General features: G+C 35.7%; 2 protein-coding genes across 2 annotated transcripts; one reads left to right on the plus strand and one right to left on the minus strand.

Annotated features, from left to right (window-relative positions):
- Positions 1 to 9,187: 9,187 nt before the first annotated feature.
- Positions 9,188 to 10,851, minus strand: LOC125863075 (uncharacterized). The gene is made up of 2 exons (XM_049543228.1): positions 10,104 to 10,851; positions 9,188 to 9,783 (listed from the first exon to the last, which is right to left on the minus strand). The coding sequence occupies exons 1-2, from the start codon at positions 10,798 to 10,800 to the stop codon at positions 9,743 to 9,745; spliced, it is 738 nt and encodes a 245-aa protein (XP_049399185.1). The 5' UTR covers positions 10,801 to 10,851; the 3' UTR covers positions 9,188 to 9,742.
- A 28,103-nt stretch (positions 10,852 to 38,954) lies between these two features.
- LOC125863073 (probable xyloglucan 6-xylosyltransferase 5) lies at positions 38,955 to 42,473 on the plus strand. The gene is made up of 2 exons (XM_049543226.1): positions 38,955 to 40,388; positions 42,427 to 42,473. The coding sequence occupies exon 1, from the start codon at positions 38,984 to 38,986 to the stop codon at positions 40,346 to 40,348; it is 1,365 nt and encodes a 454-aa protein (XP_049399183.1). The 5' UTR covers positions 38,955 to 38,983; the 3' UTR covers positions 40,349 to 40,388; positions 42,427 to 42,473.
- The last annotated feature ends 29,616 nt before the right edge of the window (positions 42,474 to 72,089 follow it).

Genomic DNA, 72,089 nt, shown 5'->3' on the forward strand with positions numbered 1-72,089 from the left:
ATTGTTGATTATGATTCAGTAGCTATCACATGATGTCGGGGACTCCTATTCGACTGTGCTTCGAGTTAAAGTTTTACGCGGGGAAAATGTGAAACTTCTATGGATCTTCGTTGAAATTGAGTTATTTAAGCCTAAATTGCATTATCTGGGTTGCAGGGTGAAATTTAAGAATAAATGGGTTGAAAATAAACACGTTTAGTTGTTCGGTGAGATGAACAAAACTCACCGATTTACTTGGCAGTTCGCCTAATGTCCTCATTTTGCCTTTGACTGGATGCTATAAGTATCAATTGATCTATGGCTTTAGGTGGTCAGCCTAAATCGCAAGCCGCACTCGGTGACTCACCGAAAGACCCTTTGTTCGCCTTTTCTATGCACCTTTATATCATTCGTACATCACTTTCAGCATATAGCCTGGCTAGATAAGCAATTTCGCACTTGGAACCCTCTCTTCTCCTGTTTAAATTATTGTCTAACTTTTATTCGAAGTCTTTGCAGAAATGGCTAGACCAAAAGTCGCAGGGAGAAATGAACCACCCTGGAATGTAAGAGCACGTGAGTTTAAAGAAGATGGAAAGAAAGCAAAGCTAGCCAGACAAAGGAAATATACCAAGAAAGATAGAGCCAGAAGTAGGATTCTTATTGATCCCACAATTTCTCCGTGGAGACGAGGATTCTATACAGCCATAGATTCCTTTTTGGCGGCTCATGATGTGGATAGAATGGATGAAGCTAACATCACTGTAGAAGCTAAGGCAAATAAAAACAATGCAAACCAGAATGGAAACACTTCGGAAGTTATTGTTTTATATCAAGCTGATGCATCAAACAACAATGCACATGCAGATGAAGCGGATGCATAAACAGGACCTCCCTCTTTACCTTCCGCTCTGAGTTTCTTTATTCTTGTTGCTGAATATTTTGTTATTTGCATTTGAGGACAAATTATTTTTATTTGTGGTGGGTGAGGCCCACCTTTTGTGTGCTTGCCACAAAATCATAAGAAAAGAGCCTCAAATGAGTGTAAATGCACCACTCATCAACACCCCCAACTTAAAACTTGTGCTTAAGCAAAACCAAATTCAAAACATAAGAGACACTCAATTTAAGCACAACACTCTTCCACTTTAACAAAGGATCAAGGTCATGACTATGGTTGATACTAATAATTAACAAGCAAACAAGTGATTCCCATTCCAAGCACTCCCTTAAGTTCAAGCACAATTCCAAAACTCAATGATTTTCAAGAATGATCAAGTGACAACAAGAATTCTCAAGAAGTGACTCACAATTACTAGTTAACTAAAAATGTCCCTTGACTCAATTTTGGAATCTATCAACTTCACAAATATATTCTAGCATTCACGCCCTCAAAAGAAAAGAAATGTCCCACAAAACACACAAGTATTCACAATACAAGGGACAATAATGCAAGCACTCACACTCATAACGGATCATCTCATGTACATAAATGTGGCACCGTAGGCTTACCCATATTTTCAAATGATATTGATTCAACTTCATTCGGTTGGAGATCTCAAAGGACTTTATTAAGCTTGTAATGTATGCTTAGGGAAGCTTAGGATAACATTTAGGTACAAGTGGCTACACCCTCTTTGACAACTACACAACAACTTTTTAATCAACAACTTTTCCACTTTTTCATCATTTTTCAACTCAATGCACATTTCACATTATTTTCTTATTTTTCCTCTCTTTCATTGTAGATTCCCCACATTCAACCATTTTCAACTTTTGGAGGATTTAAGTCTCATTTATTCAAATTCCTTCTTTCTTTTTTCATACCTTTTCTTTCTTTTGAAATTTTCCTCCTCCATGCTCAAACTGTTTTTTTTTTATCAAACCCTTATGTGATAAGCATCCATTTATTAGTTTTCCATAACACCCCAACTTAGGCTTTTAGCCTTAACTTTCACAATTCTCAAGTTCAAAGAGAGAAGGGTTCCAAAGAAGGTTACTTTTCAAAAAGGATCAAGGCTTATAATATGGATGCCAATAAAAAAAGGATAAGGCTCAAAATGGGACAACTAAGGATATATTTAGTGCAAAAGTGGGATCTTTAGGCTAAATGGACTTCAAGGACAATCAAAAAAATTTGAAGATCATTGCACCAACCAAACTCAATCAAGACCAATATTTTAAGACTAACCGGGCAAGTTCTAGTTAACACAAGTGAATACAAGACATTATTCAACAAAACCTCACCATAAATGACATGAAACTATTCAAGATGGCACAATTCAACTTCCTAAATCATAGTTATTTTACACTACCACCTAGTAAATTGGAGTCACAAAAAGAGTCAAAACATTGTCACACAATCATTCATTTTCACAAAAATATTGGAGGGGTGCTCATTTCATGATTCACAAGGCTTGACTAAATCTATTCGTACCAAACAAGTCACACCCTCACATCAAGGCACCACCAAGCCAACAACACTCAACAAAACAATGATTTGCCTTTAAGAATGACGTCACCTGGTCTATCATTGGAAAAATTCAAGCATTTTTATCGAGCCTTTGCCATGGCTTCCAAACTCACAAGGTACGGGTACTAAGACTTCTCTTGCTTCAAGGCATACAAGAATGAAACAGAACCATCACAAATTATTACTACAACAAGAAACTAATAAAAAGATACTACTATAATAAAACTAAAACATAAATAAAAATGACCAATCCACACAATAATAAAAAACAATAAAACATCTAAACAACAATCCAACATGTCAATCAAAATAAGATAAAATAACCCAAATGGGAGCACCTCCAACTAAAAATTATGTAGTGTCCTCACAACACAACTATGAAACTCAAAAAGAGAATACGAAGGGCTCCCTAGGCTACCTCAATCCTCTCCATCGATATCGGTGGCTTCACTATCCTCATCTTCACCATCATTGCTCCATGTAGCGGGCTCATCTCCATTTTCCTCATGCTTAGAAGTCGGGAGTGGCTCATTTGCCTTCAAAACTTTCCAAAGGACTTTTACCCCTTTCCACATATGAGTGAAGACCTTGTCTCTACTCTTCTCGCGCTTTTTTATCTTACTATGTGAGATGCTTAAATCACCATGTGACTTAGCCAAACTAGTATAGGCTTTCTCCAGATTTGTAAGTTGAGATTTTTGCTTCCTTTGATCTTTCAAGTAGGCATCAAACTCACTTTGAGGCACATAGGATATTGGCCTCGAAGACGACTCACCTGGCCCTTGCATCAGCTTCGCCACTAACTTTTTCATGACCTGCAACTCAGTTGGCTATGATTCAAAAGGGCCCACCGTTGAAGGTATAGGAAAATTATCCTCCACATGCACATGCACAGACTTACCAGAGTCAACCTTCCTCTTCTTGTTTTTTATCATTGTTCCCTCACCATGCATCTTATGTGCAAAGATCGAATTTTTAGGCTCAATCCAAGTGTCACTAGGAAGCACATCCACCTCAGCTCGCTTACAAAGCTCCGTGCTCAGAGAGGGAACAACGAGCTATAGGTTGTCATGCATTTTGAATTCTCAGAACTCATTCATAATCAAGTGACCTATATATTCAGTAGGACATCATCAAGTACGCAAGCCACTATTTGTGCTTGCAATACCAGAATGTTTCTAATGTTCCCACTTAGGGAAATACAGCTGCACACGATTGACATCCATGTACTTTCCTCTGCGGTCAAGTTTAAGCATAAGATCGAGGCCTTTGTACGGCCCATAAAACATTTCATCCTGGACATAGCTTTGAAGTCTACCAAGCACCTGACTCACAATCTTAATTCGTAAAGGCCTTGATATCATGGTTGAGTAACCCATATATTGCATTGATTGCCTCTTGCCTATAGTTGACAACCTTGCCCTAAATAATGATTAACATTGATGTCATGTCAGTCTCCATGAGGTTGGCATAAAACTCTCTCACCCATTTCTCATTTTCCTTGCAAGGTTTTGCTGCAAAGCATATCCATCCGGATGTTATCAACCTTTGGTAGAAATTCGAAAGCATTTCCTCAATTTTGTAAAGTGATATGCCTCTTTCCCAAAAGTAACTTCTTCTTCATCAAATCAACATAATAAATCTCTAGTGCTTGGGGAGATACAAACCGATGTTGGTCATATTCGACCACCACTTCCTTCTCAAACCCAAGATTTGGGACTCAATTCCTGCCATGCTTAGCTCATTTTCTCCTTTTTTTTGCATCATTGTTCCTCCCAGGAACAAACACCAAAAATTAGCACAATTCAAAGGGTAATTATCCTCTTTCTTTACTTGAGTGCCACATAATAGTAAGAAAAGGGCCTCAAATGAGTGCAAATCCACCACTCATCACACGATCTAAACTATAGAACCCCAAAAGACACTACACAAGCCACTTAACATACATTATACAAGATAATAGAAATGAAAGATTTCAAAAGAAGCATATTCATATTATAAAAGAGTTTGACAAAGCGGAAGTCTAACATAGTCTCAACAAACCATCTACTACATCAAACGAAGTGCTTGGGACATAATAAATACACCACATACAATGTTTGAAAACCTAAATAAAAAAAACTATAAAAGTATCTTGGTCCTCAGTACATGAGGATTCACCAATCTTCAAATGCAAAGAGAGAGATCAGCTAGCCACAAGTATGTGAGATATGAGTGTCGGACCCTACATTAGAGAAACAATGTAGGCGTAAGTATTACCAAGCTAAATATAAAGCATTATAATAAAGTGAAAATAGAAGCACAAAACAAAAACAATAAAGGAAAAAAGTTTGTGGCAATTTGATGGTTATGCTTCCTCTAAAGATCATAAAAAAGATGTTTTTTCCATTTTAAGTATGTGTATACCTGCAGAAAATTTATATAGTAACTGAAAATATTTAGGCCCTCATAATGGAAGTACCATTGCTTCCTGTAAAACACTATTTTCTTCATTTAGTCTTGCAACATCATCCCATGTCTCACCCCTGGATTAGTATCCTACATTTCCTTTTCAAGAGGAGCAATTATTTTTTAAAATGTAGTTTCCTTCTTTCTTTATGAAATGTTGTGTGGTAATTAATTTAATCGATTACCACTAAAACTACGTACACCACATTAATATTAGCTATAATATATGTGCATAAAGTTTAAAATAGGGTGGAATTATAGATCTTCAACCAAAGCTTTAGCGGTGAGAAATTTCGAGAAACCATCTGAATCCTCCTTGAGGAGCTTCCTTAGAGTCCATGGCATCATTTGTGCAGGCACGCATGAAAACTTTTTTTTACTAATGGTGAAATGTAAAAGCGGTTCCTACATAAACTGATCTAGTACAAAGTATGAGTTGGACCAACCATCCTTGAACACTAACACAAATTTAAAGTAAGTGGATAATAATTTGGGATGGAAGTAGTAAAGCCGTTGAAAGGATAACGCCTAGATCCAAATTAAAAGATATATATATATATATATATATATACTAATTGAAGAACTACTATACATGTTTATTGCATATTTGCTTGTTTGTCTTGCTGGACGGAGTGTGTAGAATGAATAATCAAGGTATCGACATCTAGAATCCCTCGAAGTGAGATTGATAGTCATAATCCATTCTAGTGCGTCCATCGGGCAGAGGTAGCCATCAACATAAGTGTGAACTTGTTGAAGTTTTTCATCATTTTTCTCCTTTCTGTTGTAATTTGGAGCCAAAACAACATTAGAAACAATGAATTATTTTACTCTAAATTCCTTCTGTGTTTTCGGTGCATTGGAAAGTTGGGATCGAAGGCCTTAAGATTTTGGCATGAAATTGTTTTTGAAGAGGAAAGGTGTTGACTTATTATGATTTTGAAGAGGTTAAGAGGCCAAGATGTTAATTCTAACAGTTTTGCAGGGAATTTGCAATCTCTGTTTATTTCTGAAATGTTACTCCCTCTATTTCAAATAGAATGGACCTAGTTTCCTTTTTAATCTGTTTAAAAAAGAATGAACTATTTCCTTTTTTTGGCAATAATTTAACTTCAACTTTTCACGTGGCATGTTTAATGCCACAAAATTAAAGGGTATTTTGGTACATTTGACATAACTTTAATTTAGAACCACAAGATCAATAGTCTTTTTTCTTTTCTTAAACTTCGTTTCAAATCAAATTAGGTCATTCTTTTTTAAACGGAGAGAGCATGTTATAAAATTGGACCAAACTTTCAAAAACAGAAGAAAAATAAAATGGGAGTTGTCAAAGGCAGCAGTCTTCCGGTGTTTAAAGAAGGGGAAAAAGGGCAGTTTATTAAAGGGAAAATTAAAGGGACTTTAAAGCAAACACCAAAAATACTCAAGATGTAAAGGGTAATTGGAGAAGCATTGTAGATGTTTTTGTGTGAAGATAAAAAAATTTTTGTGACGTAATTTAAGGCCAAATAAATGCAATTCTGGCATGTTGTTCACGGCACAAGGAGGAACACCAAAAAGGATTGTTAAGGTGATGTGCTACATGGATTATAAACATAGAGGAGGAACAAATGATATATATATATATATATATATATTGATAAGATGCAGAGTATTCAACAATGGAGGAAGAATTATAGAGGAGATGTGTGAAGATACATGGGAGAAAAGAAACTGAGAAACCTTCTCATTATCAATCAACACAACTAACTTGAGGAAAGCTCATACATCTATATTTTAAGCTAAAATGCTACAGCTTAACTAACTCTGACAGAATTGTAACTAACTTGTTTAACAAACTAACTAATCAACTAATTAATTACAAACAACTTTAATTAAACTTAATTAGGCAGCTGGCATATACGTATAACTCCACACCCCTCCTCAAGCTAATGGTTGGAAGCGGTTCTTCAAACCAAGCTTGGACATTAAGTAGTCATGGGATAGTCTGCCCAGACTCTTAGTAAGTAAGTCAGCCAACTGCTCCTTTGTATATACATGTTGTGTTTGAACCAAATTTTGTACTATCTTCTCCCTTACAAAATGACAATCGATGTCTATATGTTTAGTTCTCTTATGAAAAATCGGATTAGCTGCAATTTGAATAGCAGCTTTACTATCACAAAACAGCTGCACTGGTCGACTGATGCTAACACCCAACTCTTTATACAAGCCTTCTAGCCAAGTTATTTCAGCCACAGTAGAAGCCATGGATCTGAACTCAGCTTCTGCTGAGCTTCTGGATACTGTGTCTTGTTTCTTCGACTTCCAAGACACTAAAGCATTACCAAACATTACAATGTAGCCAGTGACAGACCTCCTTGACTCAATACATCCTCCCCAATCAGAGTCACAATATGTTGTTAACTTGTCTGTGTCTTCTGGAGGCATAAGTAAACCAAGTCCAGGCTCAGCTTTAATATATCTTACTACCCTCAAGACAGCCTCCATATGTGATTGTTTTGGTTTGTGCATAAACTAACTTAGCACTTGCACTACATAGGTGATGTCAACTCTGGTCATTGTTAGATAGAGCAATCTTCCAACTAGTCTTTGATAAGGACCTGCATCATCCAGAATTCTATCAGTGTCTTTAGTTTGTGATCCTTTTATATGATCATCAAAGTCAACAGAAGTCAATTTGATATTGGCTTCCATAGATGTGCTAGCTGGCTTAGCTCCACCTAATCCCATCTCAGCAATCAACTCTAGAGCATACTTTCTCTGGCTCATGTGAATGCCCTGCTGTGACCTGGCAAATTCAATGCCTAGGAAGAACTTCAATTTCCCCAAATCTTTCATCTTGAATTTGAGCTTCAGATCATTTCTAGTCTGTAGAATTATCTCTGAACTGCTGCCAGTAACAAGTAAATCATCCACATATACTAACACCACAACAATTTGAGAATCTGCCCGTTTGGTAAACAAAGAGTAATCAAAATGACTTTGACAGAAACCAAGGTCTATCAGAGCTTCAGTGAGCTTCTTGTTTCACTGTCGAGGTGCCTGTTTAAGACCATATAGAGACTTATTGAGTCTGCACATTTTACCAATCCCCCTCTGACTACCAAACCCCTGAGGAACATGCATATACACCTCTTCATAAAGATCACCTTGGAGGAAAGCATTATGAACATCCATCTGAAAAATAGGTCAGTGTTTTGCAGCAGCCACAGCAACCACAGACCTCACCGTGACCATTTTAGCTACAGGAGAGAAAGTTTCAGTATAATCAAGGCCCTCTTTTTTACTGAACCCCTTTGCAACAAGTCTTGCCTTGTACCTTTCAACTTCACCATTGGCTTTGTATTTGATCTTGAATACCCATTTACATCCAATAGGAGATTTACCGGGGGAGATCAACTAAAGTCCATGTGTGATTATCTTCCAAAGCTGCAATTTCTAGCTTCATAGCATCAATCCACAGAGGATTCTTTACTGCATCAGAGTAGCTAGATGGTTCTAAAGTAGCTGAATATGCAGCTAAAGTAATGCTATAAGACTGGGACAAGCAGTCATAGGCAACATAATTGGAAATAGGAAACTGACAAGAGACAGGGCTCTTAGAAGGAGCTACATAGTCCTGCATTCATATAGGAGGTTTGGTGGTCCTGTGGGATTTCCTAGGAGCCACATCAAGAGGCAAGGTAGGAGGCGCAGAAGGAACAGGGTCAGAAGGCATAGGAGCCTCAGCACATGCAGAGGGAGGATCATGAACAAGGGTACTAGACATAGGAATCTGCACATTATTAGGAGGAAAATAGTCAGAGGAGAGTGAAGGCACAGGAAACAGAAAAGAACTCTTATGAACTGGATGATGAAAAGGAAAAATATCTTCCTTGAAAAGGACATATCTATTGACTATGAAGTCTTCCTCACGAAGAGTACACATGATATAGCCCTTCTGAGTAAGAGAATAACCAAGAAGGACAGCAAGAAGAGCTCTAGGAGAGAATTTATCGGACTTTCGAAGACAAGTAACATATCCCAAACAGCCAAAGACTCTGAGATGACCAAGATCAGGAGGTTGGTTATGAAGGACTTCAATAGGAACCTTCCCCTGAAGAGTGGAAGATAGTAACCTGTTGATTAGATAAACAGCAGTTGTAACACAGTAACCCCAAAATTTAAGAGGGACATTGGATTGAAACCTTATAGCCCTAGCAGTGTCTAGGATATATCTGTGCCTCCTTTCAACCACCCCATTCTGTTGAGGTGTGTATACATAGGAACTTTGGTGGACAATACCAAGAGTATTTAACAAATTTGAGACTTGGGAATTAAAAAACTCACACCCATTATCAGTTCTGAAGAATTTAACAGATGTAGAATACACATTCTTAATCATCAACATGAAATTTGTGAGAGCTACTATGACTTCAGCTTTGGAGGTGAGAAGAAATAACCAGGTATACCTGGAGTGATCATTAACTAGTGTAAGGAAGTACTTTTTACCATCATGAGTGGGGACTCTGTAGGGACCCCATACATCACCATGAATGAGTATAAAGCAGGCATCAGACAAAGTAGAACTAAGAGGAAAAGGAAGTCTGGATTGCTTAGCCAAAGGGCATACAATACAATGATCAGTATCAGAATCAGTAATACAAACTTTATCAAAGTATTTCAGCTTCTTTAATGTGTGTATAGGCACATGCCCTAGTCTTTTATGCCATAAAGCTAGGCCTATGCTATTTTTCTGCTTTCTAACTAGAAAAGAACAACAACTGGTCTTATGGAGACTTTTATTCTCAGCAGCTTGCTTCAAAAAATTGCAGGAAATTCATCACATATAGACCTTGATCATGTTGACCAATCCCTCTCACCTGTCCACTGTAGAGATCCTGAAAAATACATAAATTAGGATAGAAGTTGACTGAGCACTTTAAGTCCTTTGTAAGCTTTGAAACTGACAGTAGATTGTGTTGAAAATCAGGTAAACACATCACATTATGAACTGTCTGATTATCCAAGACTGTAGTAGATCCTAAATGACTAACTTTTGCAATACCTCCAGTAGGCAGGGACACATTACCTGATCTAGAATTAGAGCAGGATTTAGCATCAAATAGAATCCTAGGATTGTTTACCATGTGATGAGTAGCCCCCGTATCCACTATCCAGTTAAAACCACCAGTAGGAGAGGTAGTATAATTAGACATACCTGATGCCGAAAGAGTTGTACCATTACTTTCATTGCCCTGATCAAGGAGGTGAAGAAGTTGGTGATATTGCTTAGGTGTGAAGTATGGAGCACTTGTATATGGTCCTTGAGAAGCCATATGTGATGAACTTTCTCCAAATTGACCTACAGAGCCAACATTAGGAAAATTTGGGAACCCTCTAGATGCATTTATAGAACTACCTGCATAGCCTCCAAGATCAGATGCAAGATTCCTATTCCATTGAGAGTTAGCATCTCCAGCAGCATAGTGAGCAGTCCCTCCCCTTCCAACTGTGGGTGAGTTGCTAGACTTCTTCTTGAAAGTGTGCTTGAAGTTAGCAGGGTAACTATGTAGTCTATAACAAGTACCACTGGTATGACCTGTATGATGACAGTAATCACAGTACAGACCTTGATTGCCTTTTGCAGTCTTAAGGTTGGAAGATGATCCATTAGGCATACCAACACCAAAGGTGGAATTATCACCAGAACTAGAGAAACTTCCTCCATGATATCTAGATCTGGAGGATGTATTACTAGAGCTTGATCCCTGTTTAAAATTGCCTCTATTACCAGAGCTGTAGAATGCAATACATTCACCCACCTCAGCAGATTGAACTGCTTTGCCCAAAGATCTCTGGCTTTCCTCTGAAACCACCATGGAATAGGCTTGGTTAATGGAGGGTGTAGGAGACATAAGAGAATCTGACTACGACTCTGAGCATAGGAATCATTTAGGCCAGTCAAAAACTGCAGCAATCTCTGATACTCAAAGTGATGCATATATATTCTGGACTCTGGACAGTTGCACCCTGGGCACGGCATAATTGCATCAAATTCATCCCAGCACTCACGTAATCTAGAGTAGTAGCTAGATATAGTGGAAGTTCCTTGAGACATTGTATGAATCTCCTTATGAAGGTAGTGAATCCTAGACCCATCAACCTTATCAAATCGTTCATTTAGATCGATCCATACCTTTGAAACATTAGAAGCATTAGAAGCATAGATAACACTACTCAGTAAATCCTTCCTGATAGAATTGATAATCCATGAGAGCACTATGGCATTGCACTTCTCCCACAGATCATGAAGAGAAGAAGGAAAAACTTCTCTAGGATGCTTACCATCAACAAATCCCAATTTGCTCTTTCCCAGCAACCCTAGACGCATTGATCGACTCCAAATTGCATAATTCTCCTCTCCAGTAAGCTGAATAGAGACTAGAGAACTTCCTGGTGTATCACTTTGATGAAGATACAATGGATGATGATGATCAATCTCTACAACCTAAGTAACTGCTGGTGTGTTACCAGTCTGATCCTCAATCGCCATGAATACGCACCGGGAATTTGTAATCTAAAACTGAAAGAAATACAACGGAATAACAGCTAGGTTGAGAACCTAAGCTTTGATACCATGATAAGATGCAGAGTATTCAACAATGGAGGAAGAATTATAGAGGAGATGTGTGAAGATACATGGGAGAAAAGAAACTAAGAAACCTTCTCATTATCAATCAACACAACTAACTTGAGCAAAGCTCATACATCTGTATTTAAAGCTAAAATGCTACAGCTTAACTAACTCTGACAGAATTGTAACTAGTTTAACAAACTAACTAATCAACTAATTAATTACAAACAACTTTAATTAAACTTAATTGGACAGCTCGCATATACGTATATATATATATATATATCGCAGGAAGAAGGAAAAGAAAGCATCACAAGTCTGACCTTGATTTAAATTCAAATTGTTTCTTAATTACTAAATAGCCGCACAAAAAATACATCCTTGGACCTTTGCCAATTGTGTATAATAAGTCTATCTTCGTTCAGTCCACCAACAACTTAACTAACTTTCCAAGGCATAAGGAGATCATACCCTAAAGAAGTAGATGACGATTGGGGAAAACAAAGTAGAGAATTGTTGGAATTGAATTTACATATATCATCAATTCAGAATCTTCCAAGTCCAATACATAATTGTGGACAACAAGTGTTACCTTTCTTAAGGGTAAGTATATTTCGATGGGTGTACACAGAGAAACCAAAGTAGTCTGATTTTGTGCAGCGATCATCTGAATTTAATTCAGGCGCTATACCAGGTTAGAGAATTTGGGAAAGATTTCACAGAAATTATGCAACTAGATGGGATGCATCGGTTGATGGCAGAAGACTACCTTTTGACCTTCTCTTCTTTAATTTAGGAAGAGAAAACTGAACTTAAAATCCTTTATTTAAGGAAACAATTTTAAAGAGTAAATTATCTTTTTTTCAAAAGTAACTGCATCTTTTTTTAGAAAAAAATGAATTGCAGTGAAAAATCATGCCTAACTTTTTCATTCCCCATCTCCTCATATTCATTATCTTACACAATTTTTATTTATAATATTACTCATAAATTTTCTCTTATTTGATATCTAAATGTCTGTAGATTCTATATGCCATTCTTTTTTTTCCTTTTTCTTTTCTAAATATCTTTATAGGATGATTTCTACAAAATGATCAATGCTATTGAAGTTACGTTTCGATGAGTAATTGAAGTTATGATGGTTGCGAAAGATCTATAATTATTTCAGTCAAAGCTTCAAGATTAAGAAGAGGTTGATTTGATTATATATGATAAATAAAATAGGTTTGATTATTTATTTATTTTTCTATTTTTTCAGTTTAGAATATCTTCATAAATTGTAATGTACATATCCAAAAAAATTGCACTTGACAATCAATAATCAATTATTCATTTTTTTTTTATGTTTTTTATTCTTAAATTTTTTGCCTTAAAATTTGAACATGTTACACCGATATCACTTAATTCTTTATTCTAAAAATCAACAACTTATTTCATAGGTTGAAAATTTTGGCAATTGTTTCAGACCTCATTCTCACCTAACAATTACAAAGTCGAAAAGGGATGGATGAACAAACTATACTCCTTCAAGTTTAGATAAACAAATGAGAAGATGCATCTACAGATTATTTATTACTAATTTCGCTTGTCTTTTATTTATTTACTTAGTGTTGTATTTTGTTGAGTCTAAATGGATAAAAGAGATAAAAATTGTCACATATCTGTACCACAAAAATTAATACATAGATTAATTAATATTCAAATTCATTTTGTATTAAAAATTAATTATTGATAATTGTTTTAGTTTTGACAGTTTTATTTTACATTCAAATTTTGATAGTTACATATATATTTTTATGTATCTCTTATAACTCCATAAAAAAAAATCTATTAATTTAAAATAAAATTTAAAGTGTGTTATGTAAGGAGAGAAACAGGGAGTGTTGTTATTTCTGTTTTATATTAGTGATATTTAGATTTAGCTAATCTCTATTTAATTAATATTTCTAAAAAGTTAAGATATCTGATCAAGTATGAAACCTTTAATTTAATTTTATTGCAGTTTCAATATATTCTAATATATTTAGATTGTAATGTAAGAGTATTTAGAGAACTATTCTTAAAAAATAAACATTTTTATTAAAAAAGAAGTATTACCTTTTATATTAAAGTAAGGGCAAAAACATTAGAAGAAGTCAAGTGACTCCTTTACGAATTAAATAATGTTGAAAGTGTGAAATTTCAGTTACCACTTAACTTCCACGATATATGTTTAAGATAATGTTGCATAAATTTAGGAATTGCAAATGTATAATTATTTAAGAAAATAAGTGATAACTTTTATTTTACAACACACGTTCTTAACACATAATTCATTTTCACATATTTACATAAAATTATTGAGATATAATAGCACAAACATCAAAAAAATATTTAAATTTTTTATGGATTGTGTGAGCTTTATGAATAATGCTTACATATAAAGTAATATTTAAAAAATGAAATAATAAATAATTTAACAACAATATGCAAAAATCGAAAAAATGATAATATTTAAATTTTGCTCACACGATATTAAGCCAAAAAATTACAATTAATAACGATGTGTTATGAAACTATAGAATAAGAAGAAGAAAGTAGTGAGAAGAGAGAAGATTTCTTATTCTTCTTGAATGATATTTAGGGATCCGCATATTTGATTTACAATGAAGGAAAATTCATTTATTTATAGGGGAAACCTAACTTGGTCCCCAGGTAGGATTCCTTACCATACCCTAAAAGGACTCCACATAATAGGCATTCACTATAATACAAATATGTTTATAACACTCCCCCTTGAATGTCGGTAGATTATGTGCCTAATTAAAACCTTACTAGATAAAAATCAGTGGGAAAAAAATTTAGTGAAGGAAAAAGAGTACACATATCTAATAATACGCATTAGGTTGCCTCAATAAAAACCTTACAAGAAAAATTTGATGGGACAAAACCTTGTGAGGAAAAAAGAGTACATCGCGTATTAACTTTCCCTAATGTGAACATCAGTCAAAAACTTGAATCTTTGTTTTCCAAGCTTGTGCACCATCCTCTTAAAAGTTGTACTTGGTAGAGACTTGGTAATAAATCAACTATAGTATTACTTGAACAAACCTGTTGCATGTTGATATCGCCATTCTTGGGAGCTCATGAGTGTAAAAAAAGTTTTGACGAAATATGCTTCCTTCTATCTCATTTTATGAACCATACCTTTAAGATCAAAGATTTCTGCAAGTTCCTTACTTCAACTTCTTTAAGCAAATAATCTATAGCCTTTTGAAACCTCTTCAAGAGTTTCAATTCAAGTCATCAACTTGCACAACAATACAAAAGATTCTTGATTGTGTTAATCTATATATGAGGATTATAAACAAGCTTTCCAAAAACTTGTACATAATTTGGATTTTGAATCCTTCAGAAATTTTCATATTGATTTTGTCAAGTGATATCACGACATCTTCTAGTGTCTAGACTGCAAGTCAAATAAGCTTTACGCTTACCAAGATGCATCATTTCACTTTTCACTTGATGATTGTTTCTACACCAACATGCTTTAATAGACGAATAAGTCGTATCATCATAATCTTTTACAATATTACGCGCTATTGTATCAAAGGTATCGTCAATGATATATCATTTTGTATCGATTCACAATATGACATAACTTATTGAGATCTTATCACTTCATTATTCTCAAGTACGTACTACTCTCATGAGGTTTGATGAAGCGGTATGTCGTAGGCTCTTTAAGAGCACATTGTCTCCTTATTATGATCATTTTGATTCTTTTTTATCCTCCCCTTTTTCAAGGATTATTTTATTCAGAGTAGATTAGTCTATCATGCTTCATGCATGTCGTAGACTCTGTCCTTTAGAGATATTCAATAGGAGCATTTGCAACTCTTGATTGCTTCTTATCTCCCCCTTATGTTAGACAAACTAACATATATCTCAATCTATTTTGGAGAATCCATCTTTGTGCATCATAGTATATTCATTAATCATATACTGCACATCAAAATTATCAGATGAAAAATATTTGGTCCCTGACCATAAACCAATTAAGAGAAAAATTGATCATAATTTATTGTTTTGATGCGTACAATTACTTTTGTATGCAAATATCGTATTTCAGATCAACATATGAAGCTTTATTTTCATAAGCAATGATTTCACTATCTGAGAGATTTAATGTCACATCATCTTGAATATTTATCAATATTATCAAGAGGAATTATCTTGATTTCATATTCTGAAAGTTGTGCTCTTAACTCAATTATCTTGCACACTCAATTTTGCGAGTGTCAAACTGCAAGTTGACAACAAACACACATGTGATTATTTTATAGATGCATCTCTTTATCATATTACATGATAGGTGAATGGGTCCATATTCACCTTTTATACTTTTCAGAATTTAGGGATTTAGTCTCAACATAAGTTGATCCAATCAACTTATCATGAGAACAAGCAACCTCAAGAATTCTTGAAGAATCTTTTGTTCTTCAATGTATGTCTATTACTCAGTATGCACATCTTTGGGATGACCAAATTATACATGCCAACTAATAAAATTATTAGTACTTCTAAACTCCAAGCTTACTATGCCATGTGCCTTTTGCTTTAGTAAATTTCTACATTACTATTATATGAGTAAATTTCAATTTTAATACTCTAGGAGTAAATTTCAGATTATTTTTTCTCAATTACTCTACCTCTTCTAAAGGTGAGTCGTGATCCCATCACTGAATAGACTTATCTGATTAACAAAAAATTGTGTCTGTAAACATATTATTTGTGCCAATAGTTTTACAAATGCCAAATTGCGAAATCACAATAGACACACGTGAGACTATTTAGAAGAAACATCATTTAGGATCATGAAGTATCTAAACAACCCATTAAGTGGGTGACTAGGTCCATAATATTCCTATGTATACGTTTCAAGAATGCGGTGGACTCAATCTCAACTTTCATTGATGATGGTCTCATCATTAACTTGTCTTGATAACAAGCAGAACAAGAAAATTCACCATTTAAAAGAATCATTAGATTCTTTAATGAATGTCCATTTTAATTTTCTATAATTAGCCTCATCATTATAGACCCATGATGTCTCTTACAATCATGCAAAAGTAAGACAATATTGGAATTAGTATAGAATGTGCTTCAATTGCACTAATTATTATCCAATAAAAGTCAAAAGATAAAGTATGAAACTTTTCTTTAACATATCTCTGCCCAGAGACATTCTTGGTGATACCAAGTCCACGATCAAACTCGTGACCTTTTCCACACCTAGCCTTGTGGGCTTACACCCCATTCGCTTAAGAGAATGGATTGTATTTTTACCATTTATCAAAAGTTCAGAAATTTTAGACCAGCAAATTAAGAAGTTGAGAAATAAGAAGTTGCTTCCGTAAAAGTGTAATTGAGGAATCATTTAGTTGAGGGTGCTACTTGGGAGGCCTAGGCCGAGATGATATCCCATTATCCTCATTATTTCCTTTTACTCATATTCTAGCTTGAGATGATGAGTTCCTTTTTGGGTTTCCCTTGTTTTGGGAGTCCTGTTTGTTATATGAGTTTTCCATGATTTCCCTATGTCATGCATGTTCATGATAAGTTTATGTTTAGAAAGAAAATAAGTTTATATAAATGATTTTCCTCATGTTGTTGTGCATTGAGTATGAGTTGCCTATATATATATATATATATATATATGCTTTTTGAGAGTAAATTGCATAAAGGCTCCATAAGATTGTGTTGAGCATGCTTTTAGTTTGGAGAAGGTAACTCCTCCTAGAACATGAGAAATGTTGAAATTTCATTCATGATGGGTTGTTAGATGTAGTTCCTACTTCCTTGTGTTGCATTTGAGTATGAGATTATGCTTGTTTTCATGAAATCTATGCAAATGCTTTAATAATGATTTGAGAGTAAAGTGTTGATGATCATGTTGTTGTTATTGTTGTTGTGGGCTGATTGAAAGGTTATTCTCATGAACTCATAATGAATATGATGTGAAAGGTTTTCTCACAGAATGAAGATTCTAGGTTGAAAGGTTTTCTCACCTAATTGAATCTAATACTTACATGTAGACATGGACGATGAAACGTTTTCTCTCACATGTCTAATGAGCTATCCTATGAACTAACATGGATTGGTTGTCAAGAACATCCTTCCACAAAACATGAATTAAGTAAGACTTAATAAGAGTTATGTGGAAATTATGCTTAGCACCGAGTGGATATTGAATATGAGATGGAAGCTTTTACTCAAGTTGAGTCCGGCTTCCAAATGAGATCTTTTTACGCTAGTTGAGTTCGGGTTCTCAGGTATATCTCCATTTTACACAAGTTGAGTCTGGATTTCTAGTAGTAATCTCCGTATCCCATAAACTACGTGCCCCCGTAGGATGTTTATCTAGTGGATCCATCTAAGCTAACAAACCATGGTTCTACCTTAGGTAAGTACGACAACCCTTTTTGGTGTGGGTTACACCGGGTGATCATGTTATGGCTCACATGGTCTCATGTCGATTAAGGCTTATTCCCACAACAAGAACATGAACATGAATAATGAACTAAGGTTAGTACATGAAGCATTGTACATGAGTTCAAAGGTTTTAAAGATGATGTTGACTTATATTGTCCATGTTTATGACTTATGATTTCTAACCCCTTTGTATGATGTTGAAACTTGGTAAATTGAATGTCATGAAATGAAATGTCCCTTCTTAGCATGATTTTAATGTTTTTATGCATATTTATCATAGTGCATGTTTGTACTAACACATAATTTTGCCTTTATTTTTCCAAGTGTAGGGTTTGGCACTAGAGGTGATCATACTTGTGGCTAGAGCTTGGATTTGATTGTTCCCAAGCTTGGTTAGTCCTCATGGTTCGAGGAAGGACTTTTATATGTCTAGTTTCTTTCATGTACTTTCCCTTTTGAATATGTTGTATGGGCTAGGCCTTATTCCATTCATTATTGTAATAGATGGATATGATGAGACAAAGTGTCTAGACTTCTGCTTTCATTTTATGAAAAACTTTCTAAGACTTGAAATGTGTTATTACTCTTATTGTTCTATTTCTTATGTTATGAGGAATAAGTGGCTTGTATGGACTCTTTCGGGGTTCTATACGCCTTGAGCAGATATTCTCTTTCCTTCCTTAAGTGATTTGTGCTTTACTCATCTCTCTTTGAATTTCTTTTCCACACAAGTCACAAGTCGTTTAGGTGTTTCATTATTAAAATTACTAGATCCTGTGGAGCTAACATAGTAATCACCCTTCCATTGTAATTCAGTAACTCCCATACTTTGGATACATGCTACAAAATCCCTTACATCATTTAGGCTAACTGGGGTTGAGTATAGCACTAAAATCACCAGTTATGAGCCAAGGTTGAGAGATTTCCTGTGTTAGTGTGTTCAATTCCTGCCAAACACTTTTTCTCTGTTCAATTGTATTAAAACCATAGATCACACTAAGTACCACGGTTGGCCTTTGATTCTATCCTTGATCAGACAATGTAACTCTTGAGCAGTGCTACTTATTACCTTAGTCTCATACCAATTTTCATCCCATATCACCCATATTCTACCATTAGGAGTTGCATTGTAGTTATTCAAAATTCCTCATCCTGGAGCTATCCCCCTGATTGTAGCTTTCATGTTATGCTCCGTTACTCTAGTTTTAATAAGCCCAACAATGCTTATTTTATTAGTCTGTGATAGTTTTTAAGCTCTTTCTGCTTGTATCTTTTATTCACTCCTCTCAGGTTCCAAAACACCCACTTCATCAGCATGTTCTTCGGGGCTCCCCCTTTTACTTCATTTCAATGTCTAGTTATATTATTTATTTTCGTGATTGATATTTCCTCCGTTCACTTCAACTTGTCATATTTGAATTTGATACACTTATTAAGAAAATAATGAATGACATGAGAATATTAGGTTTTGAAAAATTACTTGGGAATAAATAGTTAATGCTAAGGTAATATATATATATATATATATATATATATATTCTTGATATATTAAATGTTACAAGTAAAAATAAAAATATATTTTTGAAATAGTGAACAAGTAAAAAGGAACGAAGAGAGTAATTAGACAGTTATATACAATGTTGTATTCCCAGATATTTTACTTTCAATACAAATGGAAAGTTAGGTACAAAAATTAAATTTACAAATAATAGTAGATATCTATTTTAAGTATAGTGGACAACTAAAAGTATATGGAGGAGGTGTAAGAGTTAATTAATTGTCTTTGAAAATTAAAACATTAATATTTATTATATTGAAAAGAATTAAATATAATTATTAAAAAAATACTTTTTAGTCACAATTTTCTAGAGGACGTGTAAGAAAAAAAATATAACGATTAATATGGATCGGAGGAAATAGTGTAGTAGTGTCAACTGAATATTAAAGCTTCCCCTTTCACTTAATTTTAATGTCTAGTTATATTGTTCATTTCTTGATTGATAATTAGAAAACTATGTATTGTAATTAGATGACAAGAATATAGGATTCCTCCATAGATATTAATAAGTTTTACATGTAAACTGTAAGTCCTTTATTTTGTGTAATTAGAATAGCTTTTTGTTTTGTATTAAAACTATGTTGTTACATTATCAACCTATATATATAAATGTTGTAAAATGAAGCATGTGTAGTAAAATAAAATGACATGAAGAAAAGGAGAGAAATAGAGAGACACAAAGTAGAAATAGTAATAGTAACTTTTCTCTATTATTGAATGTTTTTCTTTCATTTACTATTTCCTTATGTTTTTTACTTTGTTACAAGAAGACGAGTATATATAGTTGTATATTCTTTGGCACCAAGTGTGATACATGAATATCTTATTGCCATGTATACACTTTGGGCACCAAGTATATCATATGGATGGTTTGGTTACAACATTTTGTTTGTTATGTGCATATTCATCTTACACATAGTGTATAGTGTGTACATATATGTTACCACAAAATATATGTAGGTGGACATCCAAACACTTCCCATTGGATGTCCATGTCTTAATAGATAGTGTGTCTCGTTAAAATCTTACCAAGAAAAACCCAAAGGGAAAAATCTTAGTGAAGAAAAAAGAGTATACAAATCTTATAATACGCATTAAGAGTTGCCTCATTAAAAACCTTACCAGGAAAATCCAGTGGGAGAAAGCCTTGGTTAAGGAAAAAGAGTGCAACACGTATTATTTTCCTACTGATTAAGACATCACTTTACAACCCGAAGATGACACATTCCAATTTTATATCTCGACTTCTCAAAGGTTGAAGTTGATAATGCCTTGGTGAATACTGAATGGTTGAACATCTTCTACATCCTTCTTTTCAAGGTCATGAATAAAAAGAAGAACTTCGATGGAATATATTTTACTCAATCTCCTTTGATGTATCCTCCTCTTAGTTGAGCACATAAGCTATTGTCTTCATATAATGTTGTTGGAATATATCTTTTCAAAGGAAGGCCGCATATTCTCAGGGTTTGTTTATTGATCTCAATCAAATATATTTTTGAAAATCACTCAATTCGTGATCTTGTCGACGTAGACAAATTGCTTGTTCGATTTGTTAGCAGCAACAATCGAGCACTGACGAACACTTTCAGTAAAAATTGACTTTCTTGTGAAATGATTTGAAATGACAGTATTTCCAAATGAAAATATATAACTTTCATGAGTTCAAACTTCATAATTTCCTGCAATTTCATGACCAATAAATTTTGACGCAATTGATCAGAATAAATAATTTATATTGATATTTGTCACTCTAATATCTCCACCGATAAGAGTTATGTTGTATTTTGCATGCATACTAATTATTTACCATGAATAATAATAGCAGGATACATAAGTGCACCAATTGCACTATGACATGATACTTTCTAACCATTTTAATGAGATTAAGATTGATCTTTATAATATGTTATCTTACAATCATTGGGGTACTATTCAATGGAATCGCTTTATNATTTACCATGAATAATAATAGCAGGATACATAAGTGCACCAATTGCACTATGACATGATACTTTCTAACAATTTTCATGAGATTAAGATTGATCTTTATAATATGTGATCTTACAATCATTGGGGTACTATTCAATGGAATCGCTTTATAACCTTTTAAATCCTTCAAGGATTTTCATATAATATTTACTGTCTAGCTAGACATGATAATCATTCATCATGCGTATTCAAGTTTTTCATATATTGCCATACTGAAAGGAACCTCATTGCATCCACCTTAGGAGTATACATCTCCATACAATAATGTCAGGAATATTTATGAAAAATCTTCTTCTTTTTTTTTCAATGCACAAGCCTTACTTCATATTTTACGATTTCACTTATCATACAATAATTCATTTGTAGCCCCTACTAACATTATATCTTGATAAACAAAATAAGCCCAAAACATCACTTTTCCAAGTGAATAAAAAAAATACTTGAATTATATTTTATTTGATCAATCATTTATCTATCAACTCTCGATAGATTTAATATCTAGATCCGCATCACCATTTATAATTTTGAGCGCTACATTATATTCGAGATATCGTCGACGATTATTTGATATCGATTCTAATGTGACATAACTTATCAAGCTCACTTTATTTTTCATCATTTTCAGGTACCTGAACTTTTGCCAAGATTTTTATAAAGTGTTATGTCATGGTGCTCTTTCTAAAGCACTTGCCTCATTATTATGACCATCTTGATCATTTGCTCCTTTTCTTCTTCAAGAAGTTTTATCTTTCGAATCGATTAATTTATCACTCTTCAGGTGTGCCATAAATTATGTCCTTCAAGGACTTTTCATTGGAGCATTTATAACTGGATTATAACATAGGGTCAACGAATGAGTCTGACAATTGACTTAAGTTATCTCTTCAACGAGGATCATATAATTCATTATGTATAACTTATTTTTCAGTTGCTTATCTCCTCTTAATGTTAGAGAATCTAACATTCACCCAACCTTATTTAGGGACTCATCTTTGCGCATTGCGTAATGGTGGAGCAATGTAATAATATACCACACATTTAAATTTCTAGATGAGAATTATTTGGTTCCTGACCCTGAACTAATTGTGATAGGGGAACCTTGTTGGCTTGATACGTACAAGTGTTTCTACACTTTAAAAAATACATCACATACAAATTTCTTTTGGGAGTTTTGTTCTCATAACTAATGATTTAGCTATAATTGGAGGCATATAATTTCTGCTTAAATCACTTTGATGTATACCAACATTATCAATATAGTTTTATAATTGGAAACGTGCTCTTGATTTATTAATTCGAGCAAACAACCTTTGCAAAAATCAAATTGCAAGTTGATAATGAAGCACATGTGACCTTACATAGATGCATCTATATAATAGTAAATGGTCCACATGTCAGGTGAACGGGCCCATATTCACCTTTTTATACATTTCAAAATTTCGGGAGATACAATCTCAACCTTAGCTGGTACAATGATAATTTTATCATGAGAACAAACAACACAAGAGAATTGTTGAAGAATTTATTATTTCAATATATATAACCACATGAATTCTCATTTATTTTCGTATCATATTTGACCTGGGATGGTCATCAGCCGGTCATGCCAACTGATATTTATTTCAATAAACTTGTGGTTTGTCTTTCATGTGATTCCATCATCATGCTCATATTTAGTTACCACAAACAATATGTAAATATGGGTAATCTTTCACGTAAATATTTATAGCCCACTTTGATTGTAGTAATATGAAGATCTTAAATATTTCCATATTTTTTAGTCTCTTTTTTTTTCTTTGACTATTTCTTTGAAACTTAAAAAGTTTCTTTCGAGACTTACTACAATTTCAATATCATGAGCAATTTTATTTCTCTGGGTAGTAGCACAATAGTTCACCAAAGCTCACAATTAACATTGGATACTACCACATCTTTCATAACACTGTTTGTGTGATAAACATTTCTTTCAAGGAGAAATTTATATCATTATTGTCATGGTCAAAATCATTACAAGCAAAACTTGTTTCTTGGTTTACTTTTGTCATTAGTATCTCCTCCTTTTTATTTAATATCTAGCAAAATATTTTTGATGCGCAAAGATACATAACCAATGACAATTTTTTTGTGGCAAGAAATTATTTCCTTCTTTTGCCCTTTCGGTAGTTCATACTAAAACATACCATAATATTTGTGATGTACTAAAAGTACTTGACCAATGATCATTTATACCAAAATAAATTTCTTTATTTCTCTCTAACCTCCCATAGGGGTGAGCTGTGGTATTTATTAAATCATGCATGAGTATGTCTTTATTTATAATTTTCATCTTCTCTTGGCACACTTTCAAGAATGGTTCACTTTTCATGATACTTATCACAAGTCACATTCTCTTCAAGGAATTGACAATAATCATATATTCATGCTTCATAATTAGTTCTTTCATTAGAAGTTCATTGTCATGCTTTGAAATTTATCATATTCATATGACATACCTCAACATCACTTTTGAAAGTCAAGTGTATAACCACTTTTTCATCCTTTTCTTTGATGGAGGATTTATAAACTTATCAAATTATTAGGTCTCATAACAAACATGTTTCTAATGACCTTTCATATCTTTTTGATGACAAAAATTACCTTCACTCTTTAAAAGGTCAGTGTGAGAACTCATAATATTCTTTCTTTAATAATTATCACACTGATGACTATTATAATTTTGTCCATTCACGTCCATATTCATATGTCCAATCATAAAATAATCTTGTCATCTTTCAGACTTTTATTGTATTGCTATCACATTCACTTAAATGGATGGAGCATATTCAGTGGGACGGACTTCACATTTTTAGCAAGAGAATATCGATTTGCTCAATCGTCATTATAAATCAATATATTGCATTGGGACTTTAACCCAATGTGTTATCCATGCAAAGGCACGTTAGGCCAAAATACGAAGGGACTTGAACCCAAAATCTTATCATCATGGTGCATCGAGACTTTAATCGATGTCTTACCCATTTGGTGCGGTGAAATTTGAATCCACCGTCTTACCTCAATCAATGACATCATATATAGTCCAAAATAAAATTCATCCTTGTGCTTTTAAAATATTGTTACTTTGTTATTAATAGCACAAATAAATTTAGTCATAATAACACTTCAAAAATCATATGCAAGTTATTATCTTTGCTAAACGAAACAAAATTGATCCTCATAGGTGGCTCTAAATACTATTTTCAACTTAAAAGTATTATGAATAATTCACTTATTGAAAGATAAACAAATTAATTCTCAACATTGACTTCATTTGTTTCTAGTTAAGAACGTTTCTTTCTTCAATTGTAATTCATAGATAACGCAACTAGAGGTAAACACTAATAATCACAATAAATACAATGATACCTCAATATCCAAGAACTAAATAAATACTTGATAAATGGACCTAATAAAGTCTACATGTCAAATTGTCTCAATGACATGTAGCATATTTTATGAATTTCAAAAATTAGCATACTCTTTTGTAGATATATACAAATCAGAATTAATGTAATTTATTATGAAGGAAGCTCATAAAGAAAAATATACAATTAGCTTATCATTGATAAGTTTGTTAATTGTCAACCTAAATGACATGTCAATGCCACTTCAAAGAATCTTTCATAATAGAAAAGTCATTATGATGATTCCAAAGGAAAACAAAATACTTCTTCAAATATTAGGTTGCTTACTTTTTTAAAGCAACTACAAAACAAATTATGTTAGTACATATAACATATTATAATAAGTAATTCAAGAAGTAAATGATTAGTTAATGAAAGATAAACAAGTGTAAAATAATCAATGATGTTGATCAAAGTTAATGTAGGTCAACATAAAAAAATTTAATACTTTTTCCCTTTAATTTTGATATGCATTTTGTTGCTTCCAATTGCACACGCAAATGTACGCAGTCCCGCAAGTAATATAGCGGCTCTTAATATAATCGGATTATCGAACACAAAGGACTTGTGAATTAAATATTTACTAAATTATACTAATTCTAATTATTTATTTAAGGGAGGATTTCAAAAGATGAATATATATTAGCTAAACTAAAAATAAAGATAAAATAACTAAAAAATCAATTAACTATGAAAAGATAGATGTTTACACAATCAATGAATGAATCGATCTAGGATTATGATTTAACTAACAATCATGTTAGCATCAATTTCATCAACTTATTTGATTATCTAGTTATTGATTCACGAGGTTGATAACATAGTCATGCTCTCTCGACCTTTAACCTTCTACCACAATTGACAGCCTAACTACATCGTTGAGCGGGGATAAGTTGAACCAACTATGGAGCATTAAGTTGTCTTCCCGTATTTGAGCCAAGCATGGCACCTAGGTGTATCCCTATTCTAGACACAAATCAATTCAACTGACATGCAAGAAAAGATCATGCACCTTATATTTCATGTTTTATCCCTCTATTCCTCCCCTGAGTTCAAAAGAAGATAATAAATTTGTTATAATGGTGATCAAGCATCAAAATAGTAATCACAAGAATATAAGAATAACCAATATGATAAACAATTATGCTGAATCAAAATCACTAAACAATCATTTTGTAAGTAAATATAATCTAAGAACGAGAAGTTTAACTCCACATAGACATATAACAATTACAACTAATCATTCAAATAAAAGATGTAAAATAAATAAAAGAGAAGAAAAGATGAAACCCTAGATCAAAAGTTAATTTCTATATTATATCCTCCTTCTTTAATAATTATTCTTATGGATTATTTATAAATGTAGAAAACCCTAAATAAAATAATTGAGTCCAAAACAAATTAAGAACTAAAAGGAGTTGAATTTCACGTGAACAATGCGCCGCCTTAACTCTGTACCGCTTTTGTCAACTGTTGGTGTCTTCACAAATTGCCAAGTGGCAATGAGATACGAATCCCCACTTTGCTTTTTTTACTTTGCTAACATTTGAATATATTGAAATATTAAATAATATTCAATTTAATTTATTAAGCTGTCTGCTTGATTTTTTTTCTTCATCAACTTTTCATCTTTAATTTATTTTAGCTCCAAACTTCTTCATTTTCACACCAATTTAATTCTACTAATAAAATATACTATTTAGCACAATTCATAAAATTCATGCTAAAAAAAGATAAATATAAATAATAAATGTGAGGCAAATAGTGATTAAAAATATGTAGTTTGGTCTCACATCAACACTCCACACTTAAACTTTTGTTCGTCCTCGAGCAAACATTAAAGCTCATCTCAAATAAATCATACTAGGAATGTTATCACTTTGATTAATACAAACAATTATGCCATATACCAATTTCAAAACATCAATACACTTCTCAAATATTATGCAAGACATCCAAATAAACAGCAAATCTCTAACCTCCTGACCTCAAGGAAGGACTTTGACATCATCAAATTTAAGTTTGCTCACCTATTCTCATAAAAAAAAAAACTAATAAAATCACATATCTATCATGAAACAAGTGTCCTCACAAGAAGAAATAGTACACACTCAAATCAAATGATTAAATATAAATTAAGGACTTAACATCAAAGAACAACTCACACTCTGAAATAAAATTCACATGTATTCACAAAGAACCATAGGCTTGCCCATAATGTATAGCTCCACTAATTAAGCATGCTTGAATAGAATCAAATAGGAGTTTAATAGATTGTAATGTATGCTAGGGGACGGGTAAGAAAACTATATAATAGTGACTTACACTTCCTTAAGCACTTTACACTTCAAGACTTTATCACTCATTATTTTCAGTCATCTCTTCAGCAATTATTTCACAAGTAATTCTCATCATCTCAAGAATGTTTCAATCATTTATTTATTTATATCTATATATATATATATATATATTCCTTTTCACTAGTCACCCTCAATTGAGGTGCACAATATCCTTGGTAGGACCAGGGCCAATGTTTGAGCATACTTCTGAACTAGCCACCCTCAATTGAGTTGAGGTGCACATTATCCATAAGGACCAGGGCCAAAATATAGTTTTTCTATACTTTTATTTTCCACACAACATAGCAGGGCCAAGTTTTATTTTATTTTTCATCACATTCTTTCAAAGAGGGCTTTTTAAGCATTTTGTAGCTATCATTGATTACTTTTTCACTCAACCATCCATTTTTCTTCAGAATTAGCAATTAGAATAAGTCTATGCTATAATGCTCAAGGAAGCAAGGTGCAAAAACTAGGGATTCAACAAAATAGTTTAGGGCAAAATATGGCTACCAACAAAAGGCTACAGGCTCAAAGGGGCTATTAGTGATATGTATTTGAAAATGCTAAAATTTACAAGACAAATCAAAGAAAACCTATTATCATCCCCTAAATAAGTAACACTTTTTTTTTTATTTCGGTTCAATAACATGCAGGGCAAGTTCTAGACGAAGATGCAAAACATTGAATATACGAATTCTCACCACACATGGGATAAGTATCAATTAAGATGGATCAATTCCACTTCTAAGAGAGACAAGATCATAACAAACTACAAAATAAAGTAAGTTATATACAGAGTCACAACCATGAGCCTAGATGTCAAAGCGTTTGCAATTTCAATAGCAATCAAGCATTCACAAGAAAGTACTACTCAAAATTTGGTCCAAATAGCAAGTATCACACACAACTCAAAATGGTCTTTTCTTTTCCCTCCAAAAAAATTTAAAAAAAATTTACTTCCCTAAAAAAATAAAAGACTCGGTTCAAAGGGACTATCCTCAGGAAAAGAACCGAAAACAAAAGCCAAGTAACCCATCCTAAAAAAAATAGAAGACTCAATAAAATAATAAAAACTAGGAATTCATTCCTCCACTCCACACTTAAAAACATGCTATGTCCCCAAAGCATCAACTAAAATTTAAAACAAGGGTTAGAAAAACTCCCTGAGAGTAGCATGTTCTCTTAATTTTATCATGGGTCGTACGCATCCCACACTTAAGCTTTTACATGCTCCTTTGCTTCAAATTCTTGGGTACTCAGACTTTTCCTAATCTGCAAAAACAAGATCAAAAGAAAAAAAGTGACAATAATAAAATAAGATAACATAAGAAAAATAAATTAATAATTTTTTTTTAAAAAAAAACTTAAACAAATAAAAAGAAAAAGTTTAACCTAGAAAAACAATTAATTTCTAAGTCCCCGGCAGCGGCGCCAAAAACTTGTTGCTTCCAATTGCACACGCAAGTGTACATGGTCGCGCAAGTAATGTAGTTGCTCTTAAAAGAACCGGATTATCGAACCCAAAGGACTTGTGAATTAAGTATTTACTAAATTATACTAATTCTAATTATTTATTTAAGGGGGAATTTCAAAAGATGAATATATATTAGCTAAACTAGAATAACTAAAAATCGATTAACTAAGAAAAGATAGATGTTTACACTATCAATGAATGAATCGATCTAGGATTATGATTTAACTAACAATCATGTTTAGCATCAATTTCATCAACTTATTTGATTATCTAGTTATTGATTCACTGGGTTGATAATATAGTCATGATCTCCCGACCTCTAACCTTCTACCACAATTGACAGCCTAACTACATCGTTGAGCGGGGATAGGTTGAACCAACTATGGAGCATTAAGTTGTCTTTCCGTATTTGAGCCAAACAAGGCACCTAAGTATATCCCTATCCTAGACACAAATCAATTCAAGTGACATGAAAGAAAAGATCATGCTTCTTATATTCCACGTTCTATCCCTATATTCCTCTCCCGAGTTTAAAAGAAGACAATAAATCAAGCATCAAATAGTAATCACAAGAATATAAGAATAACCAATATGATAAACAATTATGCTGAATCAAAATCACTAAACAATCATTTTGTAAGTAAATATAATCAAAGAACGAGAAGTTTAACTCCACATAGACATTAAGCAATTACAACGAATCATTCAAATAAAAGATGTAAAATAAATAAAGAGAAGAAAAGATGAAACACTAGATCAAAAGTTAATTTCTACATTGTATCATCCTCCTTTAATAATTATTCTTATGAACTATTTATAGATGTAGAAAACCCTGAATAAAATAATTGAGTCAAACCTAAAAGGAGTTGAATTCCACGTGAACAGTGCGCCGCCTCAACTCTGTACTGCTTTTGTCAACTGTTGGTGTCTTCACAAATTGTCACGTGGCAATGAGATACGAATCCCCACTTTTCTTTCTTTACTTTGCTAACATTTGAATATGTTGAAATATTAATATAATATTCAATTTAATCAATTAAACTATCTGCTTGATTTTTTCTTCTTCAACTTTTCATCTTTAATTTATTTTAGCTTCAAACTTCTTCATCTTCACATCAATGTAATCCTACAAATAAAATATACTATTTAGCACAATTCATAAAATTCATGCTAAAAAAGGATAAATATAAATAATAAATGTGAGGCAAATAATGATTAAAAATATATATTTTGGTCTCACATCACATTCAATAAATTATCTATATCTCACTTAAAAGCAATTATGTATTACTGGGTGCTAACCACAACAAGGTATCAACCTGTAAAATTCATGTTATGCACTATTAGTCTTCTAATGATTTCGGTGAGTTCAATTATTCCAACAAAATTATCCATTAGGTATGTATTAATTATCTTTTTAATATTTAGCTCAAACTTCTTGATAATATTAGATACTTATCAAATTTAGACTATCAAGTATAAGAAGACTTACATAGAAAAATAGAATATACTCTATACTATTTATGTTTGGGCTAATACATCACCGAAGATGCTCGTAGATGAAGAGACTCGTGTTGATAATGTGTTATAAAATGAAGCATGTGTAGTAAAATAAAATGAGAAGAAGAAAAGGAGAGAAAGAGAGATACACAAAGTAGAAATAGTAGTAGTAGCTTTTCTCTGTTATTGAATGTTTTTCTTTCACTTACTCTTTCCTTATGTTTCTTACTTTCTTACAAGAAGAGGAGTATATATAGTTGTATATTCTTGGGTACCAACTGTGATACATGTATATCTTCTTGCCATGTATACACTTTGGGCACCAAGTATATCATATGGATGGTTAGGTTGCAACAGTTTGTTTGTTGTGTGTATATTCATCTTACACATAGTGTATAGTGTGTACATATATGTTACCACAAAATATATGTATGTGTACATCCATTTTACAACAATAAATTATATATTGACATCCTTGGCCACTAATGGAAACCAATGTCTAACCTCTTATCTTATTCAAATTTGGTATTACAACATGCAAGGATCCTGATATCGAATCTCACCGTCACCATATCCAAAAGAATTTTTAAGTGCTTGGCTTATTAAAAAATTAGGCCCGCACGTGAGAAGACATGTTGAGAATATAATTAAATAATAAAAGTGTGCTCTCTGTAACAACTTAAGTTTTTAGATGAGAGAGCCACACACTTTAATATGGTATCAAGAGCCACATATTTTTTTTCTTTTTGCCACCATGGACAACTCCAACCAGTCCATCATTGTTGAGGTTCAACCACCTTCCTCTTCTCCTACACATCTCTCCATCATTGATTCCAACTCCCAAACAATTGCCCTTCCCGGCCTTTCGATTAGACTTGACCGAAAAAATTATTATTTTTGGCAATCTAATGTATACTCTGCCTTTGAAGCCTTTGATTTGGAGGCTCATCTTGATGGATCTAATTAGTAGTAGAGCCAGAAATTTAGCGAATAATGTGCAAATTTTCTTCTCAGTTGTATTAAAGGTGTGCAAACTTAAATATGCACTCATATTAACTAACATCTAGCCTCTCTGCACCATATAATTTTATGGCGGAGGGTGTTCACCAGACCACCATTCACCTAAGGTGGCTCTGCCCTTGGATCTAATGTTTCATCTACCACTGTCTTAATTATTGCTCAGGACACATCTGAATCCACACCAAATCTTGCCTTCACGGCTTGGAAAAAAGGAAAAATCCTTTTTCTTTAGCTCAAAACTACAATGAGCCATTCTATTCTACCCTACATAATGCACATCCATACAAATAGTGAAGCTTCGTCGTATCTCAATCTCGATCCTGAGTCAGGCAACTTCGCCACCAACTCCAAACCACCACTAAGGGCTTTTCCACCATTATGGACTATGTTGACAAGAAACGTACTATATCCCATAGTTTATCTTTTGATGCCCATCCGGTAATAGATGAAGAACTTATGAGAGCTATTTTGTTTGGTCTAGACTCTTCGTATGACCCTTTTTGCTCAGCCATCAACCCTCAACTTGAGAACCTCACTACTAACTCACTGCTTGGTTTACTTTTCCAAGAAGAGGAAAAACATTTTTGAGGAAACCAAAGCCCTCCAACTTCAAGCCAATGTCATATCTCGTCAATACACCTAGCATTCCCAGTCACTTGACATCCCAATCAATAAAGTTTCACCACCTCTAAAAAATCCTTTGATTTCCCAAACAACAACAACCCCCCTTGTTCTTCTTCTAGTACTCGACCTCTTCATCTTAATAAAATTATTCATGTTCCTTCCATCACCAAGAGTTTACTGAGTGCTTCTCAATTTAATAAAGATAAAAATGTCTTTATGGAATTTCACCTTTGTGTAGGCTTCCTGTTATCTCATCATCAACTCCTCACACATTTGTATACTAACGAGCACTGAAGCGCAGCATGAATGTCTTGGTCATCCTTTGGAGCAACTTTTGCATCATTTAGTCTCTAGTTTTAATCTTTCAGTATCGTCCAATAAAATGTCTACAGTTTGTGGATCATGTCAATTAGGAAATAGATATAGGCTCTATTGATCTTCTCTTTCAAGTAAAAGCTTGTTCCCTTTTGATTAAGTGTATTTTGATATTTGGGGACCTTCTCCGCATCTTTCTACCAATGGAAATATGTATTTCATTCAATTTATTGATGATTCCACTAAATTTGTTTGGATATTTTTCTTGGAAACAAAATCTCAAGTTCTTGATGTTTCTAAATACTTCCATAAGATGGTTGACACACAATTTGGCAAGAGAATCAAAACGTTGCAAACTGATTAGGGTGAGGAATATCGTAATTTGTCTTCTTATGGCCTATCCATTAGCATAATTCATCGTCCCTCATCATACTCACTGCCCGCTCAACCCCTATCAATATCACCTCTATCTATATCTTCTAATACAACCTCTTCACCATAAAACATATGTTCAAACACCGTCATCCTCTACTTCAAGCTTCTATCAGAATACTCTGACATATTTTTGGCATTCTATCTCCTGCAATCATTCTATGACCATAAGAGATCAAACAAATTCCCTCAAGCCTAAATCACTTACTATATCTCCCCATCATATCCCAGATTCATCTTGTATGGACAGCAAACCAAAAACCTATAAGAACATTGCATCCTCTCCTGATTGGTTGTGTGTCATGGAGGCTGAGTATCAAGCATTTGTTTGTAACAACACCTAGAAACTTGCTCCTTGTCATCCCAATGCAAATGTGGCAGGTTGTAAATGGGTGCAACACATTAAGCATGGAGCAGATGGGTTGATTGAAAGGTACAAAGTTGGTTTGGCGTTGCTAAAGGTTTTTATCAAGAAGAAGGGGTGGATTTCCATAATACATTCAACATGCTGTCAATCCTTCAACTATCAGACTTGTCCTATCTCATGTAGTGTCTAAAGGTCTCTTAAAAAGTTAGATGTTAGTAATGTGTTCCTTAATAGTGACCTTTCAGAGGTTATTTACATGTCTCAACCACTATAATTTATTGACAAGTTTCACCCACATTTTGTGTGTCACTTGTCGGAGGCTTTATATGTACTAAAGAAAGATCCTCGTGCCTGTAGGTTTCTCAAGGTCAAAACATTTCTCCTATCACATGGATATACTTGTTGTTACTCTGACTTATCCTTGTTTGTCCTTCATACTCCCTTCTCTACTACCTACTTATTAGTCTATGTTGAGGACATCATCTTAACGGGTAGTGATATTTATTATATCTCCTCATTCACCAAATCCCTTGTTCTCCAATTCTCTTTAAAAGACCTTGGTAATCTCTCATTTTTCTTGGGTATTAAAGTTGTTAGTATGGGATCTGGGATGCATCTATCTTAAGCTATCTACATTTGAGACTTACTCACCCGAACAAAATAAAAGGATTGCAAACTTTCTCATTCTCCAGTAGACAACACATTCCAATTGCCCAAACATGGTGAAACTTTTGATGATCCATCATTATATATGAGCATTGTTGGGGATCTTTAATATAAGAGCATCACATAATCAGAGATCTATTTTTCGGTGAGATGTCTGTTATTACATGCATAACACTACCTTGGATCATTGGAAAGCCCTGAAATGGATCCTTCGTTATCTCAAAGGCACCCTCACATATGGAATATCCATCATGCCATCCACTTTCTCTACTATAAATGTCTATTGTGATGCAGGGACTGTTGTTGATCCTTATGATCATCGTTCTCATCATGACTTTGCTGTATTTTATGGTCATAATCTAATCAATTGGTCCTCACGAAAGCAAAAATGTAGTAGCTCGGTCTACCACTGAAGCTTAATATTGTGCCATCGCATTTGTCACATCAGAAGTATCCTGGATAACTAGTCTACTTGTGGAACTTCAATTGTCTTGTCCTCGTTGTGAGATCTCATACTTTTTTCTATTCTTGCATAATATTCGTGGTGTAGTGTGACGTGGTTATATGAGGTGTATATGTCTTGGTATAGTAAATTGAAGAATAAGATTGTAAATGGATGGAAATATTAAGGAACTAAACCAAAGTTTTAGGTCAAAGGAATCTCTTAAACAAATGTTTGGGGTTAAAGAAATGACTTGGGTAACACCTCGCCCGTTTGAAAGGTTTAAATAAACCCATACCTCCGGGATAAGCCTATGTGCTTCTGATATTCTAAGAATAATGTGTTACGAGGTATTATAGTAACACAATGGTCTTATGCTAAGTTTTGGAGTCAAAAAAATTAACGAAACAAAAGTCGGCAAAAGTTATCAAAGTTTCTCTAATAAATTTTTCTAAACTTTGGGTCAAATGTCTCGGATGTTTTCTCCCAATATATAAGAAGTTATAAGTCCCATGACCTATCGAATCGAAGTTCTATGAGTGTATTTTTTAATGCACAAAACCTCACATTAAACCGACATCATACTAAAAAGTTATGAGTATTTTATTGCAGACTGTTTGGGCAGAATTTGGGCCGCGAATCGGGTCTGGTAAAAAAATATGGTATGTCGGCTATTCATGTTTTAACCCATAAAGATTTCTTTTCAGTTCCAAACCAGAAATAAAGCCTAGGAGAGGGTTCTGATGGATTTCATGAATGATGAAGGTTCTTTTTAAGCGATTTCTACCATTAAAGGTTGTCCCCGTGCCTAGAAACATGATCTTTACATGTGGCAATCTTTTTCCCCTTCTAGTAGTTGTGTTTGGAGCTAGTTTTGGAAGACATAACATGGTAGTTATTTTTGCTTCTTCAATGATTACACTTGGTTTGCTAAGGTAATCATCTCGGGGCTCATTATGATTATTTTTACGAAGTTCTACGAATGTTTCGTCAAGTTACGACCATATGGCACATCTGTCAATTTAAGCTCAGTTATAAATGGTTTATACGTGCATACTGATAATGCTCAAATCACCCTCCAAAACTAATTAAAAGAGTAAGAGATCGTAATCAGTAAAAACCCAATGAAGAGTTGGGGTCGAATCCCACAGGGGATGGTATATCGTAGAGAATTCCTTATGAAGAAATTTGAACTTTAAATTAGCTCATTTGTAATAGTAAGAACAATTGGGCGAATGGTACCACCAACTTAATATAAAGTTTTGGTTATCAATTATCCCAATTAATCTAAAATTTAAACGAAATCAAAATGACCCGCCACTTTGTCATACCACTTAGGGATAACATTAAAACATAAGTGAGCTAGCCTTAGTCGGAAAAATTTAGAGTCTTAGAGAGGTTTGGAGAAGACTCTAGAATATCCAAGAAGATTTCTTAGAAGGCCTTAGAAAACTCTACACTTGTAGAGAAATCTAAACAAAAGCTTATTTTTAAATATGTAGGGACTTGTATAACAATTTTATTTACATTTTAGCCTCTAAGTGTGTAGTATAAATAGAGGGGCATTCATTTGTAAGTTAGCCAAGCAAAAACAAGCAATCTTCCAAAGCCCTACAAAAGCCTCCTTATAAATTATTTTGTGTTTTTCTACATTCTTTTAGTGATCTAAGTTTGAAAAAGCTTAATTGAGAGTACAAAATCAAGAAAGAATCGTGAGTAAGTTATCGAGTGCCGCACAAAGTGTTTAATTGATGTCTAAGTCCATAACACTAGATAAAGTGTGTGCGTCCAAACCTGAGACATGAGACATGAGACAAATGTGGGTCCTGTTGAGGAAGCATAGTTGTTTAGTAAAAATAAAATAATTATATATTGTTATTGAAAAATCTATACCTATATATAAAGCTAGATTAAAAAAATGTGATGTGGCACCTCTCTTTGGCCAAGGATCATATTTATCTTTTTTTCTCATTTTTTTGACATTTTATTTATTTATTTATTATTTATTATTATTTTACAAATATGAATGTGGCAATTGCTATTCCTTTCATTTATTCATATTCTTTAATATAAATTTTAATTGTCTTTATTTTCACAATTTCCATGACTTTTCATGGTCGTAACTCCTAAATTTTATTAATAGTCATGTTCATGACTTCATTTGGTATTCCCTATTGTAATCTTATAAATAGAGGCATTGTAAATTTTTCTTACAAAAGAAATGATCAAATCTATATAGTATATATATGTGTGTAAAGCTCTCAAATTTGTGGTGAAGGTGATTTGAGATGATTCAGCTAAAAGAAAGGCACAAGTATTCTATACTATTTTTTCTTTTCGATCATAATAATATTATTTTGAGTTTGGTATTTATTTGATTTTATTATAGGTTGCATCTACAGAAAATACAAAGAAAACAGATGGGCTAATGATGAGAAATTGTAAGCAATTCTTCTCAAACTCTCTTTTATATTTATTTCCTTTTTCTTTGTATGTTTGAACTAAAGAAGTTGTACTCCTTGATCATAAGTTTTGCTGAGTGATAAATATATGAGTTAATTTTTTTTAAGAATTTCTTTATCTTGCAGTATTTGGAGAATGGATGGGGGAGGGGGAGATAGGAAAATGAAATTTTATCATATGGGTTAAAAATAAGAAATTGTAAGCAATTCTTCTCAAACTCTCTTTTATATTTATTTCCCTTTTTCTTAGTATGTTGGACTATAGAAGTTATACTCAATTGATCATAAGTTTTGCCAAGTGATAAACATATGAGGTATTCAATTATATTCTTACTTTATTGTTCCAAGATTTTTTTTTTAAAGAATTTATGTATTTTGCAATATTTGGAGAAGGGAAGGGGAGGATGATAGAAAAGTGAGATTTTATGATAAAATTAAATTCTGAACTTAATTACAATTCACAACTATAAAAATAATACTGTTTCATTATTTTGCAGGTATAGATAATCTGATATACAGGATGAAGAAAATGAAATGGTGAAACAATTAATTTAAGATTGAGAGCAAGGAAATGAAAAATATAATAATTTAGTTAAGAATAATATTTTTATTTCTAAATAGTCATTTTGTAATAATAATTTTATTGCCTCTGTGTTATTCTAAATCTCCATAATTTTATTTTTTTTTCTTTTAATTTTGTTAATTGAGAGGTAAATATCTCTCCCATGAGTTGTAGTACTTTAGATTTTCACATATTTTGAATTGTAAATTTATGAAAAAATGATTATTAATTTTATGTGTGATAATTGTTTGAATTTTATCTTCTTTATTTTTATTCCACATAAATACACTGGATATGAATCTAACAAACAAGTGATATGCTCTTTTTTTCTTCCTATTAATGTTTTTCAATTAAATGCATAAAATCTGTAAATATTATAAAGCTAAATATATAGAGAAGTAACGTGCCACCTCTTTATAACTTCGAATTGCATTATTTGTTTTCTCTTCTTGGAATTTTATTCCCCCATTTCATTATATAATAAATAATACAATAATCTCTACTTAGTATTATTTTTCTTAATTATTTTAATTAAAAAATTATCTTCATAACTCATATCACTTTTTAAAAATAACTTCTATTATAATAATATTTATTAATTTTGTGACTTCAACTCACATTAACCTCCAATTGCATTATTTGTTTTCTCTTCTTCTAGGCATTTTCTTCTCCAATAATAATAATAATAATAATAATAATAATAATAATAATAATAATGATAATAATGATAATGATAATGATGATAATGATAATGATAATGATAATAATGATAATCATGATAATCATGATAATGATAATAATCATGATAATGATAATAATAATAATGATGATAATGATAACAATGATAATGATAATAATGATAATGATGATAATAATGATAATGATAATAATAATAACAATAATAATAATAATAATAATAATAATAATAATAATAATAAGATCTATTTAGTATTATAATTATTTTAATTAAAAAATCATCTTCATAACTCATATCACCTTTTTAAAATAACTTCTATTATAATAATAATCATTAATTTTGTGGCTTTAACTCACATTTTCATCACTCCTACTCTTAATATTCTTCATTACTCATATGTTTTTTCAAGTTTCTAGCCCTCAAATAATATTTTACTTATAATTTTTGATGCCTTATCATAATTTTCTCATTATGAATTTTTGTATGATCTCAAATAAAAATGATATGACACCTCTTATAGTTCAAGAAATTTATTTATAATTTTTCTCTTCTTTTTTTTTTGATATTTTTCTTAATTTTTTTCATGTATGTGCTTTATTATAAAAACTCAAAACTCACTTCTTCAATTCTCTTAAGTATATAATAAATGTGCCTATGTTAAAGTTGTGAAAAATTAAAGGCGTTACATTGATTATTTTTTTCAGTTTTTTATTAGTAATATTTAATTAATAGACTGTAAATGGTCATCATATACAATATTACAATTTTTCCTATAAAAGAAAGGTCATTCTATAATCTGAAATAATTGTATAAGTAGTTGATTTAATTTACAAAATTAAAATTTATATGTACTATATGAAAAATTTATATACATTATTTTCTAAATTCATAAAATATTCTTAAGAAAATTTACTAATAACTTTCGCAAAGTTTACTAGTTCTATTTATAAGGCTTAAAATAATTTGTACCTAGATAATATCCCCGCATTTCTATTTATATGTCGTCATTAATAATAATATTATATGTTTCTTAATACTTGAGAAGGAGTATTGTAAATAGCAATTTTTGTTTTGTTACTGAGCTCCCGTCGGTGAGCATGGGCCAAGAAAGCACATTTACAGCTCAAAAAAGAGCCGGAGCACTCCCTACAACCGTCACGGCCAACGGCGGTGTCCGTGGCCGCTCCCCCAACGTATTACCACGCGGCCGTCAGATCGACCGTACCTTCAACAATGTCAAAATCACCATCCTTTGCGGTTTCGTCACTATCCTTGTACTCCGTGGCACCATTGGTATCGGCAACGTTTCATCCTCGGAAGCAGAGGCTGAGAATCAGAATTTAATAGAAGAAACTAATCGGATCCTCTCCGATATCCGTTCCGATAAGGACCCGGATGATCCAGCAGGAGATCAACCTGAGACTTTCATGAGTCTTAATGACACTTACAGTTTAGGGCCCAAAATTGCTAATTGGGATAAAGACCGGAAAATGTGGCTTCAGAAGAATCCAGAATTTCCCAATTTCGTTAATGGTAAGCCTCGGATTTTACTTGTAACTGGGTCTCCTCCAAATCCTTGTGACAATGCAATTGGGGATCATTATCTGTTGAAGGCGATAAAGAACAAGATTGATTACTGTAGGATTCATGGTATTGAAATTTTGTATAATTTAGCTCATTTGGAAAAGGAAATGGCTGGTTACTGGGCCAAACTTCCATTGATTCGTAGGCTAATGTTGTCTCATCCTGAAGTGGAGTGGATTTGGTGGATGGATAGTGATGCTTTGTTTACTGATATGGTTTTTGAGATGCCTTTATCAAAGTATAATCGTCATAATCTTGTTGTTCATGGATACCCAGATTTATTGTTTGATCAAAAATCATGGATTGCATTGAACACAGGTAGTTTTCTTTTTAGGAATTGCCAATGGTTTCTTGATTTGTTGGATGCTTGGGCCCCAATGGGACCTAAAGGTCCTATTCGCGAGGAAGCTGGCAAGATTTTGACATCTTATTTAAAGGGTAGACCCGCTTTTGAAGCCGATGATCAGTCTGCCCTAATTTACTTGTTGGTATCACAGAAGGATAAATGGATGCCCAAGGTGTTCGTTGAGAATTCATATTATCTACACGGATATTGGGCGGGGCTAGTTGATAGGTACGAAGAGATGATTGAGAAGTACCATCCTGGTTTAGGTGATGAGAGATGGCCATTTGTTACACATTTTGTAGGGTGCAAGCCTTGTGGGAGTTATGGAGATTACCCCGTTGAGAGATGCTTGAAAAGCATGGAGAGGGCTTTCAATTTTGCAGATAATCAAGTGCTTAACTTGTATGGATTCAAACATAAGGGCTTGTTGATTCCCAACGTCAAAAGGATTAGGAATGAAACTGATCACCCCCTGCAGTACGTAGATCAGTTAGATGTTCGACATGCAAAGCCCAAGCACACGGCAACTTAGAGCTAGGAGTACACTGTCTTTTGCTGGAAAAAATCTTCAGGTACTAAAGATATTTACTTTGTTTTGTTGGATTTGTAGATTAGATCTTGTTTATTGTGGATGTCTAAACATTAGCTTTACCAGTGTTTACTATGCTGCTTTTGTGGTTACCAACTACCTAAGTATGTATTGATTGATGTCATTCTAGCTGCTACGTACTAGCAGAGGTTTTGGGGAGACTACATCATTCACTTCACCGTGGTTCTTAAGGGAGGAAAGAAAACCGACAACTGAAAAGTTCTAACAGAAGAATATGGTGGAAAAATTAGTAGGTATTCCTTGGAATTAGTCGAGGTGCGCACAAGGTGACCTAGACACCATGATTATACAAAATTGGTGGAAAATGATTTTGTATTGGTAGGTTGCATGCTGGCATGCCTTTCAGTCTGTTTTATTTTTATCTTTAGTTCCTTTGTGTTTTATAGCCCGGAGATTAAGAACTTGCAATATCTTACTAATTCTCTTTGCCATGAGGTGGACGTGTCCCTTTGTTACTGATTAGAAGTATAACTTACCAGGGGATGGAGTGTATGGGGGAAACTGGGAAAACTGATGTCTTATGCTTTTGTTTTGGACCAAGAAACATGGCTTTAAAACGTCTCTTTACTTTGGTAAAACTTTGTTTGTTAAGTCGACTATTAGATTCTGATCCATCCAAAGAAGCTTATTCGGATGTGGGTGAGGTATGAGATAGCCTCATTCAACAGGAAGCTTTGTGCTTTTCTTTGCTCTGGTAAGATTTTTTCATTTATTGAGATAACTTGGCTCTCTTCGGCTTTGTCTGGCCCTTTGCTTCAATTCACCTTATGCTAGTCCCCATGATTTTGTGCTGATTGAAGTATTGCCATGGATATTGATAAGAATCGGGTTACTTGAATAAAATCAAGAAAATAGTATGGAAGCTACTTGCTTTGGCCTTCTGTGGGCCCCTCATTTTGGGCTCCAAGGGCCCCAATCTTTTTTTCTATTCATTTTGTCCTAATGTATATGGCACTTTTTTTTAGTTGATGATTCCAAAAAAATACTCCCTCTGTCCTATTTTATATGAGGTAGTTTAACTCGGCACGGAGTTAAGAAAAGAAGGAAGAATTTTAAAACTTGTGGTCCAAAATGAATGATAGAAATTTGTGTTGTTGTAAATCATTTCATTAAGGGTAAAATAAACATTTTATAGTTAAATTGTTAGTTAATACAGAAATGTGTCATTCTTTTTGGGACTGACTAAAAAGAAAAGTAAATCACATAAATTGGGACAGAGGGAGTAATACATTTCTATATTTAGTAACAATTTAACTTTAAATGCTCATTTTATTCTTAATTAGATGATTTACAGTCATACAAACATCTATGACTTATTTAAGACCACAACTTTGAAAAGTCTTTCTTTCTTAAATTTCGTGTCCGGTCAAAATACATCATATAAAGTGGGAGGGAGGGAGTATTAGATTTGGACTTGGGCCATAAAATACGTGTACTTGTGTCGCACTTAGCCCTCTTCTTGGGCTCATTCTTGGACTTGACTTCTACAATAAGCACCTTCTTAATTTCCCATTGAAGTCTGCCAGCCTCACATGAAGGAACGCCACCGTGGATGCTATCAGATGCATATTGAATAACCAAACTATGTGTTGATTGAACTATTTATGACATGAATGTGGGGAGATTGCATATGGATTTTAGAAATCAATTCATTCAGTTAGCACATTGGGTTAGTTCAGCGTGTCAACTCTTCATACATGTACATATTCAGTAAAGTATACATATGACCATGATTTGGTTGCAATGATGCAGTTTTAAGACACAATATAACCACAGTTGGTGGCAATGATATGATTTTAAATCACTGTAATTTCCATGAAGGTTAATGCAAAATGCATCAGTTATTGAAGCTTGTTTGGGCTTGTGTTAGTGTAGAGAAATCCCCTCTATTGCACGTTTGAACAAAGCATTGTGTCTCAGAACCAAGGAACTGATATCATATTAGTATAGACTTTTTCTTCTTAGTCAAAGTATGTTACCTTTTCCTCCAATTTTGGCAGTTTTTCGTGGTCTTGCTTGGGAGGTGCTGACAAAAGGATTGATCTGTCTTGCATTAATCAAAAAAAGAAAAAAAGGAAAATAGGTTTGATATGTCTCGTATGAGAATGGCACTCTTGGAATGAAGTGCTCTTGCTCTTCTGCCTCTCTATCTGTGATAGCGAAGCATTGCAAGAAGTGGGCAGAATGTCATTTTATTCGATCTCCCAAGGAGTAAGTTTGTTTTACATTTACTTATTTGTTGCAACATTTTAGCTCCTGAGCAAGTTGAGAGAATTCTCAGATGTATTAACTGATGCTGCGCAAAAGGAACCACTTCGAATCATCAAGGAACCAGCTTCATATCATGATCTCACTTGTATAATCGCAATCGTGATTGCTAGTCTCTTGTTCATTTTTTGGTATATGGTAGTGGACAACAAAATGTTTAGTTTGAACTTGGAAGTATTACCAGCATTAATACATGTTCTTTTATTCTTTTGCCTATTTCCAAAGTTTGGTTAGTTTGGTCCCTTCTTTATCGTATCTCATCCAGGCAGCTTGCATCTACTTGAAGGAAATCCATGAAATAGTGCAGTTTCTCTAAGACATTTGCAGAATATTACTCCCTTCGTTCACTTTTATTTGTCTACTATACTAAAAAATCATTTTCATTTTACTCGTCACTTTTAGCATTTCAATTTTTTTTCCCATGTTTTATCCTCAATATTATTTACTTATTTTTCAAATCAATTCTCAAGATCTATTACTAGACATTAATTAATATGGATATTATTGTAAAATATTCATATTAATCATTGTGCTTAATGGGTGTGTAAAGTTCAAATTGGAATCATTGTTTTTTAAGGGGGTGTAAAGTTCAAATTGGAAAAGTAAAAGTGATCGGGGATTAGTATCAGTTATAATGCAATTATGCAGCATTTTAGAGGCACATATGTATTCATGAGAATATGTTCTGCAGTTGTGATTATTTACGCTTTCAACATGCCTCTAAGATTGATTGATGAAGTCCTCAATCTTCATGTGCCAAAATAACTTTTATTTTTAACTCTACATTTTCATAGTTTTTCTCTTTTATTATCACCTCTTAAAATATGGATTTATCTAAAGCTTTAATGTGTGGTGTAGCTAGGGATGACTATGGGACAGAGCGGATGCGGGGTAGGGTAGGTTTAAGGCTATGTGGGGTGGGACGGAGCGGGTTTAAGGTTGTGTGGGGCAGGTGGGATGCGGGGCGGGTTGAATTGGGTTGTTTTAAAACTAACGCGAGGCTGGGCGGGTTTGCAGGTATATGTGATTTTATGTGGGGTTTAAACTTAATTTTAAATTTTTACCTGTTATAAGAGTGATAGAACATTATTTATTAAGCTATTTTTTAAAGCTACTAAAATATTCAAGATAGTAAATTAAAATGGTTCAACAAAAAGTAATTCAATTTCTTACATGTTTCCCAATTGACCTAAAAAAAAAGTCATTATCCTATTAAATTAATAAACTTAATGAAAAAATGAATTTAGTTTTATGAATTTTACCTTTAGTATCAAACTTAACTAGAAAAGAAAACATTAAAAAAATTATGCGTGGTTGGTTCATGCGGAGCGGGTCTATGTGGGGTGAGTTGAAAATGAAAAAAAATGTTATGCGTGGCGGGGCGGGGCAGATTACAAATTTTGCGGGTTAAGCTCAATTCTCCCCGCCCCACCCACACCCCGCACTCCCCCATTGCCATCCCTAGGTGTAGCAGGTTGTTTGCCCATTTCCAAATTACCTCTTTCATTTTATGAGAAAATGGTCAAATGANNNCCCCCCCCCCCCCCCCCCACCCACCCAATCTATTTGCCAATGTTCAATTACAAACTAATACATCACGGGGTTCTATTACCCCATGAACCTTTTATTTTCGATTTTTCCTAACCCTTAAACGTTGATCTTTTGTCATTAACAAGATATATACACATGTTTGTATACATTCGCAGGGTGCACTCCCAACACTTTTATTTTTCTTCTTATTTCAATCCAGTGAACTCACTTCCTTTACTTTTCTCTTTAAGTTAGGATGAAATTTCTAATTTCAAACTAACCAACAATATGTATGATTCAATTGGGTATCAATATTCCTTTTACATCTCCAATGTTCTTGACAAGTAATTTTTTTTTTCTCTTGACAAGTAATTTTTATATATCCAAAAATGGTTATTTTTGTACTTTCACTTTTTTCCATTTCAAAAATTATTTTTTCAAAGAAGCCGTTTTTCTTAGCTTACTCTATTTGTAGAAGAACACATAGTTATAGTGACCCAAGAAGGGGTCTTTTCAAAATTATATATCAAATGTGATTCAATTAATTTTTTTTTTCTATTTTTGAGTGAAATTTTGGATCTTGAAACTTGACATCTTTTTGAATCTTGAGGGGTTGGATCTAGTGATGGAGGGGAAAAATATTTTCGTGATTCTTCTTCTCTAAGAGAGGGGGAATATAATGAGTGTACATTCTCTGCAGTTTTATATTTATGAGTTGAAGAGGGAAATAACTTATATTATGGATATCGACATGGAGAAGCAGTTTCAAGCCATATAGCAGAATCTCGATACCCAACAATTTTATAATTCTGAGCGAGGGGAGAAAAATTTTGAACCCTAAATTTGAAATCGGAGAAAATTATACAAACCTCAGCAACTTCAAGCTTTGAAATGTAAGTTACTATTGGAAGCTTTGAAATGGAAGTTACCATTGGAAGCTTTGAAATGGAAGACAACTAAACCCAAGCTTTGAAAATGGTAAAAAAGAGAAACAAGAAGGAAGATTTGTGGGAGAAAATGGCTAAAAAATGCAAGCCACAACTAAAAGCTTTAATTTTAGGTTGATTTAGTCTTACACATGGATTTAAAATGTAGATCATGTGCTTTAGATAAGTCCTTACGCGTCTAAGAGAAGTGTATTCACCCTCTTGGATATATCAGCTTTTCAGGGCTACAAAATATCAAAATAAAATATTCACGGGGTAATAGGACCCCTGTGAAGTATTGATGTGTAATTAAGAATTGACTAATAGATTCGGGGGTCATTTAGTCCTTTTCTCTTCCTTTTAGTATTGACACATATAGTTAATTTATTTATTTTTAATTAGGCTTGATGCATAGTTTTCTCTCTGAGGATGTTTGTTTCCAAATTCCCTTTACACACCCCTGACCATGGAATAACTTTAAACATTAAATATTATAAAAAGTATGTTTAAGACACCATTTTGGCTGGGTGAAAATTGATGAGAAGGGAATAACTTGAAGCATAGATAGTGAGGGTAGAGTGATCATTGTCCTAGCTAGATATTTTGATAAAGTTGTTAAAAGTGGGTTAGAAATGTGTAGTTAGTTACTAGGTATGTATAAGCTCTGGATGGATTACAGTAGACAATAAAACCTTATGTACCCTCCGGTAGGGTTAATACTGAGAAGTAGTAAAACAAGTCTTCTACTCTTGAAAGCTTCTCTCACAAGCTTAAGATCATCAAAACATAACTTTCTTCTGAGTCAACTTAGATATGGATAAACTAGATGAGAACCCCTTGATGAACCTTTTGTAATAACCCACCAAACCAAAAAAAATATCCTTATGTCAGTTGGGGATAGGGTCTGGGACAACTCTTTACGACCTTTATTTTCTATGAATCAATTCGGATACCTTTACATGACACAATGTGGCCTAAGAACGCTACAGATTCTAGCTAAAATTCACACTTTGAAAACTTGGAAAATAACTCATGATCCTTGAGAGTCTGGAGGACTATTCTGAAATGGTTGGCATGATCCTCTTCATTTCTAGAGTAGATGAGAATGTCGTCGATTAACATGATAACAAACATATCCAGATACTGTTTAAAACTATGTTCATGAGATCCATTAATATTGCATGAGTATTAGTCAAACCAAATGACGTAGCAAGAAACTTATACTGACCATAACGGGTCCTAAAAGTTGTTTTAGGGATGTCACTTTCTCTCATTTTCAACTAATGATAGACAGAAGGTCTACCTTGGAGAAACAAGTGGCACCCTGAAGTTGTCCGAATAGGTCATCCATTATAGGGAAAGGGCACTTAATCTTTCTGGTGACCCTTTTCAACAGACGATAATCAATACACATCTTGAGGGAACCATCTTTCTTTCGCACAAATTGGATAAGGGAATCTCAAGGTAAGACACTTGAGCAGATGAAACCCTTATCACAGAGATATTTCAAGTGTTCTTTTAACTCTTTTAACACTTGGAGCCATTTTGTATGGCAGAATGGAGATGACTTGGGTATCTAGAAGGACATCTATTCCAAGGTTTATTTCTATTTCGGGAGGGACTCTGGGAAGATCGTTAGGAAGGACTTATGGGAACTCATTTACAATTGGAACTGGCTGGATGGGTGATGCCCCAACACTAGAGTCTTTAACTCTGACTATACGGTAGATGCACCCTTTTTGAGACTAACTTTCTTGCCTGAAGGTAAGAGATGAAGACCCTAGGCACTATTGGATTACATTTCCACTCTAACACGAGTTCATTAGGAAATAGGAACTTGACTACTTAAGTTCTACAAGGAATTGAGGTATAACAAACATATAGCAGTCCATGTCTAGAATGACATAAATATCTACCATGTCTACTTCGACGAAATCAACCATGGTGTCTTTATGATAGATAGAGATGGTACAATTTTGATAGACTCTTTATGCTAGAATAGACTCTCCAACATGTGTAGAGACACTGAAAGGCTCAAGAACTCATTCAGGACAAGTCCCAAACCTCATGGCTACATAAGGAGTCACAAAGGATAAACTGGAACCTAGGTCATGTAATTCATAAACATTAAGAGAAAAGACTTTAAGAAAACCACTGAAAATACCTAGTGAGTTCTCCTGATCCTGGTGATTAGACATAGCATACAGATGGTGTGTACCCCTGCCTGTCCCAAAAGTAGCACCTCTTTGGGAAACTCTATTCGATGAAGCTGCTGAAGAAGATTGGGCCATATTGTCGTCATCACCTTGCTTTAATTTGGGGAAGTCCCTTAGAAAGTGATTCATCTGACCACATCTAATGCATCCATTTGTGATATCATGATATTCTCTCGGATGGGTCCTACCACACTTAGCACAAGGTGGGCTTTGAGTAAATTATTGTGCAATACTACCCTCTGATTGAGAACCCTGGGCTAAATAATTCTAAGTATTCTAGGACCTCTAATCATTCATGTTCTTTGGTGCAGGCGTATTAGCAGATGATGGAGCACTTCCAAATGTCCTTTTCTGAAAGAAAGACCTATTTCCATTACCACCCCTATCCTTACCGGACTCATGACCTACTGATTTTGCCTTCTTATTATGATATTCTTCTCTATCCCTCAGCTTATGCGTGTTGGGCATATACCATGAGCTTGGAGATACCCAAATCATTTATTAGAAGTGTAGCTTTGAATTCCTTCTTCATGTGCTTGCCTAGCCTAAAGACAAACTTCCTGATTTCAGACCTCATGTCTTGGATCATCTTTGGAGCATAGCGAGGCAGTTGCACAAATTTAAGAACTTATTCCTTTAACTTCATCTCCCCTTAATCTAGATTCACAAACTCCATTTTCTTAGCCCCTCTCAACTCTTGGGGGAAAGAAATGGTCTAGGAAAGCCTCCTCGAACTCATTCCAATCGATTGCACTTGCATCTTCATCACAGATCTCTCCCCACAGTTCATACCAAATGTTTGCCACATCTTTGAGTTGATAAGCAACAAGTTCAACTTCATCAGTCTAGGTATCATGCATTGCCTTGAGAATTTTACACATCTAATCAATGAAGTTATGAGGATCCTCCTCTATCTTGGAGCTCGTGAACACTGGAGGATTCATCCTTAAGAAATATCTGATCCTCTTCATAGATGACGACCCTTGGAAATCGTAGGTAGTGCTAGTGGTGCCCTGAGTAAGCATCTGAATAGCTCCTCTAAACTCTTCCTATACATTATGAGTAGGTTTGTCACGACCCAAGGATAACCCCTAGATGTAACATGGCGTACAAGACCCCGAGAGGCCTCATACAAGCCACTTAGCTTTCATAGTCAATATAATAGAAATACGAGATTTTTCAAACATTTTCAACATCATCAAAGTCATTATAAAACAAAGCGGAAATCTCATACAATTGTCTCAAAACCATCTAATACAAAGATTCTTGGGACACGGCCTATACAATAATGTTCAAAGCTAAAATCAAATGAACAAAAGTGAAATGGTGGTCAAATCCTTGAATGCTATGGGGACTCACCAATCTCCAAGTATTGCCTCTACTAAGATCCTATCCACGGGGATGAGAGTCGATATTGCCGGACCCTACCTTTGGATAAGAACTGTAGGCAAGAGTATGCTTTAGTACAAGAATGTACTAAATATGATAGCTTGCATAAACACCAACATAAATATAAGAGTTAGACAATATAAGTCGTAAGCATAATCAATGCATAAAATAGATCATCATAACATAAATGGAATACTTCATATAGTAACCTCAAAGCATACTTAGCCAAGACATGGGTAATACTCTACTCGTCTTACTCATCATAGAAGGCAACCTTAGGCCATCATCCAAGATCATCACCTATCATAACATGTTTAGCTTATCTTTTATAGACATGGGGAATCACCTCCTTGCCTTCCTATAAAGGCCCATGGGTAGTCGCATCTTGCCTTACATAAAAGGCTAATGGGTAGTCGCCTCTTGCCTTACTTATATGGTTATGAGTACTTGCCTCCATGTCCATCTTATGGGATCATAGGTATTCGCCTCCATGCCCAACATCATATGACAGGGGTATTCTCCTCCACATCATTCTATCATAAAACACGGGTATTCACCTCCATATCTTTCAATAAGGGATCATGGGTACTCGCCTCCATGCCCAACATTAGGGAATAAGAGTAGTCACCTCTTTATCTCCTCTAAGGAATATGGGGAATCACCTCATATCCTTCTCATCTAGAGGTTAAGGGTAATCGCCTTTAGCCTCATCAATTTCTTAGTCTTTTAATCTATATTCATTTTAGGTGAGCAATCCTTTCAACCTAGAAGAGAAAGCCTTCCACATTCATACATTCATACTTGAGCAATTCATGTAGGAACAATCCCTTACACAACACTTACATCAATAATCAACAATTCATAGCATAAGCTTTACTCTCAAAGCACTACATCTCATAATCATCAAATATTCTTTACTCTCAAAGCAATTAACATCATAATTATCATGTATACTTCAATCTCAAGCAATTTTAATGTATCTCATCGATTCTAGAAGAATACCTCTAAGTCCATAATTCTCCTTTCATGACATAAACCCAATTACATCAATTTTATCTTTCTAGACCTGGGTTAGTGATGTTTGCGTAATCAAGACACAACTTGCAATTTGAGTGTCTATGATTGTACAATAGTAAAGTAGCCCAACCAAGGGTTGGGGTCGATTCCCAAGGGAGTGGTTTTGAGAATTAATAGAAAATAAAATTTAGTTCTAATTAGTCATACCTATAGACATTATCAAATATAAACATGTTAAATCTAAAGAGGGTGACACAAGCGTCAATTATCAATGGGGGTTTGTAAAGATGTGATAGGAATATGGGATAAACTAAACTGTCGGGTACATGCTTTTGTTAGTAAATTGTTGAGTATTTGTGACTAGGCTAGACTATAGTGGGGGTAAATTCTCTCTAGCAACTTACCTCGAATCGACTCGGTTTCTCTCAAACACTGAGTTACCGCTTTAAGCACATCCTCCGCCTTAGCCCATTCACTCTCTCGAGCTGAATGTGTGGGAGAAGGACTAGGGTTCACTCTCTCGAGCTAAACCCATGTCGACCCAATACCACCGACTATCAATTTAGTAGTCTTAGTGTTACGACCTCTCTCTTGAGCAAGCCGAAAACACTAAGATGAAATCGTATTTGCAACTACAACTCCATTAAGTTCACACACAACTACTAAATGAAATCACATTTAAACAACAAATAAACCATCAACAAGCAAGACTCAGTAGATAATCTAACCTATATTCACAAAATCACACCCCAAGAATTGGGGTTTTAGCTAGACATGTAAAATAGATAAAAAATTATACCAATATCAGTTTCCATCAACTGGGTATGAAGGATTAAGTCTTAAAACATGTCAAGAGTGAAGAATCTTTGAGACACAATTCCAATTTCTTGGAGTTGAAACCCTTTGAATCTTCAAGGTCTTAGAACAAAGTCTCCAAAACCCTCTAAAACTTGAAACTCAAAATATTCTAAGTCTGAATAATAATTGTCTATCACTTGATACTAAGTTAACAATTTAAACGAGTATTTATAGTGTTTGAAAATTTGTGTTGCAGAGGATCAGTCGGCGCAATTAGTTGAGATCACCAATACACTCAACGATCCGCCTTTTGGTCGATTTCATTGCCTTCTTGCTTTAGCCTTCAACATCTTTACGCTTTGAGTCGTTGGGCGATATAGTACTGCTTCGCGGAACTACTCGGCGACACGCCGACTGCTCCATTTCATCGCCAACTTGATCTTTCCCTTTAGGGCTCAGCACACTAGAACAAAAGGTGATCTACAGGCTGATCAGCGACTCGCCAACTGGGCTTGGCGATCTTTAGGCCTTCATTTCTTCGTTCTTTTCAGCCGCCTTGTTCCTTCTTGCCAAGTAGTGTCCATGCTTTGCCTCAAACTCCAAATACCTGAAACTTAAGGGTTTTCATCAGATATTGAGACAAAATATGCATTTGAGGACACTAATTCTATCAAAATATAGCCCTAAATGAGTCCAATTTGTGGACTCATCAACACCCCCAACTTAAACTTTTGCTTGTCCTCAAGTAAAACGCAAGTTCAGTAGTTCAAAAAGGATGTCTCAAACAGTGCTACACAAGACTCGATCATGAATGTACATAACAAGACTCAATTTACTCAAGCAAGGATCAATTGTGTATCCAAAGATTCAAGTTGTGACACACCATTACCAAAGATTCTCAAGCTCGCAATACTTGCTTCAAATGCAAGTTCAAGCTCAACAAAAGTATTTGAATGCCCTCACAGAAATGATGATTCCATATTCACGCACAAACGTTTAATCATATAAAGCTTCGGAATCAAATGCAATGCTCACACTAAAAAAGAAGAACACAATGCATGCTTTCACCCATAGGTTTGCCCATATTTTCCAATCAATATTTGTTTCAACTCACTCAAGATCAAAAAGGTCTTTACAAGGCTTGTAACGGGGCTGAGTGCAAAGGTATGGTCATTTAGGCTCAGTGACTTTCATCCTCATGAAATGTGATGCTCACAACACTTCCTTTCCTTTTCCTTCATCATTTTCTTTAGTGCTCATAAGTCATCCTGTTATTCACTTTCCATGGATTGTTCGGGAACCCCATTTCTTTTGTATTTTATTCCACAACTTTTCTTTTTCATTCTTTTCCTCTTTTTTTTTTGGTATGGAGGGGTTCCATTTTTCTCAACTCCATGGGTTAAAGGAGACTTTCCTTGCACTTCTTGACTTGTCCTTATCCTTTCACCACACCCCCAACTTAGGCTTTTGGCCTAAGGTGACTATTCAATCAACCACAAATCAAGAAGATTATAGGTAGTGGATTAAGAAAGGTCTAATTTTCATCAAGTTTCTTCCATAGATAAGGCTCAAGGGGTGTTAAAAAGAGGTTCGCACACTTCACAAAGTAGGCCACAAAAGAGGTATATGTCAAATTGGCTCACACTCTTTGAAGTTGCCTAAGATTATATCAAGAGATAGACTTACTTAGTCGACTGGACCAACGGGGCAAATTCTAGGTTTTGTCATGCAAGGTTCACAGTAAGCTCATCACACAAGGCATCGATACTAAAGTCAAACAAGAATCTACACTTTCTCTAGTGTGCAACGTTCATTGCAAGAGAATCGATTTGATACATGGCTAATCACAAGGATATGCAAAGAGTTCACATATTGTCTATGCAACTTCATTTGGTCTCATCGTAGCCGTACATTCATGTTTGTTCGATTAAGAGCACTATTTAAGACATCGGTATTGATCAAAACCGAGACTTAAATTTGCTAAAAACAGCCACTATCAAGTACACACGAGAGGTGGCGAAAATTTAAAATTTTTCGGAAAGGTCAAATCATTTACAAATTTAAAATACGAAGCCGCAAGCTCAAACCTTCCACGAAAAATAGTAAAAATACAACATTATGATTCGCAACCCAACAAGAATATAGCTCACACAAAGGTGGGCCACACCCCACCACAATTAAAAACATTTCTCCTCAAATGCAAATAACATAATATCCATAATTTAAATTAAAGAATGACAGAGAGGGAGGTAAAGAGGGGATCCTGTCTAAGTGGTCGCTCCATCTGTCTGGGCATCAATGCCCGATATGTTAGCTTAGACTTGGATAATAGTCCCCGGAGCTACTTCAGAAGGTTCAGCGGCAGCTAACTTGTTAGAATTGTCCAAGTCATGAGCTGCCAAAAAGGAATGTATAGTTGTGTAGAATCCACGAGTCCACGAAGGGACAGTGGGATCTCGGGGGACGGATCTCTTGCTGGAACTAGGCTTTTTGCCCTCACTTCCCGTCTTGGGAGGATTTACTTCATTTGTATCTTTCTTGAAATTTTTTGCTCTTATTTGTCAGGGTGGCATGATTCTCCTTGCAATTTTAGGTCTAGCCATGTCTGCAATGCTTCGAGGCATAGTTAGAAAATATCCGACAAACAAAACAAGGACAATCAGCTGTAGGTAGACTTGCAAATCCTTTCGGTGATTCGCCGAGTGCTTTTAGCGAACTCATTCTTCTCACCAAAATGTTCAGAAACCAACAAAACACATAACATGAAATTAACGGCGAGATGGGGTCATTAGGCGAGCCACAGAGTGGTTCGGCGAGCACCCAGCTCGCCAAATGGCCCAACGTGCCTTCATGCAACCACTTTCTCGAATTCAACTTTGCAATCCCCAAAAATAAAATCAAGGCATGCACAACTCAAATTAGGCTTAGACCCAATGACACTAATGCACAACCCATGATTTTTCATCTCCTTCAAGGTACAATATTTGGGAATTAACTATTTAACTCCGTACGGGGAAAATTAGTGAATCTAAAAAGCAAACAAAATTTTTTAATCCTACCAGAAAGACCCAACACACATCAACAAGGTAATATCATTGCATTGAGTACAAAATCGATAGAAATAACTCAGAGTTTGGGAACCAACCTTTCATGATGATTAAAATGGAATTGAATCGCTAGACAACAATGTAATCCAAGTTCTGAGCACAAATCAACAACTAAAAATACCCCAAAAATGCAAGAAATATAAAAACTAGAGTGCGGGTGTGCGTTTGGAAAGATGGAAAGGTGAGGGAAAGGGAATGAATTTTGAAACTTTTAAACCTTTGGACGGAAAAGCCATCCAGTTTTGCCCATTCCGTGACATTAGTCAGGATCGCCAAACCAATCAGCGTTTCTCCAAGTAGCCACTTGTCTCGCCGAATTTTACAGAACTTCCAGTTATTTTGGGAGTCCAAATGGAGGTCTCCATCGGGATCGCCAATAATTTCCTGTGCTCGCCGAGTTTTATAGAGTCTAATGTAAGTTGGTCTTGAGTCTAACGGCGGTCTAGTTTGGGGTCGGTGAACCGTTCGGCGATTCGCTGATTGGACCTGTTGCTCGCCAATCTGCACTTTTCGTTCACTCTCCATACTTCCATATGCACAATCAACACACCATTATTTTATCAAAGCAACATAAACCAATAAAGGGTTTTGGGTTGACTCCCAAACAACGCCTTAGTTAACGTCGTGGCATGATGCAAGTCCACCTTCAAACCTCATTTTTGGGGTTGACCATAGTGTCACTAGGCAAACCCCCCTTTTTGTCTCAAATTTAGGTGAGATGACATTTGACCTATTTGGGTCTCCAGCTGCTTGATTGATACTGAATGGGAGGTGACGGTCTGGCTCAGGGTCGACACATCTTCCTTCATTTCTTTCAAAATCTTATCTGACCCCTTAACTTTGTTGAGGATACGAGAAATCATATCCTCAGACCTACCACCTTCCAAATCCTTATGCTTTTGGTGCTCATGGAGAGGCACATACCTCTCTTTCTCTCCATCCTTCCAGTTAGGATTTTAGTCCCTCCATTCTCTGTCGCGATCCTTCCAACAATCTTCTCTTGCCCAACCCTGGTTACCACCCTGCCTCGGGTAGTTTGAACGATATCCACCGCCTTAGTTAGCTAGAAAATTTACCTCCTCATTATACAAGGCTTCAAACTTCGTCTCCTCAGGATTTGCACACCCAACCCCAACGACATTGACACTACAGGCACCAAACCCCATGACATTTTTGGATAAAATGTCAAGCTGTGTCATGATCTTGGCCATCTTTTGGTATCTCTCATGATTCTTTTCCATCTGCTCCTTGGATAGCTTAAATGTGAGAGGGGAGACCTGGTCCTCGTGGGTGTACCACACTCTATTGATGGTTGTCATGCCATCTAGAAGTTGGGATGCTATTGCATATGGTTGCTGCATCAAGTCTCAAGGTGAAAGTTGGTCAACAACACCTTTGTTTATCGAGTCCAAACTCCGGTAAAAGTACTGTAGCAACATGTTATCCGGCAAACCATGGGTTGGGCATTGAAGCACCAACTTTTTGAACTGCTGCCAAGTTTCATGCAAAGGCTCTCCTTCTAGATGCTTAAAGCTTTGGATACTGTCCCGAAGATTCATCATCTTCGAGGGAGGGAAAAATCCATTAAATGCGGCAACCAACTCCTCCCAAGAAGTGATGGATTCGCGTGGCAAATCCGCCAGCCATTTGCACGCTTCTCCCATTAACGAGAAATGGAATAACCTTAACCGGACTGACTCCTGAGATATGTTTTTGAAAGAGAATGGTCTGCACACATCTACGAAGTTTCGAAAATGCTCGTGAGGATCCTAATGCGCCAATCCACTGAAAAGTCCTTTTAGTTGCAACATAGTGCTCGTTATATGGAACACTGTATTTCCTTTGACCGGAGGTAAACGGATGGCCCCAATACCTCCCATGAGATGGGGGTCATTAATGTTGCGCTCTTGGACATCGTTGAGATTTCCGATGTCGTCTTGGTTGCCCACCTGGATGCCGTTGCTGCCATTAACACTCATGCTTCCTGAAGAAAACCCTAACTTAATTGGGGAATTTCTACTTTTCAATTGGGCAATATTTGGGCTCCATGGATGAAAAGTTATCATACCTTAATAACAAAGCCCACAATTGCTTGAGGAATGGAGACTTGACCTTGATCCTAGCTTGAACTCTTTCTTCTTCTTCAAGTTCTAGAGAGAGAAATATTTGGAGAGGAAGGACCTTGGTCTTCTTTTAGATTTCTAGGAGAATTAATTAACTTGGGGAAATTTGGGGGTAAAATACTTATATAGGGGTCCAAGGAATGGACAAAACGACATAGTATAGAATTAAAATAATCTGAAAAGACCCTGACATAAAATTTGAAAACAAAGCTCGCTGGAGCTCGCAAAAGGCCACTCGATGAATCACCAAGTGAGCCCTTAGCTCACCGAAATTTATAGTGAGTTGACTTGGGGGCTAAGTCAACTAGGCAGTGTTGGAGTCGACTATGGCAATGAACCGAACGGAACGGCGAGCTCGACTTAGCTCGCCTAAAGTTCCAGAACAATAGATGCTGAAATCAAGCCAAAAAGGCAAGGAGCTCTACTCGGTAGATCACCAAGTCGACTATGAAGTGAATATTTTCGCTTTTTTGAATCCGAGGTGTTACATTCTCTCCCCTTTGGGAACATTCATCCTCGAATGGATTTCTAGACACCTCTTAAAAGGAACGACTCAAGACTAGCAATCCATTATGTATGCAATCTCATCTAAATGCACACAACCAAGGAGGAACCTCGTCTCCAAGATAAACATACCGAATGCACCATAAGGAAAGTAGGAACTAGACCTAGCAACCCAATAGGCATGAAAATTTAAAAATTACTCTTATTCAAGGAGGAACTACCATCTCTAAGCTAAAAGCATGTTCAACACAATCTCATGGAACTTCTATGCAATTCATTCTCAAAAGCATAGCTAAAGCATGTTCAACAACTCATCTCATGAAGTCTATAGGCACTTATACTCAATGCACAACCTCATGAGGAAAATCAATCATGTAAACTCATTTTCTTTCAAAACACAAGTTTTTTTTTCATGAACATGGAAAACATAAGGAAATCATGGGAATCTAACACACATGACACCAAAACAAAGAGCGAACCATGAGGAACTCATTACCTCCAGCTAGTGTAGGAGTAGAAGGAAAAAGATGAGGATATTGGGACATTATATCGGCCTCGGCCTTGGCCTCTCAAGTAGCACCCTCAACTAAATGATTCCTCCGTAACATTTTCACGGAAGCAACTTCTTTGTTTCTCAACTTCAATACTTGCCGGTCTAAAATCTCAACCTGAACTTCCTCATAAGAAAGATTTTCATCAACTCTGAAACCTCCTAAGGGAACTATGGATTTTGGATCTCCAACACACTTCTTTTACATAGATACATAGAAAACTGGATGTACCAATGCCAACTCATTAGGCAAATATAATTCATAAGCAACCTCACCAACTCGTCTCAAAATTTGATATGGGCCTACAAAATGGGGACTAAGCTTCCCTTTCTTACCAAACCTCATTACACCCTACATGGGTGAGATTTTCAAGTAAACGCAAATCATGAACATTAGGAACACACACCAATCTTGATATATGAGCACACCATCTCCCCCTTGGGATCAAGCCTCTATGGACTTCCTAAGCACCACTTCTTTCAATTCTACTAAGGTCGGATCAAGACATTACTTAGCTTTCACATTCATCACTAGAGACAATTCTGAACTATAACATTACCCTTGGTAGAGTCCAGTAATTGAACATATCAAGGTATTATCTAAACACTTATTCATCAAATCCAAAAATGTCGCTGAAGCATTAGTCAAACCAAACGACATCACCAATCACTCATAATCCCAGATTCTAAAAGCCATTTTCAGAATATCATCCTCTTCCACCCTTTATTGGTGATAACCCGACCTAAGGTGAATCTTGGACAAGTAACTCGCTCCTTGAAGTTTGTCAACACTGAAATCTATTTCCCTCACCCTAACTAGGTGGTACATGCAACCCTTAGAAATTATCTTTCTAGATTTACGACAAGAAATAAACTGACCTTTTGGCATAGACTTTCCCCTTTTCCACTCTAGGATAGGCTAATTTGGAAACTTAAATTTGACTACATGGGTTGTACAATCAATAGAAGCATAACAAGAGTTAATCCAGTCCATCCCAAGGTTGACATCAAAATCTAGCTTGTCAAGCTCTACCAAATCAACAATAGTAACTCTATGGGATAAGGAAACAAGACACTTTCTATAGACCCTCTTGGCCACAATAGAATCACCAACAGGAGTAGAACAAAAAATGGATCTAATAACACATCTAGGATAACATCAAATCTCATAGCCACATATGGCATCACAAAAGACAATGTAGCACCGGGATCAAGTAAAGCATAAACATCGAGTGGAAAGACTTTCAACATACCGGTAACCATATCGGGAGAATGTCCTTCTTGTTCATCACGAGTCTGAAGAGCATAAACCCTATTTTTCTTGGGAGCATTAGTACCCGAACCACTTGGATCGGATGAAGGATAGGGTTGAGCCCTACGACGACTATCTCCCTCATTCTTAGCGACTGAAGGACAATGCCTTATGTTGTGGTCCATCTTACAATAACCAAAACAAGTATTGTAACCTACTAGACATTCACTCGCTATGGAAATAAAGACACATTACCATCTCCTTGAGGCTTAGGGTTAGACACCCTTTCTTGGTTGAGCTAAGGAGAATTGGAGGAACCTTGCCCGGAAAACCTTTGCCGATATCTAGGAAGACCATGTCCATCAAACCTTGCATGAGAGAAATTACCACCATCAGTTCTAGACCTATTTGTCTCCCTAGATCTCTCCTTAAGTTTCTCCTATTCAATTTGTTGGGAAAGAACCATGAGACGAGAGATGTCCATGTCATGGACTTCATAGCCGTACGACATTCTTTCACAGCCAATTCGGACACACCGAAATGAACTTGCTCAACTTAGCCCTAGGGTCTGCCACTATAGAAGGAGCATATTTCTACAACTGAGTGAATTTCAAAGCATACTCTTTCACACTCATGTTTCCATATCGAAGATTAATAAACTCAATCACTTTCTCCTCTTTCATCTCAAGAGGAAATAATCTATCAAGAAAAGCAGACTTGAATCTTTCCCATTCCATGGGACCTATACCTTCCAGTCTTGCTTCCTTCCATTTGTTAAACCAAATTTGAGCAGCACCTTTGAGTTGATAAGTGGCAAACTCCTCCTTTTCCACCGGAGTTACTCCCATAATAATCAACACCTTGTCAACCTCATCAATGAACTCTTGAGGATCCTCCTAAACCTTAGAACCATACAATTCTGGAGGATTCATCCTAGTGAAGTCCCTCACTCTAGATGTCGTTGAACCCATATTTGGGTTCACGGGGTTCACAACCTCACTATTGGCTAGGGCCATCATGACTTGAGCTAACACTTGAAAACCGTCCTAAACTCCGCATTTGTCACATTTTCAGCCAAAGGGTCGACCGGAGCTTGAAGATCTTGAGGAGGAGTTTCTTGATCCACAGTGTCTCCCTCATTCATTCTAGCATGACCCCATCAAGTAGTCATATCTTGTAGACTACGGATAAGGATTAAAAGAAATACCTTATAGAGTTAAACTTTATCGCACAACATAGAGTGAAGAAAGATGTAAAGTTTCCTAAACATCTAGTAGCCTCTCATCCATAAGTGTGGTGCGCTTCACACTTATGAACAAGACTTTACTTGACATGGTTTTGAGACATCCTAGAACCATTTTAAACATTGTGCTCTGATTACCAAGTTTCTCACGACCAGGAGTACCCCCTAGATGTAACATGACATACAAGACCCCGAGAGGCCTCATACAAGCCACTTACCTTTCATAGTCAAGATAATAGAAATACAAGATTTTTAAAACATTTTCAACAACATAAAAGTCTTTATAAAATAAAGTAGAAGTCTCATACAATTGTCTCAAAACCATCTAATACAAAGATTCTTAGGACACAGTCCATACAATAATGTTCAAAACTAAATTCAAAAGAACATAAGATAAATATGGTCAAATCCTCGAATGCTATGAGGACTCACCAATCTTCAAGTCTTTCCTCTACTAAGATCCTAACCACAAGGATGAGAGTCGATATCGCTGGACCCTACATTGGGATAAGAAATGTAGGCAAGAGTATGCATTAGTACAAGAATGTACTAAATATGATAGTTGCATAAACACCAACAGAAACCTAAGAGTTAGACAATATAAGTCATAAGCATAATCAATGCATAAAATAGATCATCATAACATAAAGGGAATACTCCATATAGTAGCCTTAAAGCATACTTAGCCAAGACATGGGTAATCCTCCACTCGTCTTACTCATCATAGAAGGCAACCTTAGGCCATCATCCAAGCTCATCACCTATCATAACAGGTTTAGCTTATCTTTTATAGACATGGGGAGTCACCTCCTTGCCTTCCTATAAAGGCTCATGGGTAGTCACATTTTGCCTTACATAAAGGCTAATGGGTAGTCGCTTCTTGCCTTACTTATATGGTCGTGAGTACTCGCCTCCATGTCCATCTTATGGAATCATAGGTATTCACCTCCATGCCTAACATCATATGACAAGGGTATTCATCTCCACATCATTCTATCATAAGACACGGGTATTCGCCTCCACATCTTTCAATAAGGGATCATGGGTACTTGCCTTCATGCCCAACGTTAGGGAATACAGGTCGTCACCTCTTACTCTCCTCTAAGGAATATGGGGAATCACCTCATATCCTTCTCATCTAGAGGTCAAGGGTAATCGCCTTTAGCCTCATCAACTTCTTAGTCTTTTAGTCTAGATTCATTTTAGGTGAGCAATCATTTCAACCTAGAATCATTCAATTTGAGAAAGCCTTTCACATTCATACATTCATACTTGAGCAATTCATGTGGGAACTATCCCTTCCACAACACTTACATCAATAATAAACGATTCATAACATAAGCTTTACTCTCAAAGAACTACATCTCATAATCATCATATATGTTTTACTCTCAAAGAAATTAACATCATAATCATCATGTATACTTCAATATCAAGCAATTCTAATGTATCTCATCAATTCTAGAAGAATACCTCTAAATCCATAATTCTCCTTTCATGACATAAACCCAATTACATCAATTTCATCTTTCTAGATATGGGTTAGGCATGGGTACATGCAAATTCATCCTAAAAATATGTAATTCTATCAATTCATACATAAACAATCATAACACAATCATTTGGGTCAATATTCATCAAGACCCACAACATTAGAGGAAAAACCTAACTCAATTGGGGAATTTCTACTTTTCAATTGGGGAATTTTGGGGATCCATGGATGAAAAGCTATCATACCTTAATAACAAATCCCACAATTTCTTGAGGAATTGAGACTTGACCTTGATCCTAGCTTGAACTCTTGCTTCTTCTTCAAATTCTAGAGATAGAAATATTTGGAGAGGAAAGACCTTGGTCTTCTTTTAGATTTTTAGGAGAATGACTTAACTTGGGGAATTTGTGGGTAAAATACTTATATAGGGGTCCTAGGCATGGGAATAACAACTTAGCATAGAATTAAAATAATTTGAAAAGACTGAATAAACCTTGACTTAAAATTTGAAAACATAGCTTGCTGGAGCTCGCCAAAGGCCACTTGGCGACTCGCCAAATGAGCCCTCAGCTCGCCGAAATTTATAGTGAGTCGACTTGGCGGCTAAATCAACTAGGCGATATGGGAGTTGACTTTTGTGACGCACCAAACAGAACGGTGAGCTCGACTTAGCTCACCTAAAGTTCGAGAATACTTGATGCGGAAATCAAGCCAAAAAGGCGAGGAGCTCTACTTGGTGGATCACCAAGCTAAGTATGAAGTGAATATTTTCCCTTTTTTGAATTCGAGGTGTTACAAGGTTATGGTTCAAGTTCTTAGGGGACCCTTGCAGTGCTAACATGTATGCCTTGTGCTTCAACACTTGTGCCTGAAAAGTTGGGTGTGCTCTATTCCTAGTTTGCATCCTAGTTTATAGACGCTTGTTGTGTTCATTGGTTCCAGCAAGAACCTCAGCACTTGTGGCATTATGTTGGTTGGTGGTACGGTTTGAAGACATGTTCTAGAAATGTGAATGCACAAATCAGAAGGGAATTTCATAGAGTTAAACTCTATAGCACGAGTTAAAGTATGAAAGATTGATAGTGTTTCCTAATGCCATTGTAACGACCCGAACCGTCGTTATTGGGAAAACAAGAATTAGATAAAAATCTATGCCACTGTCCCACCAGGGCTGTCCAGGTGCCGCTGGGGCACCGATGTCAGGGCGGGGTAAGTTGGCGCTAGAGTGGGATAAGTGAGGCAGAATGTGAATTGGGAGGAATCTTATTTTCTCCATCTTCCTAAAATACCTAAATAAGTCGTAAAACACCCTAGAAACCTCAGAAAAGCTGCTCTAAGCTTGGGAAGGAAGGAGAGAGAGATTTCTAGTGTGGTGATGGTGAAATCTTGTGGATTCTTGGACAAATCTACCGTCGTGAAGCCCAAAATAACCGGATTTGAAGTCAAAAACACCGTACAACTGCTTGGTGCCCAGGTAGGCTAGATTTTTACAATTGAGTAGTTTTAAATTTGTGCTTACTACGTTATATATGTAAATCAATGGTAGGGTTATGTGTAGACCTTCGTGCACTGGGTGAATTTCATGAATAATCCTTAAAGTTTAAAGTATGTGGGTTTATGCCTTGTGAGGAGGAATTGATGAGTTGTTAGAAAAACCTAGAATTGCTATCAAGGATAAGATTGGGTCAAAAATGACGGCATGAAATCAAGAGTGGAACTAGATTTATGAATGTATGCTACATCCGATAATTGAAATGATGACAATGAGAAATTATGATGAATTGTGATTAAACCTTAATAAGAAATCCTAATGATGAACTAGGGCTGAGTATGGTCAATTATTATAGATGTGATGGGGACTGAGGAGTAATTCGTAGGTGATGGTTGTGATTCTATGTTTGTGTTATGCGTGTTCTTGCTTCATTGTGATACTTGTATCTGTATGAATGTTGCAAGGTTGGTCACACTTGTTGTAAATGAGATAGATGAATATCATTGCAATGAATTCATGACTTAAATGTATGATCTTGATGATGTACTGTGTTTGTGATTGTGGTATGTGAATGGAATCGGATTGCCACGTTCCGGCATAACTAACTTGGATCGGATTGCCACGTTCCGACTTAATATGGGACCGGATTGCCACATTGCGGCATAAATGTGGGATCGGCTACCACTTTCCGGCACACTAACTTGCGATCGGTTGCCACTATCTGGAATGCTAACCGTTTGAGTTTGGGTTCTGTGAGAGGACCAATGATGTGATATAAATGTGCGTTATTCATTGTTCGTGTACTTGTTGACAATATTGTATATGCTTGATATACGTTTGTGAGTAAAGTATTGTATTGGTTTGTTATGTTGTACTTAGTGGACCCGTGCTATGACGATTTATAGTTGGTTGTTCATGGGTTGTAATGGCAAGAGTAGAGATAGTGTATGTGAAGGAAATTGCTGGATGGATTGCACCTTCGGGGAAACGAGATTGGGTTAGTTTTAAGAAAATTTGAAGCATTGTATTATATGACTATGGTTGGTAATGTGATGAGGAAGTAAGGTAGGACGTGTATGGTTAGTTGATTTGGTGGTGTTTGTACTTGGGAAAATTCTTACGTGTTAGAATGGTTAAGCTATGATCAAGAATCCGGTAAGTGGGTTGATTAAAAAGGGTTTAGTAGTTAGAATGCTAGGGTGATTTGAGGTATTTCATTGAAAGGGGTGAAGGTAGATAAGCGAGTGGTTTATTTCATGATCTTACTAGTTGGTTTCTTATGTTATGTGGTGGGCGTCGGGTTGACCGATGATGCCTACCAATATGTGTGTTTTGTACTAATACTACTCTTGCTATGTCTTTTGACATAGTCTGGATGCAAGATTGGTGACGTTTCATTAGGTGAATACGAAGAAAATCTCCAGCAGCTTCTATTTTTTCTTCCGCATGGTAGGAGTTGTGTCTTTTATTTATCTTGTCCAGTTGAACTTTTAGTAGCTCTTGTACCTATTTAGATTAGGTCCTTGGGGTTGTTAATTACTTTACAAGTCTTAACTAGTATTTATTTAAAAAGGGTATTAATTATAAAATTGTGTTATTGTAATTACATCTGTTTTCTTTAAATTTTTCCGCATGGTTGACTATTGGGATATGAGGGTTCTCCTACTTAGGTGTTAGAGTGGGTGATCGAATGGCCTAGTGGGTTGGGTCGTGGCAAATTGGTATCAGAGCCTTGGTTACCGGTCTCCCCGTACAAGAGCAAAATGTGAACTAGACTCCTGTGGATTTAATCTACAAGAGGCTAGGGAGCATTCTAGGAAGTCGTTCCACTCACTCTCTCATTTCATGCGAAGAGTCTCTTATTGTATGTGTTTAGTCCAATTGGTGTCTCCCGATTCCAATTGGTATCTTAACGAAGTGAACTAGACGTTGTTGATACGATCGAAAGGACACCAACAAGTTAATTGGAACTGAAAGTTTCCAATTGGTATAAGTAGCATGGATGACCAGTAATGGTCATTTATGGAACGAACTAACTAATAAATTAAAATTGCCTGTGCATTGTATTTTGGAAATTGTTAAGGTGTGCTTCTTGTTGCCTGAAATAACTTGGATTGTGTGATTCTTGTTGTTTGAATTAACTATGATTGTGTACTCCGTGTTGAGTGAAATAACTGTGTATGCGGAAGTATTCTTCGGAGTATGATTTACTTATGATGTGGAGGTGTTATAGTTGATGTGTGTGGTATGGTTTAGGGTACGGTGTTGTGTGTCTGGATTGAATTAACGGTGAATGTAAAAAATTAACCTGTTAAAGTGTAAAGATGTGAATTCATGGGTTATATATGTGTATTTGAACCCTTAATATGTGTAATGTGTTGGCTAATTTGTGTATATTATGCAAGTTGTAATGTCTGGGTGTATCCTAGGGATGTATGGGTTGTGGTGTTGAGTTGTTTATAACAATATGGCCCGAGTATCGTGTACCCTAGCAGGAAAAATTTAGAAGTTCGATTAAGTGGTAAAAAGGGGAACTGAGAAAATCATAGAAGGATGAGAGAAGAATCCATAAATTAATGGCCTGGGTTCTGCTCCCGTCGGAGCCGCTGGGGCGGGACTATTCCCGCCTTAGCGATGCTGCCACAGTGGGCATTCCTCCGCCAGAGAGGGACGGGGCGAGGCAGAACCTTACCCAGCCTCCCATATTTTTCCCTCATAAAACATTTCAAACCTTGAATGGGATCCGAGAAAATCCTCGCAACTCCAAACAGTGTTCAGCAACAGTAATATGGGGATTATGAAACTTCAGACTTAAATATAGGGCTGCATCAGACAGCTAAAAACGAGCATCCATGTGCTTCAAAAATTAGAAAGTTGAAAGGTAAAAACAAGATGTCCTAAATTTACAAGCCAAAGAGGGGCGAAGTGTAAGCTGATCAAGGAATCTCGGACTGGGTAGTGTCGATGTCTGAATCGAGGTTCTCCGGGGGTGTCACGCCATTCCAAGCCTCATTCAACATAGAGAAATCTCTGAAGTCCGGTGGCTCGAGTTGGGGAAGTTCCTTGCCGGGGGCCACACAAGTAAATATGGCCTTGACCGTCTTCCATATCCGAAGCATCAGACGATCCCTGACCACACCCTTTCTTCTCTCCTTGCGCAGCTGATGGCAAAGCATTTTGACCTACAGGGCAGTGCTGGGTGGGACCAGAGTGAATTTCGTGTAGGCACTCCCCATCCTCTCTGGGACAGCCGCTAAGTCCTACTCAGCTCGTGCACCTGAGAGTGGATCATCGTCGTCTAAATCCACGGCCGCCTTACTGCTGCTAGCCTTGCTTGTTCTCCTCCTCTTGCCCCTGGAAGTAGAACTTGCCCAAACCAAAAAAGGGTGAAGGGGGGATCCATGGGAAGTACCTCCTCAGCATCGAATAAGCGCACTTCTGCCCATTTGCATAAAGCAGTAATGAAATCGGGGAGAAAGAACGCCTTCTTATTACCTCGGTAGAACATCTTCCACTCCGAGATAATCTGTGCCCCCACGTTCAGCTGAGTACCCTATATAGCGCATACCACCACCAGAGCCCAGGGAAAGGTCACGTCGATGCGGTTGCCCAACGGGTGGATCCTCCTAGTCACCAAGTGTAGCCACCTCTTAGCATCAGGTGACCAGTCCGTACTAGTGAAGCCCTCTACAGTAGCCCAGTAAACCTGATCCCGTAGCGCAGGCTCGACAAGAGTGTCTCTCAGCCATTCCAGATCCATCTCCCTTAGTCGATCCTCGAAAGCATGGTTCGGGACCTCTGATATCTCTAGGGCCTCATTAATAGTAGTGGCATTCAGGGAGATGTCAACTCCGTAAATGCAGATGGCGAGACTAGGGTAGTCCTAGTGGATGGTGGATAGGATAACATAGAACTCCTGCACCTAGTTAGCTCATGCATCTAGGGGAGCCTCAGTCAGCGGAATCCACCCGAACTCTACTAACCGAGCAGAAAAGGCAGGTTCCTTCTCCTCTAGCTTGTTTAAAACAAAACCCCTCTCGTAACAGAACCCCGTGTTGCGATAATCATGATGCATTTCCCGACTCGTGGCATCAGGGAACCGGATGAAGGGCAAGTGTTCGTTGTTTTGTCCTGCCATTTAGAAGCCTGCAATAAGTGGAATATAAGTTAGAATGCGATAGAACCATTAGTGTAAGACATAAATTTGAGAAAGAGAAAATTTTGTGTTAAGGGTAAGGCCACTAGTCTGGAACATCCCGCCACAGCGGCCAAAATCCCGCTAGAGAGGGATGGTGAAGGCCGCCACAACGGGATGAAGGCCGCCATAGCGGGATGAAGGCCGCCACAGGGGCCTTCATCTGAGACGAACACCAAGCGCGACAATGGCATCTTTTCTCCCAAAAATCCCCATTTTCGACAGAATTCCATCATATCAGAGTATATTAACTACACTAGAACATAAATAAGCAATCATTTCAACAAAATAACCTCAAAATAGTTCCCAATTTCGAGTTTATGTCAAGAAGACCTTTCAACTTCCCCCTCCCATTTTTGTACCGATTCAACCGTGTTTTTATGAAATCCTTACGCCCAGGACATTGTGTAAATGTTGGGGACGTAAGGGAAGTAAGCATGCTTCATATATTATAGCAATCTAGCAACCTAGTTCAATTTCAAATAATTACCCCAAAAACCGTATCTAAGCAATCAAATAACAGCATGCAATGGTTGTTTAATCAAGTAATGAAGTAATGAGAGTGGGAAATGAGAAGTTTACCTTAGATTGACGTTCCGAGTAGTTGGGTTGAGAGAATTTTTGGGAATTTTGAGTTAGAAAAGGAGGAAATGAGGAAACCATTCCTTATTTTCCCCTTTTACTATTTCTGATCACCCGCTATAGCGGGAGATCTCTCACCACAGTGGCCCTGCCACAGCAGGAGGATTGCCGCCCCGACGGGCCAGGCTGTGTAGGATTGAACGTGTTCAATCTTCGCGTATTGCTTCAGAGTTTCTCCTAGTCTTTGAGTACAGTACCTTTTCATGTGTTAATTTAACTAAAAGGTCGCGATTTATCGTAGTTTCCGTGTTTGATCAATTTGGTAGTTGGGCCTGTCCCAAATCTAGAGCATGTGATGTCCATAGACTAGTTGTTCGAGTACGAATGAGGGGTAAATTGGTATCTATTGTAACGACCCGAACCGTCGTTATTGGGAAAAATAAGAATTTGAGAAAAATCTGGGCCACTGTCCCACCAAGGCGGGCCAGGTGCCGCTGGGCGGGGTAAGTTGGCACCAGAGCGGGATAAGCGAGGCAGAATGTGAATTGCAAGGAATCTTATTTTCTCCATCTTCCTAAAATACCTAAATAAGTCATAAAATACCTTAGAAACCTCAAAAAAGCTGCTCTAAGCTTGGGAAGGAAGGAGAATGAGATTTCTAGTGTGGGGATTGTGATATCTTGCGGATTCTTGGACAAATCTACCATCGCGAAGCCTGGAAAAACTGAATTTGAAGTCAAAAACTCTGTACAACTGCTTAGCGCCCAGGTAGGCTAGGTTTTTATGATTGAGTAGTTTTAAATCTGTGCTTACTACGTGATAAATGTAAATCGATGGTAGGGTTGTGTGTAGACCTTCGTGCACTGGGTGAATTACATGAATAATCCTTAGAGTTTAAAGTATGTGGGTTTATGCCTTGTGAGGAGGAATTGATGAGTTGTTAAGAAAACCTAGAATTGCTATCATGGATAAGATTGGGTCAAGAATGAGGGCATGAAATCAAGAGTGGTACTAGATTTTTGAATGTATGCTACATCCGCTAATTGAAATGATGACAATGAGAAATAATGATGAATTGTCATTAAACCCTAATAAGAAATCCTAATGATGAACTAGGCTGAGTATGGTTAATTATTATATATGTGATGGGGCTTGAGGAGTAATTCGTATGTGATGGTTGTGATTCTATGTTTGTGTAATGTATGCTTGTTTTTGCTTCATTATGATGCTTGTATATGTATGAATGTTGCAAGGTTGGTCACACTTGTTGTAAATGAGATAGATGAATATCTTTGCCATGAATTCATGACTTAAATGTATGATCTTGATGATGTACTGTGTTTGTGATTGTGGTGTGTGAATGAGATCAGATTGCCACGTTCCGGCATAACTAACTTGGATCGGATTGCCATGTTCTGGCATAATATGGGATCGGATTGCCAAGTTTCGACATAAACGTGGGATTGGCTGCCACGTTCCGACACACTAACCTAAGATTGGTTGCCATGTTCTGGCATGCTAACCGTTTGAGTTTGGGTTCCATGAGAGGACCAATAATGTGATATAAATGTGAGTTATTTGTTGTTCTTGTACTTATTGACAATATTGTATATGCTTGATATACGTTTGTGAGTAAAGTATTGTATTCGTTTGATATGTTGTACTTAGTGGACCCGTGATATGACGATTTATAGTTGGTTGTTCATGGGTTGTAATGGCGAGAGTAGAGATAGTGTATGTGAAGAAAATTGCTGGATGGATTGCACCTTTGGGGAAAGGAGATTGTGTTAGTTTTAAGAAAGTTTGAAGCATTGTATTATGTGACTATAGTTGGTAATGTGATGAGGAAGTAAGGTAGGACGTGTACGGTTAGTTGATTTGGTGGTGTTTGTACTTGGGAAAATTCTTGTGTGTTAGAATGGTTATGCTATGATCAAGAATCCGGTAAGTGGGTCAATTAAAAACGGGTTAGTAGTTAGAATGCTAGGGTGATTTGAGGTATTTTAATGAAAGGGGTGAAGGTGGAGAAGCGAGTGGTTTATTTCATGATCTTACTAGTTGGTTTCTTATGTTATGCGGTGGGCATCGGGTTGACTGAGGATGCCTACCAGTACATGTGTTTTGTATTGATACTACTCTTGCTATGTCTTTTGACATAGTCTTGATGCAGGATTGGTGTCCTTTCATTAGGTGAAGACTAAGAAAATCTCCAGCAGTTTCTATTTTTCCTTTCGCATAGTGGGAGTTGTGTCTTTATTTATCTTGTCCAGTTGTTCTTTTAGTAGCTCTTGTACCTGTTTAGACTAGGTCATTGGGGTTGTTAATTACTTTACAAATCTTAACTAGAATCTATTTAAAAAGGGTATTAATTATAAAATCGTGTTATTGTAATTACATCTGTTTTCTTTAAACTTTTCTGCATCGTTGACTATTGGGATATGATGGTTCTCGTACTTAGGTGTTAGAGTGGGTGATACGCTCAAATTACACCTCCTTACCGAAGTATAAGCGATCGTTATCAAGTAAAGAACCCAACTTGTAGGTTGGGATCGATCCCACGTGGAAAATGGTTTAGACTTTACTTTAGCTAACAATTATATTCAATTAGTCAAATTATTTCCAGAAACAGGTAATAAAAAGGGGGGTTTGTGCTTGTGTAAAACAAATAGTAATAAGTAATATTGTAATCAATAATTAAACTCAACTTTGGTTGTTATCAAGATAAGAGAAATAACTAGGGTATACGTGTTCCCCATAATCTCATAACGCAGTAATCCTAGTAATAGCAATCCTTTTCTAATGTATTACATGCAAAGTGATAAGTTAGGTATCTCTAAATCCTTGGTCCGGCATTTAGAGAATTTCACCCCGCACCTTGGTCCGGGTACATGTGTATAATTTACTAACCCTTACCTTTACCTCATATTAGACATCATAATCGATGTTTGACTTAGTTATTACTTCGCACCAATCGACACTAGCCTATTAGATAGTATCACACTAAATCTATGTTGATAATTCTTTTCTTGTTGATTACCTCCTTGGTCCGGCAAGTAGCAACAAGGCGAGTTCTAACGTTGGCCACCGTTAAAAAGACTTCTAAATGAAAGAATTATCAATACATACAACACACTATTCAAGAATTGCTTATTTACTATTCATACTTTGTTAATCGATCATGGTTCCCACAACCCTAGTTGTGGATTTAGTTACTCATATTGGCAAGAACACAATTTATAATTGTAGATGAAGAAATCATGAACTTACGTAAAGAGAATGATAAACCCAGAAATTTAACTTGAATTGCAAAGCCAAAATCTTCAGAACGAACTTGGGAAATCAATAATTGCTAAAGTTGCAAATTACTCTCCAAAGTTACAAAGTAAAACTAGAATAATAATGTCTAACCCCCAAAAATGAGGTTTACATGTCCTATTTATAGAAAACAAATCCTAAATAAAAAAGGAAACAAATTAAGGAAAGTTTTGTTCTGGTACGCGTCTTCAATCCACGAGACCGACTTACGGACCGTCGATGGATCTATGGTCCGTAAGTCCCTTCCGTCAATCGGGACTTACAAAATATTTCAGCTTCCAAAAATCAGCTTCTCTGAAGCAAACGACGGACCAGCAGTACGGACCGTAGATCGATCTACGGTCCGTCAATCCCCTCCGTAGCTCCATACTTAGAATCTTCAAAAATCAGGTACTGGAACCCTCGCAGTATAACTCTACGGATCAACAGTACGGTCCGTAGATCAATCTACGGACTGTCAATGGGCACCGTGGTTTCACACTTAGTCAGATTTCCCTGATTTGTCCTCAATACCATGCCTGCTGATCTACAGTCATAACCTACGGACCGTGAATGGATCTACGGTCCGTAGATCACCTCCGTGGATGCCCTTTTTCTACATTTTCTTCAGCTATCTCTAAACTTTCGCGCCTGAACACCTTTCCTGCAAAACATGATAAAAACACATAAAAACCAATATAAAAAGGCCCTAGACACACACAACTTGTAAGTGAAATGTATTAGAAATACCGTAAACTCACGGTATATCAACACCCTCAACTTAAATTTGTTGATTGTCCTCAAGCGACACACTGCAACTCTAAACGACACTTGTATAGAAGCAAGCATTTCTAAACTCAAGCAATCACATGACTCTCTACCTCCTCATTGTTCGGGTGCAAGTTCGTTCTCTTAGACTCGACAAGCCAACTCATGTGGATCGCATCATGACACAGACCAACCAACTGACACACAATAGACACCTTCTCACTGTCACCCAGGTACCAACTTTCCGACAATGTAACTAGTGCCCTTACTTCAAACGAAATCCCTTTTTCACAAAACTTTAATGTCATTCATGGTACAAGGATTTATTCAACACTCACGCTCAAAAGTAATTTCAAATACAGTTAGTGCTTACTGCCATAAGCTTGCCCTTATTTTCACTGCTTAGACTCTCCAAACTAGACTTTAGAATCACTATAGGACTTTAGAGTTTCTGATTATTGTAAGTTTGTATTTTTATTTGGGCTCAAATTAGTCATTTATGATGGTATTAGAAGATTATTACTATTAACCAAAGTTCAAGTTTAGGGTTGGTTATATAAAAAGAAATACTTTTAAACACTAATTAAAATACGCCCTTCATTTGGTATTTAATTTCTTGTCCCACTTTTAAGTATTTATTTGTAACTATTGAATTTTATTATTTATTACACACATGTTTTTATAGAATTATAATTATTCTAATGATTTTTTAAAATATATATATATGGAACACAGTGTCACACGTGCAACGGAGATTGCCAAAGACTAAACACTTTCTCTCTCAATCACTAGCGATCACAAAAGTGCCCAAATTTACTGTTTGAGCTCATGCATCTCCGATGGAAGGGTCGTCTAGCCAAGTTCCAGTACGTCCTACTCAACCACCGGATCCCAATAGAAAGGCGACCTCACATCAG

Source organism: Solanum stenotomum, chromosome 4, assembly GCF_019186545.1.
Source record: "Solanum stenotomum isolate F172 chromosome 4, ASM1918654v1, whole genome shotgun sequence".
NCBI lineage: Eukaryota > Viridiplantae > Streptophyta > Magnoliopsida > Solanales > Solanaceae > Solanum > Solanum stenotomum.

Coding starts and splice junctions, on each gene's coding strand:
- LOC125863075 (XM_049543228.1), bottom strand. CDS start 10,800: ATGTCTCCTACACCCTCCATTAACCAAGCCTATTCCATGGTGGTTTCA. Junction 9,784..10,103: donor TACAACTCTTTCGGCATCAG/GTATGTCTAATT, acceptor TGTATTTTTCAG/GATCTCTACAGTGGACAGGT.
- LOC125863073 (XM_049543226.1), top strand. CDS start 38,984: ATGGGCCAAGAAAGCACATTTACAGCTCAAAAAAGAGCCGGAGCACTC.